At 45.0% G+C, this 62,251-nt stretch overlaps 3 protein-coding genes and 1 long non-coding RNA gene across 5 annotated transcripts in view; 3 read left to right on the forward strand and 1 right to left on the reverse strand.

Annotated features, from left to right (window-relative positions):
* Positions 1 to 7,348, reverse strand: part of LOC132909556 (innexin shaking-B) — a 21,505-nt gene extending 14,157 nt beyond the window's left edge. Inside the window, exon 1 of one of the 2 annotated variants that reach the window (XM_060964463.1) lies at positions 6,722 to 7,348. In XM_060964463.1, the coding sequence (XP_060820446.1) occupies positions 6,722 to 7,084 (363 nt within the window). In that variant the 5' untranslated portion in view covers positions 7,085 to 7,348. Of the gene's footprint in view, positions 837 to 6,721 lie in introns of those variants that run through there. The other variant, XM_060964461.1, reaches the window with a different exon arrangement.
* Positions 7,349 to 27,949: 20,601 nt separating this feature from the next.
* Positions 27,950 to 37,032, forward strand: LOC132910224 (uncharacterized). The gene is made up of 3 exons (XR_009658715.1): positions 27,950 to 28,324; positions 35,553 to 35,638; positions 36,996 to 37,032. It is a non-coding gene; the product is annotated as an uncharacterized LOC132910224 (long non-coding RNA).
* Positions 37,033 to 41,180: 4,148 nt separating this feature from the next.
* On the forward strand, positions 41,181 to 46,875 carry LOC132909494 (uncharacterized). Its single transcript, XM_060964352.1, has 2 exons — positions 41,181 to 43,559; positions 43,615 to 46,875. The coding sequence occupies exons 1-2, from the start codon at positions 41,181 to 41,183 to the stop codon at positions 46,873 to 46,875; spliced, it is 5,640 nt and encodes a 1,879-aa protein (XP_060820335.1).
* Positions 46,876 to 47,699: 824 nt separating this feature from the next.
* Positions 47,700 to 53,394, forward strand: LOC132909496 (uncharacterized). The gene is made up of 2 exons (XM_060964353.1): positions 47,700 to 50,078; positions 50,134 to 53,394. The coding sequence occupies exons 1-2, from the start codon at positions 47,700 to 47,702 to the stop codon at positions 53,392 to 53,394; spliced, it is 5,640 nt and encodes a 1,879-aa protein (XP_060820336.1).
* The last annotated feature ends 8,857 nt before the right edge of the window (positions 53,395 to 62,251 follow it).

The raw sequence follows: 62,251 nt of genomic DNA on the forward strand, positions 1-62,251 counted from the left end.
TTTGATCAGAATATTGTTTACGTTAAACGTTTTTGATCTAACGCGGAGAAATATTCGAGACTGTTTTCTCAAAAACGTTCCAAATTTCTATCAATTTTATCTAAATATTCACAGAATGTGTACGATTTTTACTGCAGGTTGCGTGTAACATTACGTAATCCTTCAAATCTTTTGAAACAGGAAACAGCAAACGCGTAGAGAAATAATGTTCGTCACTGTCGGCCCGTATCGGTTTCTTCATCGTGATTAACCACAGAAGACTCTGACCAACTCGATTTTTCACAACTCAATTTTTTCTTCACAGTGTACGTATTTCGCCGAGTTTCTACCTTTCTACCTCTTAAACTGCCATTCTTTCAATTTTCCCCATTTTCATCTTCCTTTCTGAAAAATATTTCATTTCCCACTTTCTGCTACCAATTCTTTCGTACAGTTGCAATACTTTCCGCAAACTTCTTTGAGATTACCGCTAGAAGGACTTGCCAAGTCGACAATTTCTTCGAATATTTTCATTTTTTCTTCAATTTACATACAGATCTTCTCCGCGTTCTATCATGTTTGACGCGCGTTTCTATAACGAGCTACTAACCACGTTCTTCCACAGTTAATTCCAACTTGTTTGGCACGCGTGATCTGGTAAGTGGGTGCAGTTTCCTTTTCTTTTCTTTTTTCCTTTCTTCCCCGAAATAACTGTATATTTCCAGGATAAATGGGCGGATAAAAATGGATAAAAGTGGAAAAACCAGAACAACGAGAGGACGGAACGAGTATTCGGACACGGTGACAGACACACGTGGTGCGCGGAAGCAAGCCGTTAGAAGACTGGCCGAACTTGAGAGGCATCCCTTGGCCTCGATACTAAACACATAACTTGTATGATCCTCTAAGTATCTTCCTCTTGTCTTGTCAATGAAGTTGCACATACCGTTGTTCCGAACCGTCTTAAAAGTTACATCGTCTCAGCGCAGTCCGCGTCCTCCCGTATCGAGTATCGGTATCTCATTCGCGCTCCTTCCTTTCCATTCCCTTGTTCGAATACTCCAAATTTTGCCGATCCAGTCATTTAGACTGGACCGCTGAAGCGGACGCTTCTGTAGAAATAGCAACTACTTCGTACGGTTCGAACAGACCTAACCCGCTGTATTCACCTCTTATCACCTTATCACTTTGTCACCTTATTACCTGTACGGCCGCCGCTAGACAATCCGCGGTGCGAAGTTTAATCTCCAAATCGGATACACAGGTCTGAACGACGGAAGGTTGAATCGAGAAATCGATAAGAACGTCACATATATATTGGATTTTTGCCGTACGATCGAAAACGATGAGTGTGTGTACATTTGAAAAAAAGCAAAGCTGAACTGTGTTACAGCTGAACGACCTTGATCCAATATCAAGACAAGGTCAACATTGCAGGTCCCCTGCAAATCCTACGACTTTAATATATACATATATGACATTTATGCAAGTTACGCAGTCAACTATCAATTTTGCCTATTTACTATCTAAGCGCATTATTGAATAGAAAAATTAATAGTACGAGTTCTTCGTCGTTGATCCCAACATGTTGAATTCAAAAAGGATAAATTTCAGTCGAATCTCCGATTCGAAAAGAATGGTATAATACGTTAATTTATAAATCCAATTTCGTTCCTTTACCTTTTTCGTTACGTCTCGTTTCGTGAAATACAATATTAATGATTTTCGTTTATCATTGAAATTGCGTTTATCAGTTTATCAGTGAAATTAATTAAATAAAAATTACAAGTTTGGCCAAAAGTGTATAGAAGGGTTGGCTAGATTCCGATTTTGATGATTTTTGGCCAGGTTGTGGAAATCGGTATGTCGAACAACATTTTCCTAAACATATAAGCACCGAGGTCGCTTAGTTTCCGAAATATTCGCCAAAAGCTATACGTGGCCTATGCGTCGGTATTGGTTGCCTTATTTCCTTGGTATTGCTTATCTTCTCTTTATAAACGACGGTCGACGTGTTTAAACGCGGGTTTAAACGCAAGTACGCATTTCACGTTACGAGAAATGGCTATCACGATTGAAATTTATTTCAATATGAATATCATCGATGTATCGAGTTTGGATGAGTCTAAAGTTTCTTTTATTCAGCCGTCTCACGGCGATGCTTGCACTAAATTATAACATTTGTTCTATTTCGTAAAATAATATCAATTATTTATTCGCTCGTTATTCGTACAATTAATTCGTTGTTATTGAACGCAAACGTTGCCTCGCGGCGGCCGGATTGTAAAATCTAACCGAAACCTAAACCCAACACATCGATAATATTCACTTTTAGTCGTTCAGTTTAACATTCAGAAATCAAACGTTCTTATCAACGCGTTTCTTACATTTTTCCGATTAAAATAACACCAAACACGATATAATTTGCGAGCACGTTCAATTAATTAAATAAAAATTATTTATTAATGGTAATTAACATTTATAGCTTGTATTGTATTATTAACATTTATAATTAAATACATACAAATTTGTAAATACGATTTGTAAATTATAGCGTGTTTGGTGTCGTTTTAGTCAGAAATATCTCACAAACACGTTGGTAAAAAGTTCAATTTAAAAAAGAAAAAACGTCAAAAGTAAAAAAAGTTTGATCGTTGAATCAGTACGTAAGAGCATACATTGTCTTTATTTGCGATATCTGACATTGGATCGTGTTGTTACGCCGGTCGACCGCGGCAGACAGTCCAGCTTCCCCATGTATCGACAGTTTTTTTAATTATCGTCCTGTCTGTTTATTACTTGGGTCTTGGGCAATTGTTTCAGAAGATATCGCACTTTAAAACATTAGAAAATGTAATTATACACGATAATGTATATGTATGATAGAAATGAACATTTTTTAATCACTGCAAACTCAAATAAATTAATCGTAAATTTGTTGTCATATTACCGTATGAATATTTTTCATAGGTTCGTATTAGCGATTTTTCGCTATAAACTCGCCTCGCAACAATTTACTAAATGTATCGCGTAGGATAACATCTGGAAAACAGATTAGTAAAGCCATAGCTTTAATCGAATTCATTTTGAAACACACGACGTCTGCCTAAAACAATCTTTCGTACAACAAACAATTCGCGAACTTTAAGCAAACTGTTAGGACAGGGTCTACGATGCGTATGTTATGTGGCTATTTTTAGGTTACAAATCACAGTGACGTATGGGTTATATTTTTTCGAGCAATGTGTAGCAAGGAGACTTCCAATGTTTCGGCAGGGGATCTCCTGCGCTCTCAACAGCGGTCAACGTATCGTAAGCTCACGTGCGCCCCAGACCTTAGCACCCTGGCACGTCCGCACGGAGGCCATTACCAGGATTGTGGAAACCACCCCACACCTCTTATCGGTTCGCTGGCGTCTACCCTTCTGTGCCATGGCTCCTGGACAACGTAGGCGAGAGTCTGCCGAGACTCCACCAGAGGACTTTGCCGGGCCAAATGAGAAAGAAAGCTCGAGTCAGAGAAACGGAACGTTATAATAGCAAAACTACGAATATGCGAGTTCTCTTCTACCTCAAGAAGAACGGTGCTTCGTAAAAAAGGGAAAAGAGAATAAGTACGCAAACTATTGACCTGCTGCGTGCATGTTCTAGGAATTTTCAAAATTATTTTTACGAAAAAATAAGCAGTAACCGTAAACGTAGGGAAATGCTATTTTTTGCATTGGTAGAAATTCCGACAAAATCCTGTCATGAATTAAGACCTATCCAGTATAATCATGTTTTTGTCTGAACGAAAAGAAACTTTCTCTCTCTCTCTCTCTCTCTCTCTCTCTCTCTCTCTGTTTGCATATCTTTAGCAATTAAAAGAACAAAAAATCTGGAAACACTGACATTGCAAAGTTTCGAAATTACTTATGTACGTATACCTCGTGCGAAATCCTTCTTTGACAGAAATGTGATAGAAGAAGTATCGTTTTTTGTAGTTAAAGATTTCTGAAAGACGGTAAAACCGTAGTATTGCAGAAATCGATATTTCGAATAATTTATATAAATAAATGACGGAGTCGCTTAGTTTCAGAGATATTCGTGAAAAACTTGCGGTGCCGGCAAACTGAATTCCGCGTACGATTGCGCGTCTGTGATAGCGTACGCGTCAGTGTTGGTTACCGACAGCCGCTTATCTTCTGTTTATAAACGAGGGTCGACCGAACTGAAAGGCCTCGTGCACAATGTACGTATGCGAGGCTGCGAAAGTCTGCAAAAGTCTGCAAAGTTGTAGCTTTTATTGACTCGATTAAAATTAAAAGCGAATATCATTAATGTATCGGGTTTAGGTTTCGGTTAGATTTCTCAATCCGGCCGCCAACGTTTGCGTGGGATAACAACGATCAATGGGATCAATTATAAAAATGATAAGCGCTGTCGCGAGACAAATTAGAAACATTCTACAAATCCGGCCCAAAACTCGACGCATTGATGATATTCGCTTTTAATTGATTTATAACGGACATTTCTTACTTTGTCTCGCATAGGCACGTTGTGCGCGGGACCTTTCAGCTCGGCCGACTCTCGTTTGTATGTAAGCAGAAGATAAGCGGCGGCAGGCAACCGAGACACTAACGCATACGCTCTATCGCAGATGCACACAGCCAGCCGTACGCGGAATTCAGTTTGCCGGTACCGCAAGTTTTTCGCGAATATCTCGGAAACTAAGCGAGTCCACCACGTACATGTAGAGGAAAAGATTGTTGAAAACGTTGAGTTTTGCAACATATCCAAAAATCATTGAAATCCAGGGGATCGTTGGCTTTTCTACAGCTTCTACATCTTGAAAGATCGATATTCACACTTTCGTCTTGTTAAATAATTTGAGCAATCGTTTAATCTCCTTCTTACATGCATATAAATTTCATTCAGTCGGAAAATTAACTTTATGTCCGACAGTTTCGAACATTTTATTGCAATTTATTGCAACATAAATTCGATTCCTACTATCGATTAAACAGCAATGGTCATCCTGATCTCTGATGTTTGAAAAAATATACAATTGTATAATAAATCTTGAAAACACGTTTCACGGGTAATAAGTCTATGTGTTCTTACTTCGTTTAGCAGCTGCGATAACATACGAGACAGATAAATTTTTACACGAACATCTTTAATTTTATCTTTATTATAGCAGATTCGACAACTGTAGCATTAGGAATCATTCATGGAGGAAATCGACGCGTGGCTGGTCAGCCGTTCTACCGATCGATACCGAATCAACGGAGAGACAATTTAATTCCGTCGAAGAACATGTTCTAGTTGAAGACATCGGCTGATCGTTTAAGGTGAGGGTGGAGGAGCGTCTTTGACCGAACGCCAAGGCGACTCACGCGACAGCGGCGACCCTCGGTGACGAAGCAACGGTTAGGGGTTTAACGAGTTAATATGCTTAGGGTTTCTTTCTTGGCAATGAACTAAATATAAGCTTCTGTAAGTAGCGGGTAAATTCCACGACCGTTGCCGCAACCAGTTCGCTCGTTATCCGGCTTTTCTCATTGTCGAATCTTTGCGAATGCGATTCCTTTTTACCGTCTTTTACGTCTCAAACGAATTAATTCCAAACTAGTTTCCAAAAATCTTGCGGACGTTTTCAATTTCACGTTCAAGAACCACTTTATTATCTTTACTTGCTATTTTAACCAAATTACTTTAATTATTGCTATTTTAAATTATTCAGTTCGTTTTTATCGAAATTGAATAAAACTTTCTGTACAAATGATAAATAAAGAAATATATTATTCGCCAATTGTGCAGGAATATCCAATCGATTAAGGATTTAAACGTTCCGGATAAGTTATGCATGAAAGTATTTACTTGTATAGAAATTTAGTCGAAATAACTTATTCGCATAAAAATTTGTCTCCTGTTATAGTATTAGCAATAATGTGAACTGTACCGCCCGTGAAATCTACTTTCAACATTTATCGTACAATCGTGTGTTTTTTCAAACATTGGATCAAGAAGACTATCGTTCTTTGGTAAATTAATAGGACCAATCGGGCCAGTCTATGACTGGCTGTATCCGTACAAACTTCACGCCCGCACTCGCAATTAGTCGGGGTATTTGCTTGAGTACAATTTTTAATCTAAACAAGCAGGAGATAATTATTCTACCAAATAGAGAGGCAGTGATTTGTTAAGAATCATTATACGGAGAAGATAATTGACTAAAATGAAGTTATTTGAATAATCATCGTAGATAAATATTTGTTCGTTCGAAACAGTTCCGGTAATGTCCAAGTTTGATTGTTGCATAGGAACCGACCGAGGAGATTATTCTTACGATGGAATAAGAAGGAAACGTAGAATGAAATGTTTTTAATATACTTTTAGTACGTTTGAACTTGACTGATTACCGACTGGGTACTAGCAAGCATCTAGCAGAATGTTATACCACGTGGCAGAACGGTTAGAGCTAGATATAACGTAGGAATATAGAGATGGGTACAGGACTGGTAACATTATCGTCGAAGAGCGTCGTAGAACGAAACTGAACGCTTCTCCGTTGCATACATTTTCGGCCAGTAGCTCTTTTACGTTATTATCGAAAAGAAAGCGAAAGCGAAAGCGAAAGATATTAATGGTAAAAAATATAAGATAGGAGAGAATAGATAGAAAATGAAAACAAAATTGTCTACGATTTTAAGGAGGAGGAAGAAGAAGATTGAGAAGAAAAGAAATTGTGATCGATTACCTGCAGAAACAGCATGAAGCAGACCCACTGATAGTACCTGTACTCCTTCCTTTCCGTCTCCGGATGCGACTTTGAGTTATCTACGCCAGGAAACGGTACTTCGAAACCCTCTCGTTTCCTATAAGCCGCAGTAATCGTATACGTACTATGAATCCAACAATACGTATTCAAAACGTCTTCCGGTAGATCCTTACTATGAATACAATCAATCGGATTACCAACGTATTGTCTCGTGGTGACGATCAACGAAAACGAAATCAGCAGGATCACGGTTAAACTATAATGCAATCGGAACACAGCTGTGTCAATATGTACGTGAGAGATCTTAATAAGGCTCTTCAGACCTCGAAATATGTCCAGCATTTTGAATGACCGAAGAAACGCGAAAGTTTCCTCCCTTTTTCTTTTTTCTTTTTTTTTTTTTTCCGTCAGACGACGGTCATTAGATCGCTAACGTCGTACCTCGCCATTCATCTTTCAATCGCTTTGCTCTGTCTTCCACCTTTCTTAACCAGTGGAAGGGAAGATGCAACTTTGCCAGTCTATTTGAAGTTAGGTCTCCCTTCAGGACGCAAAGACGCACAGAGCTGCAAGTTTAAAGATCTTTCGGAGATTCGTTCCTTCGGATCGTTTAGCTCGTGAAATCGTTTGAAGTCGACTTAATCCCAACAGAATTTAGGTATTTCTCTAGCCTTGGGCAAAAAATGAGAATTCACTCGCGCTCCCTTCGAAAGAAATCGCCGCACGACGTAGGATCCTTCGAGCGAATCGGATCCTCTGCCGTCCGTCGCTAATTTCCTTTTCTGCACGCTTCTTATGCTCATAGCATTTAGCAAAGTTTCCTATTCCTCCATTTATAAGCATCATTCCTTCGATTAAACGCTTAACAAGTTAGACATCTACGCGAATATTCTATTATATAATACACACATATATATATATATGTATATACGTATATGTATATTTAACACGTTTGTGTTTTTAACAATGTATTTGGAAGGATTACTGCTTCCAAGTTGTTTCTTTTGAAAGTAAGCATACCTTTTTAAGAAGGGAGGGAAAATTCATTCGCGCAACTGACATATAACATATTCATGTATCTGACATATTCGAAACAACTCTTGTATTGGTGAAAAGTTTTCAAGGTTAATTTTTATCCATCGATGTCCTTTTTTCCGAGCGAAGGATTTAAAATTGAACGGGCAGTTGCTTTCTGATTCAAAAATAAATTTAAGTCTTCGTTATATTGTAGTTTTCGTTGATCGTTCGAGTCGTATATAGGAAAATAGTTGTCACGTGCATTAAGCCATGATGCACAAAAATATCCATTTTTTAAGGGCAATTGGCATCGCGTACTTTACACCATAACCTTTGATTATCACTGTGAGAGCACATTCGTTGTACACCATCAAAATTTCTTTAATAAGTCATGTCCACGTGGAAATAAAGAAACTTCACTGAATTTGGGATTTAAGATCTGATTATTATTCGACAGTCATTTTAGAAATTTGTTTAAGCGTTGATCACTGCGAAGTAAGTTAATTCGCTTTAGTCGATACCGGTAATTTACAACGATTCAATTAAAAAGATAATTTTGTGATTTACAATCTACTGGTTTCACCATTCTATTGGAAAAATACAAATTTTATGTTACGTAATGTCACGTAATTTTATGTTTCGATGCTTTGGTATTTAATTGTTAAAAGAAAAACTTTAAATCTTATAAAATCTGCAATTATCAACCCGATCTGTATATCTGTACGATGGTGTGAAACTGTATTACGAGACCCCAAGAGTAAAAATTTCAAAGATAATTCCTACACTTCGAATATTATTTTTTTTTATTTATATTTATTTATTTATCGAATAAATAATTCAACAAACAATAATCACATATGTATAACATGTGCTTTACGTGCAATATAACGTATAAGCAAATGTTTATCCAGCAAACTCACGTTTATTCGATCGAATATTTTTTCGTCAATTGCAAATTAACGTTTATACTTTATTTTTATACGTCATCTGTCATACGTCCTGAATAAAATTTTCCCCGATATTGATGTCAAGAGTTAATAAATAATAAGAAGAACACGTAGCGTGTACATTGTAAGGAGAACGTAGTACCGTAGTATCTTTAATATGACTTCAATTCTATTTTGGCATTTACGCGTGCACCGTTGCTCGCAAGTATCGAAACACTTGCGAGAAGTGAAACAAGCTTAAGAGATAATTAGGAGACTATCGAAACCTTTGATACTTATTATGTGGATCCTCTTTTATTACCGATCTAATATCGTTAGTGAAATTTTCCGAGAGTTACAAAAGTTACAAATAATTAGCAGCATTAACGAGTACCGTTGAGGTACGTCTCCACCGGGGTCTGTAAACGGGCCTGCAAACAGCAACGGGCTAGAAATCCTTTGTTCCTATACCTGTACCTGTACCTTTTTGCCAAAAATTTACGGACTGTTCGATAATTAGTTTATATAGTTAAAATTTGTTCGCTCTCATGCCTGGTTATCAATCCCACAATTCCTCGTCATAAATCGATCAGAGAAAGCTCGGAGAATAAGCAGAATAAGAAAAATATAATTATTTTGTATCGTTCGATGTATCATTATGAGATAGCCGTAGTTGGACTGTCGAGATCAGTACGACGAAAATGATATCAAACATGACTATGTTCGTCGACGCATCTTCCTGACGACACCCATCATGACAGATAGCCTACCGTTATTTATCCTTATGAGAAATTTACGAGGTCAGGCCGAGGGTTCGGTAAGAATCTTGGCAAGGTGCCCGAACGAACGTTTGAAAAGTCGACGATAGCCGGAAATTCGAAATCACCGAACTAGAAAGTATCGATTCGTGGTTCGTTTGTTTCTCGAGGATGCCTGAGACAGTTTACTAAGGGCGAACGATTCGATGCCGCATTGTGAAAGAATAGAAGCTTTGTCTAACGGGGGATGTGGCCACAGAGTACGGAGGGTAAGCGGACTGTGAGCGATCGCATGGCACTTGCATCAGTACCTCGAGGGAATAAACTCTATATAAAGATTAGTCTTTATAAAAAAAAGACGAAATATCTAATACGTATTAAAATCGTATGAATAAGAAACGACGCGTAATCCTACAGTATTTTATTTTATCTCATTTCATTTCATTTCATTTCATTTCATTTCATTTCATTTCAATTCATTTCATTTTATTTTATCTTATTTTATTTTATTTTGCTTTATTTTATTTTACTCTGTCTATTCTGTCTCACTCGTACCTACTTCTGCGTCTCGTCTACTTCTCACCCCTGGTGCACGCGCGACATTCGGATCAATCTCAATAAAGTAAGAGTATCGTTTGATACTCTTAAGAGTTTGCTCGAAAGAATTTCTTTCGTTATTTAAAATCACGCCTTGCGTATACGTATTGCGCTCCTATAAAGGTGTTCCAGAGTATTTCCTCCTTTCGCAATGTACCAATACAGAAAGGATTTTCTCTTTGAGGTGTTCCCTATTTGCGCCCTCCCTCCCGTGTTTCACACGAGACTTGACGTGACTCCATAAATAAGAATCCATCAGTGATATGTTTAGAAATGGTAGCTAAGCTATTTTATCGTAACGACCGATCTAGCAGAGTAGATCCTGCAAGCGTGTATAAATATGAGTGCAATGAAAACTAATTTACAATATGAAATGTTCGCAAATAAAGTTAAATATATAGCAGAGAAAGTATTACTTCACATTTTGTGGCGAATTCATAGGACAAGTAATAATACAGTATGTACAGTATGTACAGAAGTAACAAGGTATTTTTGCACATATCACACATCATTAAACATACAGTTCGTAACACATTATTATACAGTATTGGTAGTAGTTTCAAACATATAATTCAATTCTAATGGTGCTTTCAATGAACACTGAAAGTTATTAATATAACGGATTGTCGACTGCTTGGATATTTTTATATTTTCCGCCAAGTGTACATTCGCGAGAAGTATCTTCTCGCTTTTATGTACACCTCCGGTTTTGGTTCGAACCTTACCAACTTGATAACGTCAGCGTGACACGTTTCGCTATAACGTTGACGATATTTCAAAATGTTTTCAAATGTTACAGAGCAAATAAGTAAGTAATGGTTGACATTTTTGTGAAGCAGTATGCAGAGAGTCTTTTTAAAAAGAAGCGATAATGTTAAAATATTCAATATCCCCTTTAAAGGGAATCTCTAAAAAATCGAATATTTTTCAATATAATCGAAACAAGAAAAAAGAAGAGACTCGTCGGAGCTCGCTCTATTAATATAAATGAAAAAGCTATTTTAAATGTATCGTTAGAAATAATAATCGGCACAATTCTTAATGATTAATTACGCCATTTACGAATATCAACCGATAAGTCAAATACTATTGATTTCGGGAAATTTCATTAAAAATTGAAACGTAAGAAGAATACGAGAATACATCGAGCGTTCTTTCATTAAGAAAACTGAAAGAGCTATTCTGAGAGCCATTTGAGCGGACCGAAACTACTTCTGATAAATATTTTGCTACAAATTTAGAATACAAATAATCGAACAGTTAAAAATTAACGTAGCAGCATTCTAATATAACAGATTTGCCGCAAAATAGCTACAAACGTTATTAAACCAGATGTACCGAAATTTATAGGAATAAAGTATCTTTGTTTTTCCATAAAATTCTGCGAATTTCTATTATCGTGGTAAATTCGGAGAAAAAACATTTGTCAGATGTATAATAACGATCATAAGAATCCGAATAGTTTCGTTTATTTATAGCAGCAATATGTGAATATTTACCAAAGTATCCAAATTAATGGAAGATTGTATTGGTGAAATAGAAAATAAGAAGCGATACTTACTTTTTACGAAGGCAGCACACTATCAACTTTAAATTAGAGAAAATCTGTATCCAGAACTAATTCCAAACAATCGACGGCCATTTGGCAATTAATTTACACCTATTCTCAAGCGTTTGTCGATAGAAATTTACAATTTTTCCAGTCGATCGCCAAGTTTCGAGCGTTTTCAATCATCGTATCATGTTCGATGGTTCTCGAAAGTGTCTTATAGCGTTTTGATAAAAAATGTTTTGATAAGCGGACACAACGTACTATCAAAAGTATTCCTTAATGAAGCGTCTTTCCCTCGGATTCGACATTTCACTGTCATACAGTATCATATTCTTTCAGCCATGTTAAATCACTCGACGATATAGGAGATTTTCTCGGTCCTGATAACCGTCAACAAAATTAGAACGGCTTAGGTTGAAACAGTCTAGAGGATCAGCCATCCAAATGTTTCTCGTATCGTTCAACGAACCCATTTTGCGGTGCTCGTTAATAAATTTAAATCGTTGGCGCGCGTGGAAACTTGGCTACAATGTGTGGCAAATTATTTCCAAGTTTAACGTTGAGAGAAACTCTGCTGCGATTACGATATAAACTTTTTCTAAACAAAAAGAATATAGTTTAAAAACTTGTATGTTGTATATTTCGCGTTATTTAGCTAAAAATTTGCTTAATTACCGAACGATATAATAATATAAACGTAAAGAGATATAAACGTAACATAAAAATTTGTGCAACACCGAGCACATAGAAAAATTAATCTCATCGATCTAACGATATCGTTCGAAAGGCGTAATTTTCGACCAATATACAATTTCGATTAATAATAAAGATCTTATCCGAGGAATTTCAATTTTGTAAATTCGAATTTTAATAGTATAAAAATTCCTTCGCTATCAAATATTTAGAGAAACCACATTATTTATCCTTAATTTTGTTTTCGTAATATGAAATGCTTTCGTACTAGACAATAAAACTTAGCCGATCGTAACTTTACAGTTAGTTTTGTCTTCAGCTTTTCTTAAAACATAAATATAACAAGGAATTCGTATCATCAGGAAGTCTTTCAAATTTCTTGGAAAGCCTGAAACTAATTGAGACCAGCCGGCGAGACAAACGTTCAATCTCGACACATGATACACGATGACTTGAAAATCGATTTGATCGTTACATAATATCAAATGTATATCATCGATAACGATCCAATCAAAGTGTAAAATGTATAGTTTTATTTTAAAAATTACCCGTTTCAATTAATTTGTCAATTAGAAATATGTGTGTATGCATGTACATACAGTACATATGACATGCAGTATAAAACAAGAGTAATTAAATATCACTAACGAAAAGATGAATAGCGATATCAGTTGGTTCGCTTAGGGACGATTCATTTCTATGGTATATTTATGCAAACGATATACTTATTATATCGCGTACTTATCGTATTATATATTTATTGTACAATTGATGTACATGCAATACTTGTTATTGTAAGTAAGCTAAATACGCATATATGCGTATGTATATTAGTTATTAATTTTGCAAAGTGTAAATACCATTAATTTCTAATTGAGAAGTAAATAAAATGGAATCGATCATCCATCAAAATTAAAACATATTCCAATGCTCATTATAAAAATTAGTTTAAAGAAAATCTTGATAATTATTACATCTCTATTTGTTCGTGAAATTTCGAAAGATCGTACCGAAATCGAACCGATCGAACGAAAAATTTCGTTCCTAATCATCCCTATCGAGTGTTGAAGAAATCTTAAAGGTAAACCTTCATTCTACATTCAATCTCTTCTAACCTCGTTCTTAAATACATTCCCGCCTTTTCTATCAATTTTTGTCGTATTATTACTAAATAGAAATCACTGTTTCTTTTTTATTTACCTGTACTCGTTTTCAAAGTTCGTTGACTGTTCTCTAAAATGATCATTACGGAGCTATATATATATATATATATATATATATTGTACCAAAAAAAAAAAGGTTCAACAATAAACTTCCATTTTCATAATTTCTCATCCTATATGTTCGACATTTTCATTCTTCTTTTTACATGACCACAAAATAGTTTTCCTAAGAAATCTACTTTTCTACATTCCGATAGTTCCTTTTTCTTGACAGAGGAGGAAAAAATATAAAATTTTACTTAATGTCATAGGAAATTGTGATAAAGGTGCTGCCGGAACGTTAAACCGAAATCTTCGCTTTACTTTCAGGTCTATGCAATTTTCACCTGAAAGAAAAATTATTCTAAAGCTATTTCGATTTCTTCGTTCGACACGGAAAGGGGAACTTTTACACTATACTTAATTTGACGCGGAAAAGAGAATCTCACGAATTTCATCGAAAATCATTACATAACGTGGAAAGAATATCAAATCTAATAACCTTTACCTATAATCTAATGAAGTTTCACTTTCAATTATTTCCCTATTTTTCTCTGTTCCCTACTTTCTTTCATTTATCCATCTTTCATATACCATCGTACACCTAAATGGGAGACCTACAAGAACATTCCTTTATTTTAATTCTTTTGCCAGTATTCCTTTATTCCTTCCTACCTCCCTTCCTCCCTTCCTCTCTTCCTCCCTTCCTCCCTTCCTCCCTTCCGCCCTTCCATACTTCCTTCTTTCCTTCTTTACAGAGAAAGATCAAACTCACAAACGTCTCCGTCAGAGATCACGAACCCGGTTATTCCTCCGCGCCGCGACGGGGGAATGCGCGTACACCATCCGTAGCTCCGAATCACACTACCATGCCGTCCCATATAGCGGAACAAAGCCGTCGCTTTCGATAAACGAACGTCAAAGCCAATCTGTTCACGCGCATGGTGTCGCGACGCTAATAAATATATCGTACTGAGCTCAAGCCCGAAAATAGTCGGGGTAATGAAAAATTTTCACCGACGCATCACAAATCGACCAAGACGATCTGCTTCCTTCCTCGACTCTTTCTCTTCAAGGCAAAAGCAACTTTTCCAACTCGTTCACATTAAAAGAGCATACAACGTACAATTTCTTAAAAAGAAAACCAGATTCTTCGGAAGATTGCCACGAACCGAGACACGCACCAATAATATATGTATATTCAACTTGATGATTCTCAGTGTCTTAAAGAGAGAAACCAAAGAAAGAACGAAGACAATTCGGTTTGACGAGTAAGATGGAGAGTTTCTTGTTTCAAGAAATGAACGAGCGTTTTTGATTTAAGATTAGTTAGCACGCACGCACGGCTTCCACATGCCACGTAAAAACACGTTAGATCCGACACGACTCCGGTCGACTGCTCGTGTTTGCTAGCCAGGGCATAGCACCTCCCGTAGGAGCCGAGCGAGGAGTCAACCCGCTCCAGGAATAGAAACACCGAACCCGAAATGTTCGAGCGTTGGAGGCCCGACGTCAAAACGCACCGCGACGCAACAGAGAAAGATGTTCGATATTGGACAAACCCGCGAAAACTTAAGCGGATACCTTTTAGCTTTCATGCCGTGTACGCCAATGTAACTTATACGATGTAACGTTTATCCAAATGATAATAATCGGTTTGAATAAATGCGCGAATACGTTTCAACGGACAAGTCGATCCTGTAGATGCTGTACAGTACGGTGAATATTAGGCGTAGGAAAAAAAATTCAGTGCTTCTGATCTCATAGTTTGCCAACTTATCGTCTATATTATAATTACTCATGTAGCTATTGTATATGCATATATATATATATATATATGTATATATGGTTATCATACGCTTATCAGGTAGCGTGATAGCTATTAGATATAGGAAAGAATTTCGTATTTTTAGTTTCATAACCCAGAATTTATATGGGTGGTAGTATAGTTATTCATGCATTATATGTGGTATATTATAGATATTGTATAGTATATCGAATATACCAAACGGTTAATCAGACAGCGAAACCTGAGAACCGTTGGCTATAGGAAAAATTTCTGCGCTCTTCGATTTATAGCAAAATATTTATATTCCATAATATAACTAACGGTATACATGTACAATATAATTTATTGTATCACATAATTAGAGCGATAGAGTCCATGTAGATAGAGAAATATCATAATAAAATTACGTATCGAACAACTACGTATTTTAATAATCCTTAGTAATACAAAAATGCATTAAGATATCAAACACAAACACAGGATCAACAATATTATTAAGAGAAGTCAAATAATATACAATCTTAATTACTGATAAAAATGTTACTAGTTGATTAGACACATAGCATACTACAGGCAATCGACAAGCATATCTAATTCTGTACACCTGATTTTGTAATCCATAGTACAATTATCTAAACATAAACATAGTGTCTGTAACATATTAGAGGATTCGGTGCGGACCATATTTATAATGCTTGAAAGTATATGAGATCTATCTTTTTAAGTCCTATAACGTTATGGAAAAAACATAAAAGCGAAACATTTCACGATCCAATTGGTTGAATTTACAAGTAATTATTTATACGCCCATTATTTATAATTGTAAAGAGAGAGAGAGAGAGATAGTTGACGTGTTATCCATTACAGTAGAGTAAGGCAACGATCACTTTTCAATTTTCCTACTTTTCTATTTTTCCATTATTCAATTTCATTTATTCAAAGAAACGTCAAGATAATTGTTGGATCGGCGAATCAAGATCGAACACGGAAAAGTCCGCGACCGACTATGTAGCGATTGAAATTAAAAAGACCCATGGTTGGCAAGTGGTCACCCAATATGCAGGTTTGCTTGACGTTGATAAAGTGTGGATGGCTGTGTGCGTGTTGTCGCGCGAACGCGTTTGTTTTTCGTTAACGGCGGCAAACGAACGGCGAACGGGCGGCGAACTGGCGGCGAACGGGCGGCAAAAGGGCGGCAAACGGGCGACAAACGAACGACAAACGAGCGACGAAAGGATGAGAGAGAGAGAGAGAGAGAGAGAGAGAGAGAGAGAGAGAGAGAGAGTTCAGTTCTTTGTTACGAGTCTCGAGAAAGGAGGATGCGGACGGGGCGCATCCGTTTATGTTTTAACGAACAATCAGTTTATTAAAGTGACGATTTCTATTTAAACGACTGTTTCTTTATCCTGTGTCCTACGTATAATTATTTCAGATCCATGGAATTATTGTTATAAATGACAAATATCGACATAATTATTGCAAACCAATGATTAATATAGTCTTTCTAGTCTGTATGAGCTCGCAAGCGTATAGGATAATAGGAAACTTGATAGAACGACTAACGAAACTTGACGAGAAATTAACAACGAGACAAAATAAAAAGTTGAAGCGAATTATTTAACGACAGGAAAACGCGGGGAAAGGAACAATTTGTTCTTACAAGACAAGATGACTCGCTCTCTTTGCCCAACGTTACGAGCGATTCTTAATGCACTGAATTCGCAAGGATCATCTCCGCTTTCGTTTTATCAGCTACCTTGTTCTTCGGGCAAGGGTGGGGGAACGTTTACTTCGACAACGCTCTCGCCCCTCAGTCGCGATCGCGTTGGCCACGTAAATTTCTTGTACATATTTTGTTTGACTCCGCTGGCTGAAAATAACGTAGTCGCTAACACGTGCGGGTTGGTTGCTCCTTATCCAGGTACAGTTTTTGTAAAGATTCGGATATCGATGGAGGAGACGGCGGCTTATTTACGAACGATAGCAACTTATTTTCCTATGCCTATCCAATAAGTAAACGTGATTTAAAATATATGGTGGCATTTGGTCTTATTTTAATCGGTACTGTTTCACAAATATATTAGCGAAAGTTTAACTTTAAAAGAGCAAAGTATAAACAAATTTCACTATTACATTGGTATTGTCTCTTCATTATTGTCTCATCTATATTCGAATCTGGATCAGATCATATTATTCGGCCATCCAGTTTCTGCATGCTTCAAAGGGAAACTGTACTACATCACTGCTGATCTCAAATGATTTTCAAGCGACGCAAACTATGCCGTTGCCCGCATTTTCCTAGCTTTTTGAAATAAATACATACCTTAATTACATATTATGCTGTAATAACTTATAATAATAATAATTACCTATTAACCAAATAAATCACAGCCAGGAAATCTGCAACAATTGCAAGTATTTTATGATGCGGTGATCCAAGCTCTGCAATTGGAGAGTAGCATAGAGGTAGAAACGATTCAGTGCACAGAGGCACTGAACACTGACGATGGGATGGTAGATACGTAGGCGAGCGTGTAGGAAACGACAACGCGAAAGATGAAGAAAATGAAAGAGGAAGAGGGACCGAGAGTCGAAGCGTATCGCAACATATAAAATATAAAATATAAAGGACCGTGACTAGCTGTGACTCTTTTTTTAGCTGAGAAATCAAACTCCTTCATTTTTTATTTGCGACGAATGGAGCTTTTACCGACTTGTTTGTTACATGTTTCTGATTGAAATGACACCAAGCGCGATATAATTTGCGAGCGTATTTGCATATTTCATAAATGATAATTAGATACGTATCGATAAGTGAGTAGAATTCGAATTATACCGTGTTTGGTCTAACTTTAATCAGGAAAATGTCACAAATATGTAGTCAGTAACAGTTTGATTTTGAGAAAAGTGAAAGGATAAAAAGGTTTCACTTTTAAATTGTTACCTGCATACATTATCTCAGCGTTATCTGACACTGGATCATGTTACATGATACTGAACCGTCGAGCTTATCGGTGCGTCAAAGGAAAGGGCCTCCCCCCTCTGACGGGGATGACGACCGCGCGATTACCGAGAGGTTCTTTTCCTGCAATTATTATTTGCGGTTCCTTCCCTGTATTCACTTTCATTCTTGTTCATGCACGAGCGAATAGAATAAAATAAGGAGGTCAGTTTCGATTAGTTTTACTTTCTTCTTGTTGTAGTTGTCTTTTACTTGTTACCCATTTTATTCGCTATTTTATTATTTCAACTATTTATTTCAGCGACATGATATTCCAACATACGTTCTGACAAGGTATATAATATCTCATAACTCGATTGTAATTTAAAAAATTGAAAAAAATTTAAATTTAAAGAAGCAAATGTTATGGTCGGTATTCAAAAACGATAAAAATTACAATCTGCGATTGCTTTAAAGTAAGAGCGCACATTGGATTCGTTGTAATATTTAACTTTTACTGTGTAATTTCAGTCCTGCATTAATAGTACTTGTACTTAATAGTACTTAATAGTACTTGTCAATAAGCACAATAAAAAAAAAAAGCTTAAAATCTAACTTTGTCGAACGTATTACTCTTTTCCCATCTTTTCGCTCTAGTTAGTTGGTTTGTTTGTTAGTTGCTTATTTCTCTTTTGGAATTTTTTCTTTTCGCTTTTTGTTGAAAGTATATACATATAATATGATACTGATACTTTGATCGTGAGACTTGCACGAATCTGGATGGAAGTGAATACTGGAAAGGAAACCAATAACCAATAACAATTGCAGGAAAAGAATCTACTCTTCAAGGGCTAAGTTTCAGATATCGTTTAAACGATGTACGTCTGTCAGTACAAATCGAATACTGTTTTGTCTTTGACATTTTTTTTAAATTAAATTTTGCGAGCGCATTTACAAGACCTTTCTTGATTAAAATGAGACCAAACACGGTATAATTCGAATTCTATTTACTTATCGATATGTATTTTAATTGTCATCCATGAAGCACGCAAATTATATCATGCTCCGTGTCATTTGAATCAGAAACATGTAACAAACATGTTGATAAAGGTTCTATTCATTACAAATGAAAAATAAAAAAGTTTCATACTTCGGTTAAAAAAGATATCGATTTGTGGCGTGCCTTCCTTCTATTTCATATGTCGCAATATAATATATGATATGTATGAATAATATATATATATATATATATATGTGTAATATACTAAAACTATATGGTAGACAGAGAAGTAAGACGATGACGATGTGACAACGTAAGAAGGGCAACACGTTGATTGGGTATTTGATACGAGATAAATTTATTCCAAAGTACTAGAATAGTTTATTGGACGGAGTGGTCGATCTGAACGTTACGTAGTTCATGACCGACATCTTGTTCGCGGTCACTTTGCCATCTGACGAGGGCATGATTCACGGTTGCTGCAAAGTTTTACGTGATCGGAACTGTGTAAGATATTTTTGTATCTGGAGTCGAACATAACGGTACGTTGATGGCAGATCGAGGTAAATATAATGCGTAGGATAATTCTAATTGTCATATTGGTTATACCGGTTTGTTTTCATCACTATAAATTGGCGGCGAGCACGGCTGGACGATGTAGCAGGAGAAGTGGACTGTGGCGAATAACGACGAGGAGCAGAACGATTAACGAGAAGAAGAGAAAGAGCGTTTAATCGCTGATAATGAGGAAACGATATAATTTCGTTGGTTGGGTGCGAACGTGGAAGAAAAAGCGTGAAACGAAGAAGGGGCAGGAAGAAGTAGCGTGCGAATGTGTAAATAAGATGTGTAAATAAAATCGGTTGGTGGGAATGTAAAGCGTTTTGCGTAAAGCAGGTAACGATAAAAGCGTAAAAGTATAGGATGAAAAGACGTGGTATGTAATAAAGATGCGTAAATAAAATAGGTGCGTATCTAATCTTGATGTGCGAAAGGTAATAGAAGGTGGAGAAAAAAAGATAATAGCGACGTTGATTTAGTGTGAGATTTTGTCGAAACATGGGCTAGTTTTGTGAAAATTATAAAATGTGTAAAAAGATTGCAGACGTTAGAGGCTTGAAAGTTGAAAGAAGTAAGAAAGGAATAAGAAGAGAGTATAAAATGATAATAGGTAATACGTAAGGCAATATAATTATCTGGATGGTAGAAGAAGGGATTTATTTGGATTTTAAGAGACTAAAGAATAAGTAAAGATACATTTAGGAGATCATGTGTGCATTGTTTATTCGACCATTGAACACGAATTGTGAAATTAGGATTCAAAACAATAGATGACAGATGGAGCAGTTTTGAAAAGTTAATAATATGGTTGCATTAAGAAAGATGTAATTGTGGAACGTACAATGGAATCGGGCAATCGAATAGAACACCATTACGAAAGGTTAGTAATTGTAATATGGAAATATATTAGTCGGGAAGAATCTTGTTGGAAGTCGGTATCTTGTAATTACACGGATACTGTGTGGAAAGCGATTGACGTTAAATAAATTCCACTTGAAGGAATGAAACTTATTAATATATATTATATTATACGTAATAATATGGAATAATATTAATGCTGGTAATTATATAGAATTATAGAAAATATGGAGGTAATTAGCGTGGGTTGCAAGGATGGATGAGAACTATGGGGCATTACGGACACAGACAGGAAAGAAAAATGTATCTGTTGGAAGAAGGTTGAGCAGAAGGGAATAGAAAAAGGAAATTATTGAAAAGCTTAATGTTTTTTTTTTTTTTTTTTTTTTTTTTTTTTGAAAGGAAAGTTGGAGCTGAAGAAGAAAGAAATGTAATTTAGTAAGTGTGAAATGGCTGATAATAAGGAGGGTATAGGATAATAGGATGTATCTAAAATATATTTTTAATGAAATTTTTGATGAAAATAATTTTTGATGAAAAGATAGAAGAAAAAAAGAACCGTGATAGTGATAAAAATGGATTAAGCATAAATGTATGTTTAAGTAAGCGATAGGTAAAGAGCCCGGTTAGCTTCGCGTTAAGGTGTCGTACTCGTACTCGACTATTGGTATTGCGTGTCCAAACCGACTGGGGATAGTGTGAAAGCTACCCCATTTTTCTTCCGCAAACAATTTTTGTTGTTTTCGGGTTTGGTAAGTGTGGTAAGAAAGAAAAGAAGAGGACCGTGCCTGGTCCGGGTAGGCAAGGTATGTATCGTAGATCGGTAAGGACACGAGTATTTATCGCACGACAGATTCAAATATAGAAGGAATTTTAACGAATATTACAATTACAAATTAAGAACGTTATTAAATAAAACGATGTAAGTAATTAAATGAATAATTGACCTGAAACAACATATTAACATAATCTTATATTTAGAACAGAACTGTCTGCGTGAAAATATCAGATTCACATGTATATTTGATTATTAACGTAATTGTTAAACAGCGGTATATGCTTGCAACGGAGTTGAGAAAGTTTATTAATCGATATAAAATATTCTGTCGAGTTGTAAAAATTAACAATGTTGTAAAATATCTGCGATTGTTACGTAAACAAAAAATTTTATATGTCGGAGAGTCGTGTAGTTAGGATTAGGACCAGGGCACTGTAGCGGCACTCGACAGTAAACTTTCCAACGGTTTCTGTCCCTTGGCTCGCTATACAAAGACTCTATTCTTCGGACAAGATGATTGCCAGATTTCGATACATTCTCAGAATATTTTCAGCTAGCCCAAGGACTCGCTATAAATCTTAGGATTTATTTAGCTTAAAGTTCTCCAAAGGGACAAGCAGTCTTTCTCTTAGCAGTCCCTAAACCTATCATCTCCGAAGACATGAGAAATCCGCTTTTCTCATGTACGATGCTTCCCGCTAGCGACTTTCTTTCAAGGGCAGTTAGCATTCTTCTCCAACCACTAACACAAAAATGAGTCAATTAACAACGGCGTCCATTTCCCTCGCTTTCCGAATCAAGGCTTTCCTCAACGAATCCGATGATCTCGCATCCTAAGACACACCCGAATACAGTTTTCCTTCGCGGCATCATCGTGACGGAAAGTCAGTCGTTACATATCGGTCCGAAGCAATAGTTGGTAGTTCGTAATAATTGATCAGAGTTCCACGGCATCTTAGGCAATCATCATCCGAGCTTATATCTCGCATCAAAACGCATCAATCAGAAATCGAACTTGTAATTGCGAATCGCGAACCGTTACTAATGATAATCGCGAACCGCTAATATAACAATCGCGAGTTCTACGCATCGTGTACACAGAGAATATATTATAATAAATATCTATTATTAAACATATCCGAGTGATTTTTCAGTACCTATCACGACCCATCCACCTCACAACCAATAATTAACAACATTTAAGCAACTAATTAACAATTAAACTACTAATTTATAACAATTGAGACATTAATTAACAACATTTAAAACGTTAATTTATAACATTCAAGGAATCAATAAGTCTCTCGCTAATAGCCTAATAAATTCTTTGATAGATCTAACGAAGAATATTATTCGCTATATAATTAATATTTGTATCACGTACATCGATGCAGGTGCTATTGAAGAAAAAAGAGCCATTTTATGTTACTACTATAATGGGTAAATTTACTCGTTTAACATGAGAGGAATTAAAAAAGAACCTGACTTTTAAGTAAGTATTAAATAAGGATTTTAAATATGGCATACAGTGATGTAGGTATTATTCAAGAAAAAAGAATATTTAATACAAGAACATTTATGTTTTAATACCGTAACTTATTTCACAGTAACGTCATCGATTGCCGTTAGACTTTCTTTTCCTTTCTGTTCAAACTAACTAATAGTCGAAGTCTAGTATCAAGGAAGTGTGAATATAGTCTTAGCTCGTAGAAACTATTAAAACGATAAAAATGGACATCGTATTGAATCGTTGAAGACGCCAATTTACGATAAAAATTAAGAAATTGGTCAATTTGATTTTGTTATAATGGAAAAACCGTCTTTTGCTTTGTCAAAAGATCGTTACCCTTTGATTGACATCTCGATACTTTGTAAAGGTATATAGGGAACCCGGAAGTGGCGCGCGAGCTCTTTAGTGCCTGAACTGTCGGAGAGTGAACATCGAAGAAGAACTTAAATATACGGTAAATAAACAAAAAATATTAACAATAACATTGAACTGGTAATTTATAACTTCTAAATCGTTAATTTACAACACTTAAGCTATTAATTTGTAATATTTAAGCAATTAATTTATAACATTTAATCCATTAATTTATGACTCTTAAACTATTAATTTACAACATTTAAACTGTTATTTTATGCATTCAAGCTATTAATTAACAACATTTAAGCCATTAATTTATAGTATTTAAACTGTTATTTTATACATGTAAACCATTAATTTCTAACATTTAAACTATTAATTTCTATTATCTAAGCCATTAATTTAAAACAATTACTGCATTAATTCTTAACAATTATACCAATAATTTATAACCATATCCTCCCATTAATTCAAAATAATTATGCTCTTAATTTATAACAATTGTATCACTAATTGGAAGCAACTCTATATTCATTGATTTAAATGAATACCATCAATTCGTTGTGAGGAAATTAATGATTTATTTCGTTTTATTTAATATTTACGAAATCTTTCAAGTCCCTGAAGTGCTATTTTATTTCTATACAGCATTATTTTTTAATTTTAAATATAGTATTTAATTTCTCATTTCACTATTTCATATAAAAACAATGGTAACGCAGAGTGTACCTATTGAGTGTCTATGGATGGGATGTAATTTTCCATGTCTGCTCAAAATCAAGGAAACAGTCCCGTATTCGTGGAACGAAGGAAGCAAGTGCAATTTAATCGAAGGCAGCGACAACTCACCATTCACCCATTCGCACTACAATTGTTATCTTGCATGGTTTCGTTTCTTCGATGATATGTTCAATAATCAAGTATGATTCTACAGATCCACGTACTACAGCTATTCTAATTAATAAATTTCAATACACGCTACTTCTTTGTTATAAAATAATTTTACATCTCTGCTTCCAATGCTTAAAAACTGTTTATGTAAATGGGACCCGAGCGTAGTTACCTCCTCGTGGTGGGTCCCGGTAATTGGTATCGTTTTCCAAATAATAATACACCAACTACTATTTTAAATATTAGTATTATTATTTGAAAAACGATATCAAGCTAAGAACTACTTGAATATAGTCTGGTCTTGATCATCCAAAATAGTTTGGGTGATCTAGACTGGACTAAGGCCCCCCCGCGGGGGCACCGGGGGACATCGTGGGACAACGTGGGACATCGTGGGACACCATGGGACACCGTGGGATGCGTGCGTTTTAGCCTTAATTAATCATAAGATAGATACCTATGTTATGTGCATTACAAGCTCATTCCGTACAGGTAGTCTCCTTGTATCTTTTACGGGTACCCTTACCTAGAGTCGATACTCATACAGGGCCCGGGTCCCCGGACAGGACCAATCGGGGTCGGGATCACGCCCGACCGACGCACAAGGCACCCAGTGCACTTGCTTCCTTTATTAGCTAGGCCTGGCAGGGGCTTTCGCTCGTCTAAGGTAAAACGGGGCCACCTTCCCTTAGGCCCTACCGTCTCCCAGGACGGTTCCGGAGCAGTTGGTACGCTGCTCACCCGCCGGCGTAACCGTTTCCGGAGTACGAGAGGGGATACCTCGCACCCGGGGGACCGGCCGCCTAACCAGCATTCGGCTATGAACCACGCCACCACGAGTCCATACCCAGTTTCGGACGAGCAGAGGGGTCGCTACTCCCTTCGGGCTAATACTCATCCTGCCCGTGGTACCAGCTTATGTCGCTGGTGGAACCACCGTGTGGATGTACGGCCACGTCACTGCTGGCCCTGCGACCTGCTAACAGGGCATTCAACAGACCAAGAAGGGACTTCACGCAAGCGGGGACCTGTGACACTTTTGTGCCCAGGGAATTATCCCGGCGGTCCCTTCATTCGCGTCAGGATCGTGGGTGCGCTACTACCCATGACCGCGTAGAGAGAGCATGGCCGCACTTAAGCGCACGCATACTCCCGGCGATCATCCTTGCGGAGTACATAGGGACTCACGTAAGCGGAACGCTTGTTCCGACGGTACCCCTGGCTGCGGGAACGTGGGTTTGCCAGCCCCCATAAGCTCACGCCCTCCCTGCGTGTGCTCATTCCGTACAAAGATACTTATCCATCTTGGAACGAAAAATATAAACCTCGTCGCTCTTGATTAACATCGTTTGATTAACATCCCCCCCACACCTTATTAAGTTATATAAGGAACACGCAAGTCGCGCGCGAGCTCTTTCCTGCTTGAACTCCCGAAGAGTGAACGTCGAAGAAGAATTTGAATATAAGGTAAATAAAAAAAAAGCCAAACAATAACATTGCAACTAGTGATTTATAACGTCTATGCTATTAATTTACAACACTTAAATAATTAATTTATAACATTTAGACCATTAATTTATAACATTTATACTATTAATTTACAACATCTAAACCATTAATTTATAGCATTTAAACCATTAATTTATAACATTTGAGCTACTAACATATATCATTTATGCTATTAATTTACTACATTTATGCTATTGATTTACAACATTTAAGCTATTAATTTACAACATTTTAGCAATTATTTACAACATTTAAACTGTTATTTTATGCATTTAAGCTATTAATTTACAACATTTAAACTATTAATTTATAGCATTTAAACTGTTATTTTATACAGGTAAGCCATGAATTTCTAACATTTAAGCCATTAATCTAAAACAATTGCTCCATTAATTCTTAACTATTATACCAATAATTTATAACCATATCCTCCCATTAATTCAAAGTAATAATGCTCTTAATTTATAACAGTTGTACCATTAATTGGAAGCAACTCTATATTCATTGATTTAAATGAATACCATCAATTCGTTGTGAGGAAATTAATGATTTATTTCGTTTTATTTAATATTTACGAAATCTTTCAAGTCCCTGAAGTGCTATTTTATTTCTATACAGCATTATTTTTTAATTTTAAATATATAATTTAATTTCTCATTTCACTATTTCATATAAAAACAATGGTAACGCAGAGTGTACCTATTGTGTGTTTATGGATGGGATGTAATTTTCCATGTCTGCTCGAAACCAAGGAAACAGTCCCGTATTCGTGGAACGAAGGAAGCAAGTGCAATTTAATCGAAGGCAGCGACAACTCACCATTCACCCATTCGCACTACAATTGTTATCTTGCATGGTTTCGTTTCTTCGATGATATGTTCAATAATCAAGTATGATTCTGCAGATCCACGTACTACAGCTATTCTAATTAATAAATTTCAATACACGCTACTTCTTTGTTATAAAATAATTTTACATCTCTACTACCAATGCTTAAAAACTGTTTATGTAAATGGGACCCGAGCGTAGTTACCTCCTCGTGGTGGGTCCCGGTAATTGGTATCGTTTTCCAAATAATAATACACCAACTACTATCTTAAATATTAGTATTATTATTTGAAAAACGATATCAAGCTAAAAACTACTTGAATATAGTCTGGTCTTGATCATCCAAAATAGTTTGGGTGATCTAGACTGGACTAATACCCCCCCGCGGGGGCACCGGGGGACATCGTGAGACATCGTGGGACATCGTGGGACACCATAGGACACCGTGGGATGCGTGCGTTTTAGCCTTAATTAATCATAAGATAGATACCTATGTTATGTGCATTGCAAGCTCATTCCGTACAAAGATACTTATCCATCTTGGAACGAAAAATATAAATCTCGTCGCTCTTGATCCCCTCCCTTACCACATTGGAAAAATTGTTCCCGCGATTTATCGGTTCGCGATCGCTCAGTTCTTTCAAACTGCGGCGTGGCGTACTCGCTCGAGCGTATCCCGGGTACGTGCGGGTCAACGTGCACTGGACAACTCTCTGGATTTGTAGGTTGCCCAAGGACAACTTTTGTCTCGACGACTGCTCGTCGTTTGCCTCGAATCACGGGCGTTGTCATCACGCTGGTGATACCTGTAAAACTGTTGACGATTGAGTCGCAGGTCCGCAATGCTGTCCGATTGGTACTTCGGTACTTGGACAGGGACCTGCATTTCACGTCCTCCGTAATTCTGATCGAACTCGTGGGGGTGGACCCCACTGTTCAGTTGGGGCCTTGCCTTCGTAATCCTGTTCAGCGGTCCCTCCCCGAGTTCAACATGTTCAGTTGGAGTGTGTTAAATCGCAGGCCCATTTGCTGGACACTGGTATCATCGGTAAGTGCCATCGACTGTGATAAGATCCAAACGACGTGTCAGGAATCGAGCGAAGGTCAATGCTTGAGCTTCCACCGAAGCTTAGGGTTATCTGGTGCACGGGGGTACGTCACGTAGGTTTGTTAGTTCCTTCGAGAGATCGCGATTACTTTCGTTCCGGGCGATCCGCGGTTTTTCTTTCATCCTTTGATTGTTGGGGCTCCTTTTCCATAGCAGCCTCATTTCTTTTCATTCGTTCCAAGTTAGACAAATGTATCTTTGATACGGAATGTTCCCGATAGGGTTGCGAATTATTGTACGATGTTTGTACCGATCGATGTAATCGTTGTGTGTGAGATACATGTTGCGTTGTGTGGGAGATAGATATTGCGTCGTGTAAGCTTTGTTTTACGTTTGTAGAGATTCGTGTAACCGCTGCATTGGAGATATATGTTTCGCAGTTAGGCTACGAAACAGCTATCTCTTTACGCAGGCCCATGATCACGTAGAGTCAGAACTCGACATTCTTGCCAACAGGTTGAATGTCGAGACCGATGCATAATGTTAAATAACTCATGGGCGGTCTCGTTCGTAGTCACCTCCTTGTGGTGAGACCTAGTAATTGGCATCGCTTTCCAAAAATTAATCAGTTGATTAATCTTTGGAAAACGATACCAAGCTAAGAACTACGCACCAGTCCAGTTTGGGTCACCAAAAGCCGCGAAAAGTATTTTGGATGATTTAGACTGGACTGCACCGTGGGACACCGTGGGACGTCGTTGGACGACGTGGGACAACGTGGGACAACGTGCGACAACGTGGGACAACGTGGGACAACGTGGGACAACGTGGGACAACGTGGGACAACGTGGGACAACGTGGGATATGTCTTGACTCTCAAATCCATTCTGAGTCCATTCTGTACAATGATACTTATCTGACTTGGAATGAAATATAAAAATCGATTCTTCTTTGCCACTGAGTCTTGCGATTATTTTGTGCACGGGAGTGCGTCGCGTGAATCCATTGATCCTTTCAAAAGATCGCGAACGAACGAGTTCGCGCCGCGATTTGTCTTTCATTGTCTCTTCGTCCGAGCTTCTTTTTATTTTTTCATTTTTAAGGGAAGATTATTGTAGTGATGTTGGAGAATATTAAACAGTTTAGTACAATGACTCGAATGTTTCTTTCGCAAGACGCGAAATTATATATGCTGTGTCAATAGCTTCGATTAAATAAATTATTGTTCTATTTCCGATTTATGAAATCATTCTCTTATTTCAAATGAATTTTTAACGAATTGTCTTATTGTTTTAAATTGAGTTATATCTCAATAAATCACTTATGAAATTCAATTTCTTTTGTTGTATTATGTGAATTTGCTACTGCTAACGTCATAAACTTGCAACTTGGTAACAGTTAGATTTAAATACTTCGAAACAAGATTTCGCGTGCGTTTGTCAAGTATTCCTTAAGTATATTTAGTGGCGAACTTTTGAATTCTTACAAATATTTTCCAATATTTATAACTCGCGAGTATAATGTATTAGTGGAATGTATATTTCGTGTTCTAATAACGAAAATTCACAGTATATATTCTAATTGCGAACAGTATAATTCTTGCAAATGACTGTAATGCATTCACGGTATTCGTAAGCATTTGTTCCCTATCAAGAAATATCTCACAATTTTCAACTTACATTTTCATACTTGTTCCAATTTCTTAATAATAATTTTTAAGTATAAAGAAATAGCAGTATTTTCTAAATAAACGTTCGATAGGAAAAAGAAGAAAATTGTCGAAACGACGTTTCGCTTCTTTTCCACCCCCCCATCCCCGCCCCTAAACTGCTTTATTTTCAGGGAATATTTGTGACCGCGCGCAATGCGGTTGTAGAGTCAGTGTTTGCTACGTAATAGCTTCTTTTCAATATTTTAAAATCACGATAGTCTTGATCAAATTCGATCGAATAATCATACGCGAAAATAATAAAATTTTATCAATCAAATTTGTACGCGATTAGAGTTCTTGTTCGCCGATCATAATTTAAGCGGTCGCGGTAACGTAGTCTTTTATTTTCCTTTCTTTATATATTTATTCTTTTGAATATTCGTTTCCGGTATTAGAGTCAGTGTCTCCCTCAAGAGGATAAAGCCTCTCCAGGAGCTCAAGAATGTAAGTAGTTTTATATATTGTATTTCAATTTGTTCTATTTAGTATATTTTGTTTGAAATACTGTTAATTGTAAAATAAAAATGATTGATAATTCAAAAAGCTGTAAATGTCCTTTTTAATTGAAATAAAGTCTTAAAGTCTTAGCATTAAAGTACAATAAAACTGTCTGATACGTATAAAAAAATCACTGAATATTTTGTTCTCAAACTTTTATATTAGAGTTCCAATTTACATACTTATTAGAGTATATTCTTAATTATTGGTAAAGTTTCGAGTTTGTTATTATGTATTAACGATATTAATGATATCTTATGTTTGGTTATAGACATACCACTGCTTCAACTTCTTTACCTTCTTTGGGAATATTCTAACAGTGGCTCAAAAGCCAGGAATGTAAGTATCTTTACATATCGTACTTCGATTATGTCTATTCTGTATATTTTTCTTTGATCACTATTAATTAAGAAATACAATTTGATTGAAAATTTGGCAGATTAGAATCTTCTGGGGTAATTCTTTCATTAAAATAAAATAAGTGTTAAAGTCTTAGTACCGAATTATGAAACAAATGACTAACGTATTTCAGAAATCATTAGATTCTTAATTTCTAGATTTTTTACTTTCATATTAGAGTTTCAGTTTTTATACTTACCAAAGTTTATTAGTATTTCAATCTTTATTATTACTAAAGTTACTACAGTTAATAAACTTTCATTTTTCATTATCTCCAACTTTTTAAATAATCAGCAATCACTCATCGTGTTTTGTTCTGTAGCAGATTCTTCGCAACCTCCATTTCCACCACTGGACCCTACGCAGTTCCTGATGATATTCGTCCTCTGTTTCTCCGCTTCGAACGGTGAGTCGCATGCGTTTCTGTTCCTCCGGTCACTCAATCATGTCGTAGGACGAAAGGTCCGAATCGGCACGAGTGACTGGTTGTATTACGTAGAATTTTTTGCGAGCATAGTGACCGCGGGTATTCTTCATACCCGTGAGTAGTAACACTCCTTTTTCAAATTTATTAGTTTAGGATAGGTCTTCTTGCACATAGCGATTATAATAATTAGTTTTTTAATAATTAGGTTCAACATATGCACTTGAAAATATATTCGTGTTACTTATAAATACGCATGTTAATATTCCGTATGAATATTTGCAAATGGCAAATATCTACACGAATATACCTGTATGACATAAATATACTTGATTTTTAGCTATGAATCGATCGTGACAATATTAAGTCACGTTCGTTTATTTCACTTTAGCTAGAATTTAAAATATGAGTTAAAATTCATTTTTTCCGTACAAGAATGTGTGATATTTTACGTGTAAGAAGGCACTTCGCGACAGGCAGATTTTTGAATCAAAGCAATAATTTTGAACACTGCTTCTGCACTTTCGAATATATGCTTTGATAAAAAGATCGCCTGAGATTATTTCTTTTTTAATAATATATTTAGAGTTAATAATTCCATTTGATCGAGCCTCAATCCTTTTCAATTAACGCTACCTTTTTTGCAATATTAAAATTTTGCTCTAATTTGTTAAATTAATAAAGTAGAGTTACTTAGTTACTATTAAATTAATAAAGTAGATTTAATCAGAAACGAAGTAGTAAAATATAAAATCAAAGAACGTTAGTCCGTTAAATAAAAATTACACAAACTAATCATCTTTTTAGATCAGGATTTTCAGGTTTAACCCCTTCCGTGCCCATTATCAGGATCTCATTCACGTGCCCAGGTGCTACTTGAATGGGAGAAAGACATTGGGCACGATGATCTAGACTTAAGTAATGTAATAATTTCTCAGCGACTGACGAAGCGTTAGTGTATCGTGCACGACGTATTTTCCATATTATGTATGTGTGTTGTTAGGCCGTGGAATTGCGTCGTTTTCTTCTCATTCGTTACAATCTCAAATACTAAAAATGTCGAGACATATATCGATTCAATTTACGTCTCGATACAATCACAATTTCTGATAATATCATCCACGCGATTAACTGCAACCACGCTTTTAATATTGCCGTAAATTACAATTATAATTCCAAGTTTACTTACATTTATTTTAACGATATCATTTTCTCAGACGTGTTTATCACGTTTTACGCAATGGTCACTAGCCTTCGTTAGTCGATTTCAGGAAAACGGTACGTACCTTAGAGTATGCATGTTATGTTAAGCTCGGGTGTCGGAGGCGTCCCGGGACGTCCTCTCTAGTGTAGGACCTTTGCGCCCGGGCGTTTGTGTGAGAACCGTGGAGTGAGTGTGTTGGTGTGCATGTCTTGCAATTTTTTAAATATAGCGCTAGGTAGGATAGGTAGTATACTTTCTGGTATGTCTGTTAATTATAAGTAGGTAGGGCCGGGCAGGTTGGCACAGTCTCTGGTCGGGTAGGCACGTTTTCGTGTGACCAACCTGTTTCTGGAAATTTATTTGAAAAATCGACGGTGAAACTGGCACGAGTAGAGCATGCTCTCGTCTCTGGTTTTTCCTTTCGATTTTTCGAATTTCGCGGTCGCGGTCGCGAGTGGGCTCGAAACGAACGTTTATCGCTCGAGCACGCACGTGCGAGTGAGCAACGGTCACCGCTGTGATCGTTGGTCAGTCCATGTGCACTTCAATCAGCTTCCGCGGTTTATATTTTTATTTTCAAATTTTTTTTTTTGTTTGCGATTTAGAAGTCTCGAGCTTAGATTTAAGTTTCAGCGGGCATTGCGCCCGAAGAAAGAAGAGGCTATAAGCCGAAGAGGCCCGGCAAACTGCCACTCAAGAGGGCAACTACTAATGGCTCCCCATCCTCTGGGTCATCCAGAGCATGGGAAGTCATTATTGTTACTACTTTGTCACTATGCTCGCTTTTAGTATTTTTAGTCGTAGTAGTAGTTTTTGTTTTTTTGACCGATGTATATATCGGTCCATCGTCCTATTGGGCAAATCGCGATTTCTCTTATTAGTGTCGCGACAGATTAATTACGGGTTGTATTAGAGTAGCGAAATAACATCGCGGCTTTTTATTAGTGTCGCGAGAGAATGATTACGGTTTGAATTAGAGTTGCGATAAAATGATAATCGCGTTTGTTTTAGAGTTGCGAATTACGATATCGCGATTGCCTTTTGCAATTTTTATTATGAATTTTTAGAATTTCCTATAGAACTATACGTATCAGAATTTATCCTGTTTTCTATTGTTTAGAATGAGATTATAAAAATGTTATTTTTCAATTATTTTTATAGTATTGCAAGTAGCAATACCAGAATATTTTTCATATTTTAAGTAGTAATTTTCATTAAATTCAGTTTAAAAGTTAGCGTTGCGATATTGTTTCATCGCGAGTTCTACTAATTTTTCCTGTTAGCGTTGCGATAACGAATGATCGCGTTTTCTTAAGTAGAGTTGCGTTTATAAAATGCCCAAACCCTCCGACTGCATTTGTCGGACACCTTTCCTGGATCACACGATACAGCTGCAAGAGCTGTGCAAGTGTGATCGTTCATCGGCAACCTCCTAAATGGTTGCACTGCGATATGTCAGCCCTCCACTCGTGATTTTTCTTATTAGTGTTGCGATAAATTAATTGCGGGTTGTATTAGAGTTGCGAAATAACATCGCGGCTTTGCATTAGTGTGGCGAGAAAATGATTACGGTTTGAATTAGAGTTGCGATAAAATGATAATCGCGTTTGCTTTAGAGTTGCGAATTACGATATCGCGATTGCCTTTTGCAAATTTTAGAATTTTTCCTGTTTTCTATTGTTTAAAATTAGATTATAAAAGTGTTCACTTTATTTTATAGTATTGCAAGTAGCAATACCAGAATATTTAAAAAAGCTTTTTCATATATTAAATAATTATTTTCATTAAATTCACTTTAAGAGTTAGCGTTGCGATATTGTTCCATCGCGAGTTCTACTTATTTTTCCCTTTAGCGTTGCGACAACGAATGAACGCGTTTTGTTAAGTAGAGTTGCGTTTACAAAATACCCAAACCCTCCGACTGCATTTGTCGGACACTGTTCCTGGATCACACGTACAGCTGCAAGAGCTGTGCAAGTGTGATCGTTCATCGGCAACCTCCAAAATGGTTGCAGTACGATCCCTCGCTATTAGTGTTGCGTATTGTTTAAATACGAGTGCGTAGATTTAAATTTATTAGCGTTGCGTCTCAAGTTTCGGGAATTTTCAGACTTTTCTTTTTTTTATTTTAATGATAGATTAATTGATATTGCAGTTTTACAAAGCACTCTTCGCGTTTGATTTTGAGAATTTTCTGCTTCATAAATATTAGTAGTAAATTAGCGTTGCGAAACAAGAACATTCAGTTCCACTCTCAGCGTGTTGATCGGGTTTATATAGAGTGGAAGACGATCGAATCCTTGTAGCCCTTCTGGCTACTGCTTTGTTTTTTTTTCAGCGCCCCTTATTAGTACGTTTATTACTGAAAATACTGCTAAAAGACTTATTTCTGTATTAGTGTTAACGTTACCATGACTGTTAAAATATAGTACTTTATTACGAATGTAATATATATATACATGTATGAAATTGTGAACGATTTCAACACGTAACAAAGTATTATAATGAAATATCTTAATATTGCTACGAAGGCTTGAAATATTTTAAAAAATTTAATTCATTGCTATTAGAATTAATGCTGATGATTGTTCGTTCTTAGAACCATAGCTGTTAGAATCCTTCGGCCGCGATATTTTCTATCTTTTCACAGTAACATAAGAGTAACAGTATTTTTATAAATATTCGAATTTCATTTGCATGAAACAAGAGTTCATTCGCGATTATCGTCACGTTTGTAGCAAAAATTCTGCAAAATATGATTTATGCGCATATCTTTCGGTTCACTATGTTGCAAGTCACTATGTTGTTGTAGGAAATAACAGATACCGTTGAAAGTTAAAAGACAAAACAAGTGATTTTATAATAATCGGATTTTCTCTCAACTTAGTTATTGCATATGACATTTTCAAGTTTTAATTCAGTTTAAATTCAATTACTTAAAATTCTTGTTCTCGACGTAACCCTACTTTCGTTTAAAAAGATATAAATGATTCTCTATATTTGCTAAAATTTAATCAATAGTAATTTGATCTATAATTGACCATTATTAGTAGTTTATTTTTCATATATAAAATGTTCTCGTTTTAAAGATGCCTGTTTCTTTTATATGTATCAAATTCAGTAAATGAGTTTGTTTCAGATTTATTAATTTACAGAAAATACATTTCAGTTACATATTTCAACGTTTTATAGCATATTAAATATATATGCTAGAGGCCCAAATGATTTTTCTTTCATAGTCTGATTGTTCTTGATATCACATTATTAAGAGAAGTATATTACGGCATCGTCACAATTTATAACTTTCGATATCTTCAAAAGTTTAGCACAACGAGTTGTATGTCCATTTTGCAAGATTCTAAATTGTATATGCAATATCGGTGTTTTCATTTTCCTTTTCTCGATCCAAGTTAGACGAATGTATCTTTGTTACCGAATGCTGCCAGTATGGTTGCGAATTATTGTACAATATTTGTACTGATCGATATAATAACTTTTGCAGATTAATCAATTGATTAATTTTTGGGGAACGATTACATCGATCAGCAAAAACATTGTACAATAAATCGATACCAAGCTAAGAACTACGCTAATACAGTGCAGTTTGGATCACCAAAAGCTACGAAGAGAATATTGGGTAATCTAATCTGGACTGCGCCGTGGGACACCGTCAGACACCGTAGGACACCGCTGGACAACGGTGGACAACGCTGGACAACGCTGGACAGCGGTGGACAACGCTGGACAACGTCGGTCCAGTGTGGGTCACCAAAAGCCGCGAAAAGAATTTTGGATGATCTAGACTAGACTGCAACGTGGGACAACGTGGGACGACGTGGGACGAAGTGGGACGACGTGGGACAACGTGGGACAACGTGGGACGACGTGGGACGACGTGGGACGACGTGGGACGACGTGGGACGACGTGGGACGACGTGGGATGCGTGCGTTTTAGTCTTAATTAATCATAAGATAGATACCTATGTTATGTGCATTGTAAACTCATTCCGTACAAAGATACTTATCCATCTTGGAATGAAAAACGTAAATCTCGTCTGTCTTGATCCCCACGCTTACCACATTGGAAAAATTGTTCCCGCGATTTATCGGTTCGCGATCGCTCAGTTCTTTCAAACTGCGGCGTGGCGTATTCGCTCGCGCGTATCCCGGGTGCGTGCGGGTCAACGTGCACTGGACAACTCTTTGGATTCATAGGTTGCCCAAGGACACCTCTTGTCTTGGTGACTACTCGACGACTGCTCGTCGTTTGCCTCGAATCGCGGGCGTTGTCATCACGCTGGTGATACCTGTGAATCTGTTGACGATCGAGTCGCAGGTCCGCAATCCTGTCCGATTGGTACTTCGGTACTTGGACAGGGACCTGCATTTCACGTCCTCCGTAATTCTGATCGAACCCGTGGGGGTGGACCCCACTGTTCAGTTGGGGCCTAGCCTTCGTAATCCTGTTCAGCGGTCCCTCCCCGAGTTCAACATGTTCAGTTGGAGTGTGTTAAATCGCAGGCCCATTTGCTGGACACTGGTATCATCGGCAAGTGCCATCGACCGTGATAAGATAAAAACGACGTGACAGGAATCGGGCGAAGGTCAATGCTTGGGTTCGGCTGAACCTTAGGGTTATCTGGTGCACGGGGGTACGTCGCGTAGGTTTGTTAGTTCTTTCGAGAGATCGCGTTTTCTTGCATAGTCTGATTGTTGGAGCTCCTTTTTCATGGTAGCCTTATTTCTTTTCTTTCGTTCCAAGTTAGACAAATGTATCTTTGATACGGAATGTTGCCGATAGGGTTGCGAATTATTGTACGATGTTTGTACCGATCGATGTAATCTTTGTGTGTGAGATACATGTTGCATTGTGTGGGAGATAGATATTGCGTCGTGTAAGCTTTGTTTTACGTTTGTAAAGATTCGTGTAACCGCTGCGTTGGAGATATATGTTTCGCAGTTAGGCTACGAAACAGCTATCTCTTTACGCAGGCCCATGATCACGTAGAGTCAGAACTCGACATTCCTGCCAACAGGTTGAACGTCGAGACCGATGCATAATGTGAAATAAATCATGGGCGGGTCTCGTGCGTAGTCACCTCCACGTGGTGAGACCTGGTAATTGGCATCGTTTTCCAAAAATTAATCAGTTGATTAAACTTTGCAAAACGATACCAAGCTGAGAACTACGCACCAGTCCAGTTTGGGTCACCAAAAGCCGCGAAAAGAATTTTGGATGATTTAGACTGGACTGCACCGTGGGACAACGTGGGACGTCGTTGGACGACGTGGGACAACGTGGGACAACGTGGGATGCGTGCGTTTTAGTCGTAATTAATCATAAGATAGATACCTATGTTAGGTGCATTGTAAGCTCATTCCGTACAAAGATACATATCCATCTTGAAACGAAAAATATAAATCTCGTCGCTCTTGATTAACATCGTTTGATTAACACCCCCCCCCCCACCTTATCAAGTTATATAAGGAACACGCAAGTCGCGCGCGAGCTCTTTCCTGCTTGAACTCCCGAAGAGTGAACGTCGAAGAAGAATTTGAATATAAGGTAAATAAAAAAAAAGCCAAACAATAACATTGCAACTAGTGAGTTATAACGTCTATGCTATTAATTTACAACACTTAAATAATTAATTTATAACATTTATTCCATTAATTTATAGCATTTAAGCCATTAATTTATAACATTTAAGCTATTAATTTACAACATTTAAACTGTTATTTTATACAGGTAAGCCATGAATTTCTAACATTTAAGCCATTAATCTAAAACAATTACTCCATTAATTCTTAACTATTATACCAATAATTTATAACCATATCCTCCCATTAATTCAAAGTAATGATGCTCTTAATTTATAACAGTTGTACCATTAATTGGAAGCAACTCTATATTCATTGATTTAAATGAATACCATCAATTCGTTGTGAGGAAATTAATGATTTATTTCGTTTTATTTAATATTTACGAAATCTTTCAAGTCCCTGAAGTGCTATTTTATTTCTATACAGCATTATTTTTTAATTTTAAATATATAATTTAATTTCTCATTTCACTATTTCATATAAAAACAATGGTAACGCAGAGTGTACCTATTGTGTGTTTATGGATGGGATGTAATTTTCCATGTCTGCTCGAAACCAAGGAAACAGTCCCGTATTCGTGGAACGAAGGAAGCAAGTGCAATTTAATCGAAGGCAGCGACAACTCACCATTCACCCATTCGCACTACAATTGTTATCTTGCATGGTTTCGTTTCTTCGATGATATGTTCAATAATCAAGTATGATTCTGCAGATCCACGTACTACAGCTATTCTAATTAATAAATTTCAATACACGCTACTTCTTTGTTATAAAATAATTTTACATCTCTACTACCAATGCTTAAAAACTGTTTATGTAAATGGGACCCGAGCGTAGTTACCTCCTCGTGGTGGGTCCCGGTAATTGGTATCGTTTTCCAAATAATAATACACCAACTACTATCTTAAATACTAGTATTATTATTTGAAAAACGATATCAAGCTAAAAACTACTTGAATATAGTCTGGTCTTGATCATCCAAAATAGTTTTGGTGATCTAGACTGGACTAATACCCCCCCGCGGGGGCACCGGGGGACAACGTGGGACATCGTGGGACAACGAGGGACAACGTGGGATGCGTGCGTTTTAGCCTTAATTAATCATAAGATAGATACCTATGTTATGTGCATTGTAAACTCATTCCGTACAAAGATACTTATCCATCTTGGAACGAAAAATATAAATCTCGTCGCTCTTGATCCCCTCGCTTACCACATTGGAAAAATTGTTCCCGCGATTTATCGGTTCGCGATCGCTCAGTTCTTTCAAACTGCGGCGTGGCGTACTCGCTCGCGCGTATCCCGGGTACGTGCGGGTCAACGTGCACTGGACAACTCTTTGGATTCATAGGTCGCCCAAGGACACCTCTTGTCTTGGTGACTACTCGACGACTGCTCGTCGTTTGCCTCGAATCGCGGGCGTTGTCATGACGCTGGTGATACCTGTAAATCTGTTGACGATCGAGTCGCAGGTCCGCAATCCTGTCCGATTGGTACTTCGGTACTTGGACAGGGACCTGCATTTCACGTCCTCCGTAATTCTGATCGAACCCGTGGGGGTGGACCCCACTGTTCAGTTGGGGCCTAGCCTTCGTAATCCTGTTCAGCGGTCCCTCCCCGAGTTCAACATGTTCAGTTGGAGTGTGTTAAATCGCAGGCCCATTTGCTGGACACTGGTATCATCGGCAAGTGCCATCGACCGTGATAAGATAAAAACGACGTGACAGGAATCGGGCGAAGGTCAATGCTTGGGTTCGGCTGAACCTTAGGGTTATCTGGTGCACGGGGGTACGTCGCGTAGGTTTGTTAGTTCTTTCGAGAGATCGCGTTTTCTTGCATAGTCTGATTGTTGGAGCTCCTTTTTCATGGTAGCCTTATTTCTTTTCTTTCGTTCCAAGTTAGACAAATGTATCTTTGATACGGAATGTTGCCGATAGGGTTGCGAATTATTGTACGATGTTTGTACCGATCGATGTAATCTTTGTGTGTGAGATACATGTTGCGTTGTGTGGGAGATAGATATTGCGTCGTGTAAGCTTTGTTTTACGTTTGTAAAGATTCGTGTAACCGCTGCGTTGGAGATATATGTTTCGCAGTTAGGCTACGAAACAGCTATCTCTCTTTACGCAGGCCCATGATCACGTAGAGTCAGAACTCGACATTCCTGCCAACAGGTTGAACGTCGAGACCGATGCATAATGTGAAATAAATCATGGGCGGGTCTCGTGCGTAGTCACCTCCACGTGGTGAGACCTGGTAATTGGCATCGTTTTCCAAAAATTAATCAGTTGATTAAACTTTGCAAAACGATACCAAGCTGAGAACTACGCACCAGTCCAGTTTGGGTCACCAAAAGCCGCGAAAAGAATTTTGGATGATCTAGACTGGACTGCACCGTGGGACAACGTGGGACGTCGTTGGACGACGTGGGACAACGTGGGACAACGTGGGATGCGTGCGTTTTAGTCGTAATTAATCATAAGATAGATACCTATGTTGGAAAACCATTCTACGGGGTTGGAAATCGTAGGAGATACTTCCACAACGTTGTGGAGGGATAGAAATCCATCCTGCGGAGTAGGAAATCGTTGGAGAGTCTTTCACAACGTTGTGGATGATTGGAAAACCATTCTGCCGGGTTGGAATTCGTTGGAATGCCTTCAACAACGATCTGGAGGGTTGGAAAACCATTCTACGGTGTTGGAAATCGTTGGAGAGCATCCCACAACGATCTGTAGGGTTGGAAAACCATTCTACGGTGTTGGAAATCGTAGGAGAGTTTCACAACGTTGTGGTGGGTTGGAAAACAATTCTCCGGTATTCGAAATCGTTGGAGAGACTTCCACAACGATCTGGAGGGTTGGAAAACCATTCTACGGGGATGGCAATCGGTGGAGAGCCTTCCATAACGTTGTGGAGGGTTCGAAAACCATTCTGCGGGGTTGGAAATCGTTGGAGAGCCTTCCATAACGTTGTGGAGGGTTCGAAAACCATTCTGCGGGGTTGGAAATCGTTGGAGAGACTTCCACAACGATCTGGAGGGTTGGAAAACCATTCTACGGGGTTGGAAATCGTTGGAGAGTCTTTCACAACGTTGTGGATGATTGGAAAACCATTCTGCCGGGTTGGAATTCGTTGGAATGCCTTCAACAACGATCTGGAGGGTTGGAAAACCATTCTACGGTGTTGGAAATCGTTGGAGAGCATCCCACAACGATCTGGAGGGTTGGAAAACCATTCTACGGTGTTGGAAATCGTTGGAGAGCATCCCACAACGATCTGGAGGGTTGGAACACCATTCTACGGTGTTGGAAATCGTTGGAAAGCATCGCACAACGATCTGGAGGGTTGGAGAACCATTCTACGGTGTTGGAAATCGTTGAAGATACTTCCACAACGATCTGGAGGGTTGGGGTTAGGTTGGGGTTAGGTTGGGGTTAGGTTGGGGAGCACGAGGCGGGTATGGGTTCTCAGTGCGTAGCATCATGCCCTGAGAAACCCCGATGTATCTGATGTTCACCTATAGTCGGGTGGCGGCTGGTCGGCGCTGTGGCGCCCGTCAGATCGCTGATCCGGTGCGGAGAACTTCGGAGAAGTTGGTGGGCCCATATCTGTCAAGACCACTCACCTCACCTTCACGTGGGGCTCCCCGTCATCCTGCATCGGTCCCGACCGGGGTAGGGTGCGAAAGAGTGAGTGGCAAAGCAAACGAGGGCATGGCTCGTCAACCATGCACCTGATGAAGAAGGAAGGAGGAAGGAGGAAGAAGAAGAAAGAAAAAATATGGATATGAAGGATAACCAAGAAATCGACGTTTACGGTGCAGGGGAGGGATACCCCAGTACCGGCGCAGGAGTGGGTGGTCAAGCGGGCCCCACTGCGTCGTTAGCTAGCGACCGTGGCCGTGTGGGGGTGGGCCACCGGGCCCCCATACGCGTAAACGCGTCCGGTGAAGAAATGGAAGACGTCGCGATGGAGGAGATCCGCGAGGGTGGGCCTCCCGCAAGGACAAAAGCGAACAACATCGAAGCGGCAAAGAACCGCGGAAGAAGCGGGGAGAGAAAAGCGGAGAGGGCGGGACCCGAGGACAGGAGAAGAAGCAACAGCCGGGGAGGGAAACCGACACCGACGCCGTCGCACGCCCCGCTCGCGGTCCCGTCAACCCCGCTTCCAACCGCAGCGGAGCACAGCGGCAACACGTTCCAAACGTTCAAAATTCCCAAGAACGTCAGGGACAAAGTGAAAGCGCAAGATGGGCACAGGTCCCGAAAGGAGTCGACCTCGGAAGGCAGATCGGAGGACGAGGAGTCAATGGCCTCGGTCACCTGGAGGGGCAAGAAGAGAAAAATAACGAAAGTGACTCCAGAGGTGTCGGACCGAATGAGGAACGTTATCCAAGGGTCCTCACCGAGAGACGTGGACGCCGAAGTACGGCGACATCAGGCCGAGGTCCTGAAGGTGGCGGCGACGTCCTCCAACCTCAAGGGGACGTACGTCAAAACCCTCAAGGACGCGGTCGAGTACACCGTCGCGGCATGGTCCCACCAAACAACCACCTCCCGGGTGCCAGACTTCCTGGAAGAAAGGAAGAAGAGGGAGGCGCTGGAAAGAGAGGTGGAAAGCCTGAAGAGGAGGAACGAGGAGTTGGAACAAAGGATAGACAGGTTCCTGAAAGGCACGGCCGAGACAGCGGCGCCGTCCCCGACGGAGGCGCAGGCTCCCCGGAGCAGCGGGAGGGCCAAGGACGACATCGGAGCAGAAATAGAGATGCTAAAGAAGTCGATAAGCAGCCTCGGCCCATCCCTGTTGGGGACCCTGAGGGAAGAGCTCAGGGAAGCCCTCAGGGGAACGGGCCTGCTGAGACAAGCGACAGGAGGGAACAACAGCGGCGACAAAGAGCGGACGACGATGCCGCGGACGGCGAGCCCGAAGCCTCCCCAACAACCCCCGCAATCCTCCCAACCCTCTCAACAGCAAGAGGGACAGGGACAGGAGACGGACGGGGAATGGAGGACCATGGTCTCGCGGAATGCGAGACGGAAGGCCAGGGAACAGAGGAGGAAAGAAGCGGGCCACGGCGCCCCCCTCCCCATCGCGCCACAAACTAGCAGGGCGAGATCGGCGGTGGGACCAGCCGGGCAACCGCCAAGGACGACCCCCGCCGCATTAGGTGGAGGGGAAAGGAGGAGAGAAAGAAACGGAGAGAAGAAGACAGGAGCCCAACCGGCGAAACGGACGTACGCGACGGTGGCGGGCAGGGCGGGATCGGCGGTCGTGCGGCCAGCACTCCGACCCCCCCCAACGTCATCGGCGGTAACGCTCACGCTGAGGGACGGGGCTCCGAAGACGTACGAGGAGATCCTGGCGGAGGCGAGACGGGACAAGACCCTCCAGAAATGCGGACTGGAGTACGTCCGAACGAGAAAGGCGGCGACCGGGGCCATGGTGATCAATATCCCGGACGACGCCGGCATGAGCAAGGCCACGCAGTTGGCGTCGCGATTAGCCGGGGTATTGGACCCCTCCACCGTCAGAGTATCAGTCCCGGTACCGACGGCCGAGATCAAATTGGTGGGGGTCGACATATCCCTTAACGAGGAGGAACTGCTGGAGGAGCTGTCCAGGGCGGCGGACTGCCAGCCCCGCGACGTCAGAGCATGGAGCGCGGGAACATCTAGAAGCGGCATGGGGATATTCTACGCCAAGTGCCCCGTGGCCGGAGCCCGTAAACTGGCTCAAGCGGGGAGGGTCACACTGGGGTGGACCAGGGCAAAGGTGATCGCACTCCCCAGGAGACCGCTCCAGTGTTTCCGATGCCTGGAGGTGGGCCACATGGCGGCGATGTGCGTCTCCCCGGTGAGAAGAACCCACCTGTGTTTCCGGTGCGGAGAAGAGGGGCACAGGGCGAGGAACTGCACGGCCGCATCGCCGAGGTGCCCCATCTGCGAGGCAAAAGGAGCCCCGTCAAAACACAGGATGGGAAGCGCGGCGTGCAAACCACCGGAGGTAGGACCATCCGGAAGGAGAAGGGCGCGGAGAACGGCGATGGCCAAGGCAGCAGAGGCCACGGCGACAACCACGAGCAAGGGCGTCACCGGAGCCGCGGAGCAGGCCAGCCTGTCGGGCAACCCACCAGTCGGAGGGAAGGATAGCACCATCGGAGTGAGTGGCCCGGGGGAGGCCATGGAGGTGACCGAGTAAATTCCGGGTCCTCCAGTGTAACTTGGGCAGAGCCGGAAGGGCCCAGGACCTGCTCTACCAGTCCATCCGGGAGAGCAGGACCGACGTGGCGGTGGTGGCGGAGCCGTACAACATCCCCGCATCCCCCCAATGGGCGGGAGATCTAAGCGGATGGGTCGCCATCACTTGGCCGTGTACCTCGGGAGTCTCCGGGCGAGTCGCGGAAAGAGGCAACGGGTTCGTGGCGGTCGAATGGACGGACCTCGTGGTGGTGGGGGTATACATCTCTCCCAACTGCGACATCCGGGCGTTCGAGGACCTACTGGACGAGATGGGAGAGTGCGTAAGGAGGCTTCTCCCCCGACAGGTGCTCGTACTGGGGGACTTCAACGCCCACTCCACGACGTGGGGCAACGACAGAACCACCACGAGAGGCAGAGAACTGGCGGACTGGGCCGCGGGTCTCGGTCTCGTGCTGGTCAACAGAGGCTCGGAGTCCACATACGTGGGGCGGAGAGGAGCGTCGGTCATAGATCTGACGTGGGCGACGCAGAGGCTCCACCCCAGAATAAGGAACTGGCGGGTGGCCGTAGAGATGGAAACGCTAGCGGACCACCTCTACGTGCTAATGGACATCGAACCCGCCAAGAGAAGCACGAGCGGCGACAACAACAACAACGTCGAGGGAAGGACATCGAGCCGCCCGGGGCTGCCCCCTCCTCGCCGATGGAAACTGAAGGAGAGGGACGGGGACATGCTTCGGGCAACGGCCACCGTAGCGGCTTGGTGCTGGGACGCGAAGAGGAACAAGAACCGAGGCAACGTGGACGGGGAGGCGCAGGAATTGGGAGAATGGATGAGGAGAGCCTGCGACGCCTCCATGCCGCGAACCAGCGCCGGGTCTAGGCGCGACAACAGCAGCGTCTACTGGTGGTCGCGGGAGATCGCGGACCTGCGAGACGACTGCCACAGAGCCCGCAGGCTGCTCGCCAGGGCGAGAAGAAGAGGGCGGAACCGCAACGAAGAGGAGATCCTCGAGAGGTACAGGGCCCACAGAGAGGCCAGAATGGCCCTGCAAAGGGCCATAAAGGAAGCGAAAGAGGCGTCGTGGAAACGGCTGTTGGAATCCGTGGAATCCGATCCATGGGGAAGACCGTACAAGACGGTGCTGAAGAAACTCAGGCCGGCGGCTCCCCCGATAACCGAGAACATGGATCGGGAACTACTAGCACGGGTGATCGACACGCTGTTCCCACGACCGGAAGAAGAAGGAGGCGAAGAGGAGGAAGACTCCCCGAGGCGCCACGAGGATACGGAACAGGCCCCTCCAGAGGAGAGGGGATGCACTCGGAGCGGCGGCGGCGGACCGGCGATGGATCAACCCGGAGCGCACATAACGAGGGAGGAACTGGAAGCAGCCACCAAGAAGATGGCTGCCAAGGACGTGGCGCCGGGGCCGGACGGAATCCCCGGGCGGGTGTGGGCGGAGACCATGGACATCATGGCCCCCCGCCTGCTGCATCTGTACAACAGGTGCCTGAGGGAAGGCGCATACCCCCGGGCGTGGAAGGTGGCGAGGCTGGTGCTGCTGAGGAAGGAGGGTCGACCGCCGGAGTCCCCATCGGCGTACAGGCCGATATGCCTCCTGGACGAGGTAGGCAAGCTCTTCGAGAGAGTAATCGCCTCCCGTCTGGGGGCGCACATGGAGTCCAGGGTACCAGGCTGGCACGACAACCAGTTCGGGTTCCGTCGCGGGAGGTCCACCATCGACGCGATCCGCAGATTGAGAGAGGGGGTGGAGAGAGTGGTGGCTCGAGAAGGGATCGCGATAGCGGTCTCCCTGGACATCACCAACGCCTTCAACTCGATCCCGTGGAGCAAGATCAGAGAGGCCCTGCGATTCTTCGAGGTTCCGGGGTACCTCCGGAGGATAATCGGGGCATACCTCCGGGAGAGGTGGATAACGTACAGATCCACGGAGGGAGAGGAGAGAAGAGCGGTGGAGCGCGGAGTGCCGCAGGGCTCGGTCCTGGGACCGATGCTGTGGATAACCGCCTACGACTACGTGCTCCGCACCCCGATGCCCGGAAGCACGGGACTGATTTGCTACGCGGACGACACCCTGGTCGTGGCAGGAGGGCGCTGGTGGTACGAGACGGCGGAGGCTGCCACGGAGGCCACCCGGCGAGCGGCGAGGGCCATCGGAGAACTGGGGCTGAAGGTCGCTCCGGCCAAGACGGAGGCGCTCGGGTTCTACGACGGAAGACGCAGAGGACCGCCCCCGGATGGACTGACGATCGACGTGGACGGGGTAGGGGTCCGGGTGGGGAGCCAACTGAGGTACCTGGGCCTCATCATCGACGACCAATGGTCGTTCGAGCCCCACTTCGAGAGCCTCGCCCCAAAGGTGGCGGCAGCGGCCAACGCCCTATGCGGCATCCTCCCGAACATCGGAGGCGCCGGGAGAGCGGTGCGCAGGCTGTACGACGGGGTGGTCAGAGCCCGAGCGATGTACGGTGCGCCCATCTGGGCGAGGGATCTGGCCGCGAGCAGGCGAAGTCAGACACTCCTGCGGGCGGTTCAACGCACCACCGCTCTGAGGATAGCGAGAGGGTACAGGACGGTATCGCACGCGTCCGCGACCGTCCTGGCGGCATCCCCTCCATACGCGTTGCAAGCCCTGGCCCTTCAAAAGGTGTACGGAGCCACGAGAGTCAGGGACGGGGATCGAGACGAAGACCCTCTGCAGGTGAGGAAGGAGATAGAAGAGGAGACATGGGAGAGATGGCGGCTCCTACTGGAGAAGGAGGCGAGGAAGACGTCCCACCGCGCGGTAGACGCGGTTCTGCCCGTCTGGGACAGGTGGAAGGAAGCGCGGGGCGTTCCGCTGACCTACAGGCTGACCCAGGTGCTCACCGGGCACGGAGTGTTCGGGGAGTTCCTGAAGAAGATTCGGAAGGAGGTGACCAACATCTGTCACCACTGCGGGGAGGCGGAGGACAACGCCCAGCACACTCTGCAGCACTGCCCCGCGTGGGCCATGCAGAGACACACCCTGACGGTGAAGATCGGGGACGACCTGTCCCCGAGGAGGATCGTGGAGGCGCTGCTACGTAGCCGGTCGGACTACGAGGCAGTGAGGGACTTTTGCGAGCAAATCATGCTCGCGAAGGAGCGGGCGGAGCGGCTCAGGGTCCGAGCCGAGCACCCGGCAAGGATACAACGCGAGAGAAGTGGGCGCAACGGGGGGAGGCCGCCATCTCCCCCAACGGATCAGGAAACAAGAAGAGGAATATGACCTCGGGGTTGGCTGCCCCGGGGGTCACAGCGAAGCATCCCCTCTGCACTAGGAGGGAAGACGATGAGAGGAGGGCTTACAGGAGATTTTCAACCGTGATACCCCTGGGCCCTCTTCTTCCCTGTGCGTACGAGCAGCCACGTGGTGGTTTTAGTCGGTAAGAGTCCGACACTACCCGACTCCCATTGGGGGAAGGGTGTCCATGAGGATTTCCCCACGTTAAAAAAAAAAAAAAAAAAAAAAAGGTTGGGGTTAGGTTTGGGGTTAGGTTGGGGTTAGGTTGGGGTTAGGTTGGGGTTAGGTTGGGGTTAGGTTGGGGTTAGGTTGGGGTTAGGTTGGGGTTAGGTTGGGGTTAGGTTGGGGTTAGGTTGGGGTTAGGTTGGGGTTAGGTTGGGGTTAGGTTGGGGTTAGGTTGGGGTTAGGTTGGGGTTAGGTTAGGTTGGGGTTAGGTTGGGGTTAGGTTGGGGTTAGGTTGGGGTTAGGTTGGGGAGCACGAGGCGGGTATGGGTTCTCAGTGCGTAGCATCATGCCCTGAGAAACCCCGATGTATCTGATGTTCACCTATAGTCGGGTGGCGGCTGGTCGGCGCTGTGGCGCCCGTCAGATCGCTGATCCGGTGCGGAGAACTTCGGAGAAGTTGGTGGGCCCATATCTGTCAAGACCACTCACCTCACCTTCACGTGGGGCTCCCCGTCATCCTGCATCGGTCCCGACCGGGGTAGGGTGCGAAAGAGTGAGTGGCAAAGCAAACGAGGGCATGGCTCGTCAACCATGCACCTGATGAAGAAGGAAGGAGGAAGGAGGAAGAAGAAGAAAGAAAAAATATGGATATGAAGGATAACCAAGAAATCGACGTTTACGGTGCAGGGGAGGGATACCCCAGTACCGGCGCAGGAGTGGGTGGTCAAGCGGGCCCCACTGCGTCGTTAGCTAGCGACCGTGGCCGTGTGGGGGTGGGCCACCGGGCCCCCATACGCGTAAACGCGTCCGGTGAAGAAATGGAAGACGTCGCGATGGAGGAGACCCGCGAGGGTGGGCCTCCCGCAAGGACAAAAGCGAACAACATCGAAGCGGCAAAGAACCGCGGAAGAAGCGGGGAGAGAAAAGCGGAGAGGGCGGGACCCGAGGACAGGAGAAGAAGCAACAGCCGGGGAGGGAAACCGACACCGACGCCGTCGCACGCCCCGCTCGCGGTCCCGTCAACCCCGCTTCCAACCGCAGCGGAGCACAGCGGCAACACGTTTCAAACGTTCAAAATTCCCAAGAACGTCAGGGACAAAGTGAAAGCGCAAGATGGGCACATGTCCCGAAAGGAGTCGACCTCGGAAGGCAGATCGGAGGACGAGGAGTCAATGGCCTCGGTCACCTGGAGGGGCAAGAAGAGAAAAATAACGAAAGTGACTCCAGAGGTGTCGGACCGAATGAGGAACGTTATCCAAGGGTCCTCACCGAGAGACGTGGACGCCGAAGTACGGCGACATCAGGCCGAGGTCCTGAAGGTGGCGGCGACGTCCTCCAACCTCAAGGGGACGTACGTCAAAACCCTCAAGGACGCGGTCGAGTACACCGTCGCGGCATGGTCCCACCAAACAACCACCTCCCGGGTGCCAGACTTCCTGGAAGAAAGGAAGAAGAGGGAGGCGCTGGAAAGAGAGGTGGAAAGCCTGAAGAGGAGGAACGAGGAGTTGGAAGAGAGGATGAACAGGTTCCTGAAAGGCACGGCCGAGACAGCGGCGCCGTCCCCGACGGAGGCGCAGGCTCCCCGGAGCAGCGGGAGGGCCAAGGACGACATCGGAGCAGAAATAGAGATGCTAAAGAAGTCGATAAGCAGCCTCGGCCCATCCCTGTTGGGGACCCTGAGGGAAGAGCTCAGGGAAGCCCTCAGGGGAACGGGCCTGCTGAGACAAGCGACAGGAGGGAACAACAGCGGCGACAAAGAGCGGACGACGATGCCGCGGACGGCGGGCCCGAAGCCTCCCCAACAACCCCCGCAATCCTCCCAACCCTCTCAACAGCAAGCGGGACAGGGACAGGAGACGGACGGGGAATGGAGGACCATGGTCTCGCGGAAGGCGAGACGGAAGGCCAGGGAACAGAGGAGGAAAGAAGCGGGCCACGGCGCCCCCCTCCCCATCGCGCCACAAACGAGCAGGACGAGATCGGCGGTGGGACCAGCCGGGCAACCGCCAAGGACGACCCCCGCCGCATTAGGTGGAGGGGAAAGGAGGAGAGAAGGAAACGGAGAGAAGAAGGCAGGAGCCCAACCGGCGAAACGGACGTACGCGACGGTGGCGGGCAGGGCGGGATCGGCGGTCGTGCGGCCAGCACTCCGACCCCCCCCAACGTCATCGGCGGTAACGCTCACGCTGAGGGAAGGGGCTCCGAAGACGTACGAGGAGATCCTGGCGGAGGCGAGACGGGACAAGACCCTCCAGAAATGCGGACTGGAGTACGTCCGAACGAGAAAGGCGGCGACCGGGGCCATGGTGATCAATATCCCGGACGACGCCGGCATGAGCAAGGCCACGCAGTTGGCGTCGCGATTAGCCGGGGTATTGGACCCCTCCACCGTCAGAGTATCAGTCCCGGTACCGACGGCCGAGATCAAATTGGTGGGGGTCGACATATCCCTGAACGAGGAGGAACTGCTGGAGGAGCTGTCCAGGGCGGCGGACTGCCAGCCCCGCGACGTCAGAGCATGGAGCGCGGGAACATCTAGAAGCGGCATGGGGATATTCTACGCCAAGTGCCCCGTGGCCGGAGCCCGTAAACTGGCTCAAGCGGGGAGGGTCACACTGGGGTGGACCAGGGCAAAGGTGATCGCACTCCCCAGGAGACCGCTCCAGTGTTTCCGATGCCTGGAGGTGGGCCACATGGCGGCGATGTGCGTCTCCCCGGTGAGAAGAACCCACCTGTGTTTCCGGTGCGGAGAAGAGGGGCACAGGGCGAGGAACTGCACGGCCGCATCGCCGAGGTGCCCCATCTGCGAGGCAAAAGGAGCCCCGTCAAAACACAGGATGGGAAGCGCGGCGTGCAAACCACCGGAGGTAGGACCATCCGGAAGGAGAAGGGCGCGGAGAACGGCGATGGCCAAGGCAGCAGAGGCCACGGCGACAACCACGAGCAAGGGCGTCACCGGAGCCGCGGAGCAGGCCAGCCTGTCGGGCAACCCACCAGTCGGAGGGAAGGATAGCACCATCGGAGTGAGTGGCCCGGGGGAGGCCATGGAGGTGACCGAGTAAATTCCGGGTCCTCCAGTGTAACTTGGGCAGAGCCGGAAGGGCCCAGGACCTGCTCTACCAGTCCATCCGGGAGAGCAGGACCGACGTGGCGGTGGTGGCGGAGCCGTACAACATCCCCGCATCCCCCCAATGGGCGGGAGATCTAAGCGGATGGGTGGCCATCACTTGGCCGTGTACCTCGGGAGTCTCCGGGCGAATCGCGGAAAGAGGCAACGGGTTCGTGGCGGTCGAATGGACGGACCTCGTGGTGGTGGGGGTATACATCTCTCCCAACTGCGACATCCGGGCGTTCGAGGACCTACTGGACGAGATGGGAGAGTGCGTAAGGAGGCTTCTCCCCCGACAGGTGCTCGTACTGGGGGACTTCAACGCCCACTCCACGACGTGGGGCAACGACAGAACCACCACGAGAGGCAGAGAACTGGCGGACTGGGCCGCGGGTCTCGGTCTCGTGCTGGTCAACAGAGGCTCGGAGTCCACATACGTGGGGCGGAGAGGAGCGTCGGTCATAGATCTGACGTGGGCGACGCAGAGGCTCCACCCCAGAATAAGGAACTGGCGGGTGGCCGTAGAGATGGAAACGCTAGCGGACCACCTCTACGTGCTAATGGACATCGAACCCGCCAAGAGAAGCACGAGCGGCGACAACAACAACAACGTCGAGGGAAGGACATCGAGCCGCCCGGGGCTGCCCCCTCCTCGCCGATGGAAACTGAAGGAGAGGGACGGGGACATGCTTCGGGCAACGGCCACCGTAGCGGCTTGGTGCTGGGACGCGAAGAGGAACAAGAACCGAGGCAACGTGGACGGGGAGGCGCAGGAATTGGGAGAATGGATGAGGAGAGCCTGCGACGCCTCCATGCCGCGAACCAGCGCCGGGTCTAGGCGCGACAACAGCAGCGTCTACTGGTGGTCACGGGAGATCGCGGACCTGCGAGACGACTGCCACAGAGCCCGCAGGCTTCTCGCTAGGGCGAGAAGAAGAGGGCGGAACCGCAACGAAGAGGAGATCCTCGAGAGGTACAGGGCCCACAGAGAAGCCAGAATGGCCCTGCAAAGGGCCATAAAGGAAGCGAAAGAGGCGTCGTGGAAACGGCTGTTGGAATCCGTGGAATCCGATCCATGGGGAAGACCGTACAAGACGGTGCTGAGGAAACTCAGGCCGGCGGCTCCCCCGATAACCGAGAACATGGATCGGGAACTACTAGCACGGGTGATCGACACGCTGTTCCCACGACCGGAAGAAGAAGGAGGCGAAGAGGAGGAAGACTCCCCGAGGCGCCACGAGGATACGGAACAGGCCCCTCCAGAGGAGAGGGGATGCACTCGGAGCGGCGGCGGCGTACCGGCGATGGATCAACCCGGAGCGCACATAACGAGGGAGGAACTGGAAGCAGCCACCAAGAAGATGGCTGCCAAGGACGTGGCGCCGGGGCCGGACGGAATCCCCGGGCGGGTGTGGGCGGAGACCATGGACATCATGGCCCCCCGCCTGCTGCATCTGTACAACAGGTGCCTGAGGGAAGGCGCATACCCCCGGGCGTGGAAGGTGGCGAGGCTGGTGCTGCTGAGGAAGGAGGGTCGACCGCCGGAGTCCCCATCGGCGTACAGGCCGATATGCCTCCTGGACGAGGTGGGCAAGCTCTTCGAGAGAGTAATCGCCTCCCGTCTGGGGGCGCACATGGAGTCCAGGGTACCAGGCTGGCACGACAACCAGTTCGGGTTCCGTCGCGGGAGGTCCACCATCGACGCGATCCGCAGATTGAGAGAGGGGGTGGAGAGAGTGGTGGCTCGAGAAGGGATCGCGATAGCGGTCTCCCTGGACATCACCAACGCCTTCAACTCGATCCCGTGGAGCAAGATCAGAGAGGCCCTGCGATTCTTCGAGGTTCCGGGGTACCTCCGGAGGATAATCGGGGCATACCTCCGGGAGAGGTGGATAACGTACAGATCCACGGAGGGAGAGGAGAGAAGAGCGGTGGAGCGCGGAGTGCCGCAGGGCTCGGTCCTGGGACCGATGCTGTGGATAACCGCCTACGACTACGTGCTCCGCACCCCGATGCCCGGAAGCACGGGACTGATTTGCTACGCGGACGACACCCTGGTCGTGGCAGGAGGGCGCTGGTGGTACGAGACGGCGGAGGCTGCCACGGAGGCCACCCGGCGAGCGGCGAGGGCCATCGGAGAACTGGGGCTGAAGGTCGCTCCGGCCAAGACGGAGGCGCTCGGGTTCTACGACGGAAGACGCAGAGGACCGCCCCCGGATGGACTGACGATCGACGTGGACGGGGTAGGGGTCCGGGTGGGGAGCCAACTGAGGTACCTGGGCCTCATCATCGACGACCAATGGTCGTTCGAGCCCCACTTCGAGAGCCTCGCCCCAAAGGTGGCGGCAGCGGCCAACGCCCTATGCGGCATCCTCCCGAACATCGGAGGCGCCGGGAGAGCGGTGCGCAGGCTGTACGACGGGGTGGTCAGAGCCCGAGCGATGTACGGTGCGCCCATCTGGGCGAGGGATCTGGCCGCGAGCAGGCGAAGTCAGACACTCCTGCGGGCGGTTCAACGCACCACCGCTCTGAGGATAGCGAGAGGGTACAGGACGGTGTCGCACGCGTCCGCGACCGTCCTGGCGGCATCCCCTCCATACGCGTTGCAAGCCCTGGCCCTTCAAAAGGTGTACGGAGCCACGAGGGTCAGGGACGGGGATCGAGACGAAGACGCTCCGCAGGTGAGGAAGGAGATAGAAGAGGAGACATGGGAGAGGTGGCGGCTCCTACTGGAGAAGGAGGCGAGGAAGACGTCCCACCGCGCGGTAGACGCGGTCCTGCCCGTCTGGGACAGGTGGAAGGAAGCGCGGGGCGTTCCGCTGACCTACAGGCTGACCCAGGTGCTCACCGGGCACGGAGTGTTCGGGGAGTTCCTGAAGAAGATTCGGAAGGAGGTGACCAACATCTGTCACCACTGCGGGGAGGCGGAGGACAACGCCCAGCACACTCTGCAGCACTGCCCCGCGTGGGCCATGCAGAGACACACCCTGACGGTGAAGATCGGGGACGACCTGTCCCCGAGGAGGATCGTGGAGGCGCTGCTACGTAGCCGGTCGGACTACGAGGCAGTGAGGGACTTTTGCGAGCAAATCATGCTCGCGAAGGAGCGGGCGGAGCGGCTCAGGGTCCGAGCCGAGCACCCGGCAAGGATACGACGCGAGAGAAGTGGGCGCAACGGGGGGAGGCCGCCATCTCCCCCAACGGATACGGAAACAACAAGAGGAAGATGACCCCGGGGTTGGCTGCCCCGGGAGTCACAGCGAAGCATCCCCTCCGCACTAGGAGGGAAGACGATGAGAGGAGGGCTTACAGGAGATTTTCAACCGTGATACCCCTGGGCCCTCTTCTTCCCTGTGCGTACGAGCAGCCACGTGGTGGTTTTAGTCGGTAAGAGTCCGACACTACCCGACCCCCATTGGGGGAAGGGTGTCCATGAGGATTTCCCCACGTAAAAAAAAAAAAAAAAAAAAAAAAAAAAAAAAAAAAAAAAAAAAAAAAAAAAAAAAAAAAAAAAAAAAAAAAAAAAAGGTTGGGGTTAGGTTGGGGTTAGGTTGGGGTTAGGTTGGGGTTAGGTTGGGGTTAGGTTGGGGTTAGGTTGGGGTTAGGTTGGGGTTAGGTTGGGGTTAGGTTGGGGTTAGGTTGGGGTTAGGTTGGGGTGAGGTTGGGGTTAGGTTGGGGTTAGGTTGGGGTTAGGTTGGGGTTAGGTTGGGGTTAGGTTGGGGTTAGGTTGGGGTTAGGTTGGGGTTAGGTTGGGGTTAGGTTGGGGTTAGGTTGGGGTTAGGTTGGGGTTAGGTTGGGGTTAGGTTGGGGTTAGGTTGGGGTTAGGTTGGGGTTAGGTTGGGGTTAGGTTGGGGTTAGGTTGGGGTTAGGTTGGGGTTAGGTTGGGGTTAGGTTGGGGTTAGGTTGGGGTTAGGTTGGGGTTAGGTTGGGGTTAGGTTGGGGTTAGGTTGGGGTTAGGTTGGGGTTAGGTTGGGGTTAGGTTGGGGTTAGGTTGGGGTTAGGTTGGGGTTAGGTTGGGGTTAGGTTGGGGTTAGGTTGGGGTTAGGTTGGGGTTAGGTTGGGGTTAGGTTGGGGTTAGGTTGGGGTTAGGTTGGGGTTAGGTTGGGGTTAGGTTGGGGTTAGGTTGGGGTTAGGTTGGGGTTAGGTTGGGGTTAGGTTGGGGTTAGGTTGGGGTTAGGTTGGGGTTAGGTTGGGGTTAGGTTGGGGTTAGGTTGGGGTTAGGTTGGGGTTAGGTTGGGGTTAGGTTGGGGTTAGGTTGGGGTTAGGTTGGGGTTAGGTTGGGGTTAGGTTGGGGTTAGGTTGGGGTTAGGTTGGGGTTAGGTTGGGGTTAGGTTGGGGTTAGGTTGGGGTTAGGTTGGGGTTAGGTTGGGGTTAGGTTGGGGTTAGGTTGGGGTTAGGTTGGGGTAGGTTGGGGTTAGGTTGGGGTTAGGTTGGGGTTAGGTTGGGGTTAGGTTGGGGTTAGGTTGGGGTTAGGTTGGGGTTAGGTTGGGGTTAGGTTGGGGTTAGGTTGGGGTTAGGTTGGGGTTAGGTTGGGGTTAGGTTGGGGTTAGGTTGGGGTTAGGTTGGGGTTAGGTTGGGGTTAGGTTGGGGTTAGGTTGGGGTTAGGTTGGGGTTAGGTTGGGGTTAGGTTGGGGTTAGGTTGGGGTTAGGTTGGGGTTAGGTTGGGGTTAGGTTGGGGTTAGGTTGGGGTTAGGTTGGGGTTAGGTTGGGGTTAGGTTGGGGTTAGGTTGGGGTTAGGTTGGGGTTAGGTTGGGGTTAGGTTGGGGTTAGGTTGGGGTTAGGTTGGGGTTAGGTTGGGGTTAGGTTGGGGTTAGGTTGGGGTTAGGTTGGGGTTAGGTTGGGGTTAGGTTGGGGTTAGGTTGGGGTTAGGTTGGGGTTAGGTTGGGGTTAGGTTGGGGTTAGGTTGGGGTTAGGTTGGGGTTAGGTTGGGGTTAGGTTGGGGTTAGGTTGGGGTTAGGTTGGGGTTAGGTTGGGGTTAGGTTGGGGTTAGGTTGGGGTTAGGTTGGGGTTAGGTTGGGGTTAGGTTGGGGTTAGGTTGGGGTTAGGTTGGGGTTAGGTTGGGTTGGGGTTAGGTTGGGGTTAGGTTGGGGTTAGGTTGGGGTTAGGTTGGGGTTAGGTTGGGGTTAGGTTGGGGTTAGGTTGGGGTTAGGTTGGGGTTAGGTTGGGGTTAGGTTGGGGGTTAGGTTGGGGTTAGGTTGGGGTTAGGTTGGGGTTAGGTTGGGGTTAGGTTGGGGTTAGGTTGGGGTTAGGTTGGGGTTAGGTTGGGGTTAGGTTGGGGTTAGGTTGGGGTTAGGTTGGGGTTAGGTTGGGGTTGGGGTTAGGTTGGGGTTAGGTTGGGGTTAGGTTGGGGTTAGGTTGGGGTTAGGTTGGGGTTAGGTTGGGGTTAGGTTGGGGTTAGGTTGGGGTTAGGTTGGGGTTAGGTTGGGGTTAGGTTGGGGTTAGGTTGGGGTTAGGTTGGGGTTAGGTTGGGGTTAGGTTGGGGTTAGGTTGGGGTTAGGTTGGGGTTAGGTTGGGGTTAGGTTGGGGTTAGGTTGGGGTTAGGTTGGGGTTAGGTTGGGGTTAGGTTGGGGTTAGGTTGGGGTTAGGTTGGGGTTAGGTTGGGGTTAGGTTGGGGTTAGGTTGGGGTTAGGTTGGGGTTAGGTTGGGGTTAGGTTGGGGGTTAGGTTGGGGTTAGGTTGGGGTTAGGTTGGGGTTAGGTTGGGGTTAGGTTGGGGTTAGGTTGGGGTTAGGTTGGGGTGAGGTTGGGGTTAGGTTGGGGTTAGGTTGGGGTTAGGGGGGGTTGGGGTTAGGTTGGGGTTAGGTTGGGGTTAGGTTGGGGTTAGGTTGGGGTTAGGTTGGGGTTAGGTTGGGGTTAGGTTGGGGTTAGGTTGGGGTTAGGTTGGGGTTAGGTTGGGGTTAGGTTGGGGTTAGGTTGGGGTTAGGTTGGGGTTAGGTTGGGGTTAGGTTGGGGTTAGGTTGGGGTTAGGTTGGGGTTAGGTTGGGGTTAGGTTGGGGTTAGGTTGGGGTTAGGTTGGGGTTAGGTTGGGGTTAGGTTGGGGTTAGGTTGGGGTTAGGTTGGGGTTAGGTTGGGGTTAGGTTGGGGTTAGGTTGGGGTTAGGTTGGGGTTAGGTTGGGGTTAGGTTGGGGTTAGGTTGGGGTTAGGTTGGGGTTAGGTTGGGGTTAGGTTGGGGTTAGGTTGGGGTTAGGTTGGGGTTAGGTTGGGGTTAGGTTGGGGTTAGGTTGGGGTTAGGTTGGGGTTAGGTTGGGGTTAGGTTGGGGTTAGGTTGGGGTTAGGTTGGGGTTAGGTTGGGGTTAGGTTGGGGTTAGGTTGGGGTTAGGTTGGGGTTAGGTTGGGGTTAGGTTGGGGTTAGGTTGGGGTTAGGTTGGGGTTAGGTTGGGGTTAGGTTGGGGTTAGGTTGGGGTTAGGTTGGGGTTAGGTTGGGGTTAGGTTGGGGTTAGGTTGGGGTTAGGTTGGGGTTAGGTTGGGGTTAGGTTGGGGTTAGGTTGGGGTTAGGTTGGGGTTAGGTTGGGGTTAGGTTGGGGTTAGGTTGGGGTTGGTTGGGGTTAGGTTGGGGTTAGGTTGGGGTTGGGTTGGGGTTTGGTTGGGGTTAGGTTGGGGTTAGGTTGGGGTTAGGTTGGGGTTAGGTTGGGGTTAGGTTGGGGTTAGGTTGGGGTTAGGTTGGGGTTAGGTTGGGGTTAGGTTGGGGTTAGGTTGGGGTTAGGTTGGGGTTAGGTTGGGGTTAGGTTGGGGTTAGGTTGGGGTTAGGTTGGGGTTAGGTTGGGGTTAGGTTGGGGTTAGGTTGGGGTTAGGTTGGGGTTAGGTTGGGGTTAGGTTGGGGTTAGGTTGGGGTTAGGTTGGGGTTAGGTTGGGGTTAGGTTGGGGTTAGGTTGGGGTTAGGTTGGGGTTAGGTTGGGGTTAGGTTGGGGTTAGGTTGGGGTTAGGTTGGGGTTAGGTTGGGGTTAGGTTGGGGTTAGGTTGGGGTTAGGTTGGGGTTAGGTTGGGGTTAGGTTGGGGTTAGGTTGGGGTTAGGTTGGGGTTAGGTTGGGGTTAGGTTGGGGTTAGGTTGGGGTTAGGTTGGGGTTAGGTTGGGGTTAGGTTGGGGTTAGGTTGGGGTTAGGTTGGGGTTAGGTTGGGGTTAGGTTGGGGTTAGGTTGGGGTTAGGTTGGGGTTAGGTTGGGGTTAGGTTGGGGTTAGGTTGGGGTTAGGTTGGGGTTAGGTTGGGGTTAGGTTGGGGTTAGGTTGGGGTTAGGTTGGGGTTAGGTTGGGGTTAGGTTGGGGTTAGGTTGGGGTTAGGTTGGGGTTAGGTTGGGGTTAGGTTGGGGTTAGGTTGGGGTTAGGTTGGGGTTAGGTTGGGGTTAGGTTGGGGTTAGGTTGGGGTTAGGTTGGGGTTAGGTTGGGGTTAGGTTGGGGTTAGGTTGGGGTTAGGTTGGGGTTAGGTTGGGGTTAGGTTGGGGTTAGGTTGGGGTTAGGTTGGGGTTAGGTTGGGGTTAGGTTGGGGTTAGGTTGGGGTTAGGTTGGGGTTAGGTTGGGGTTAGGTTGGGGTTAGGTTGGGGTTAGGTTGGGGTTAGGTTGGGGTTAGGTTGGGGTTAGGTTGGGGTTAGGTTGGGGTTAGGTTGGGGTTAGGTTGGGGTTAGGTTGGGGTTAGGTTGGGGTTAGGTTGGGGTTAGGTTGGGGTTAGGTTGGGGTTAGGTTGGGGTTAGGTTGGGGTTAGGTTGGGGTTAGGTTGGGGTTAGGTTGGGGTTAGGTTGGGGTTAGGTTGGGGTTAGGTTGGGGTTAGGTTGGGGTTAGGTTGGGGTTAGGTTGGGGTTAGGTTGGGGTTAGGTTGGGGTTAGGTTGGGGTTAGGTTGGGGTTAGGTTGGGGTTAGGTTGGGGTTAGGTTGGGGTTAGGTTGGGGTTAGGTTGGGGTTAGGTTGGGGTTAGGTTGGGGTTAGGTTGGGGTTAGGTTGGGGTTAGGTTGGGGTTAGGTTGGGGTTAGGTTGGGGTTAGGTTGGGGTTAGGTTGGGGTTAGGTTGGGGTTAGGTTGGGGTTAGGTTGGGGTTAGGTTGGGGTTAGGTTGGGGTTAGGTTGGGGTTAGGTTGGGGTTAGGTTGGGGTTAGGTTGGGGTTAGGTTGGGGTTAGGTTGGGGTTAGGTTGGGGTTAGGTTGGGGTTAGGTTGGGGTTAGGTTGGGGTTAGGTTGGGGTTAGGTTGGGGTTAGGTTGGGGTTAGGTTGGGGTTAGGTTGGGGTTAGGTTGGGGTTAGGTTGGGGTTAGGTTGGGGTTAGGTTGGGGTTAGGTTGGGGTTAGGTTGGGGTTAGGTTGGGGTTAGGTTGGGGTTAGGTTGGGGTTAGGTTGGGGTTAGGTTGGGGTTAGGTTGGGGTTAGGTTGGGGTTAGGTTGGGGTTAGGTTGGGGTTAGGTTGGGGTTAGGTTGGGGTTAGGTTGGGGTTAGGTTGGGGTTAGGTTGGGGTTAGGTTGGGGTTAGGTTGGGGTTAGGTTGGGGTTAGGTTGGGGTTAGGTTGGGGTTAGGTTGGGGTTAGGTTGGGGTTAGGTTGGGGTTAGGTTGGGGTTAGGTTGGGGTTAGGTTGGGGTTAGGTTGGGGTTAGGTTGGGGTTAGGTTGGGGTTAGGTTGGGGTTAGGTTGGGGTTAGGTTGGGGTTAGGTTGGGGTTAGGTTGGGGTTAGGTTGGGGTTAGGTTGGGGTTAGGTTGGGGTTAGGTTGGGGTTAGGTTGGGGTTAGGTTGGGGTTAGGTTGGGGTTAGGTTGGGGTTAGGTTGGGGTTAGGTTGGGGTTAGGTTGGGGTTAGGTTGGGGTTAGGTTGGGGTTAGGTTGGGGTTAGGTTGGGGTTAGGTTGGGGTTAGGTTGGGGTTAGGTTGGGGTTAGGTTGGGGTTAGGTTGGGGTTAGGTTGGGGTTAGGTTGGGGTTAGGTTGGGGTTAGGTTGGGGTTAGGTTGGGGTTAGGTTGGGGTTAGGTTGGGGTTAGGTTGGGGTTAGGTTGGGGTTAGGTTGGGGTTAGGTTGGGGTTAGGTTGGGGTTAGGTTGGGGTTAGGTTGGGGTTAGGTTGGGGTTAGGTTGGGGTTAGGTTGGGGTTAGGTTGGGGTTAGGTTGGGGTTAGGTTGGGGTTAGGTTGGGGTTAGGTTGGGGTTAGGTTGGGGTTAGGTTGGGGTTAGGTTGGGGTTAGGTTGGGGTTAGGTTGGGGTTAGGTTGGGGTTAGGTTGGGGTTAGGTTGGGGTTAGGTTGGGGTTAGGTTGGGGTTAGGTTGGGGTTAGGTTGGGGTTAGGTTGGGGTTAGGTTGGGGTTAGGTTGGGGTTAGGTTGGGGTTAGGTTGGGGTTAGGTTGGGGTTAGGTTGGGGTTAGGTTGGGGTTAGGTTGGGGTTAGGTTGGGGTTAGGTTGGGGTTAGGTTGGGGTTAGGTTGGGGTTAGGTTGGGGTTAGGTTGGGGTTAGGTTGGGGTTAGGTTGGGGTTAGGTTGGGGTTAGGTTGGGGTTAGGTTGGGGTTAGGTTGGGGTTAGGTTGGGGTTAGGTTGGGGTTAGGTTGGGGTTAGGTTGGGGTTAGGTTGGGGTTAGGTTGGGGTTAGGTTGGGGTTAGGTTGGGGTTAGGTTGGGGTTAGGTTGGGGTTAGGTTGGGGTTAGGTTGGGGTTAGGTTGGGGTTAGGTTGGGGTTAGGTTGGGGTTAGGTTGGGGTTAGGTTGGGGTTAGGTTGGGGTTAGGTTGGGGTTAGGTTGGGGTTAGGTTGGGGTTAGGTTGGGGTTAGGTTGGGGTTAGGTTGGGGTTAGGTTGGGGTTAGGTTGGGGTTAGGTTGGGGTTAGGTTGGGGTTAGGTTGGGGTTAGGTTGGGGTTAGGTTGGGGTTAGGTTGGGGTTAGGTTGGGGTTAGGTTGGGGTTAGGTTGGGGTTAGGTTGGGGTTAGGTTGGGGTTAGGTTGGGGTTAGGTTGGGGTTAGGTTGGGGTTAGGTTGGGGTTAGGTTGGGGTTAGGTTGGGGTTAGGTTGGGGTTAGGTTGGGGTTAGGTTGGGGTTAGGTTGGGGTTAGGTTGGGGTTAGGTTGGGGTTAGGTTGGGGTTAGGTTGGGGTTAGGTTGGGGTTAGGTTGGGGTTAGGTTGGGTTAGGTTGGGGTTAGGTTGGGGTTAGGTTGGGGTTAGGTTGGGGTTAGGTTGGGGTTAGGTTGGGGTTAGGTTGGGGTTAGGTTGGGGTTAGGTTGGGGTTAGGTTGGGGTTAGGTTGGGGTTAGGTTGGGGTTAGGTTGGGGTTAGGTTGGGGTTAGGTTGGGGTTAGGTTGGGGTTAGGTTGGGGTTAGGTTGGGGTTAGGTTGGGGTTAGGTTGGGGTTAGGTTGGGGTTAGGTTGGGGTTAGGTTGGGGTTAGGTTGGGGTTAGGTTGGGGTTAGGTTGGGGTTAGGTTGGGGTTAGGTTGGGGTTAGGTTGGGGTTAGGTTGGGGTTAGGTTGGGGTTAGGTTGGGGTTAGGTTGGGGTTAGGTTGGGGTTAGGTTGGGGTTAGGTTGGGGTTAGGTTGGGGTTAGGTTGGGGTTAGGTTGGGGTTAGGTTGGGGTTAGGTTGGGGTTAGGTTGGGGTTAGGTTGGGGTTAGGTTGGGGTTAGGTTGGGGTTAGGTTGGGGTTAGGTTGGGGTTAGGTTGGGGTTAGGTTGGGGTTAGGTTGGGGTTAGGTTGGGGTTAGGTTGGGGTTAGGTTGGGGTTAGGTTGGGGTTAGGTTGGGGTTAGGTTGGGGTTAGGTTGGGGTTAGGTTGGGGTTAGGTTGGGGTTAGGTTGGGGTTAGGTTGGGGTTAGGTTGGGGTTAGGTTGGGGTTAGGTTGGGGTTAGGTTGGGGTTAGGTTGGGGTTAGGTTGGGGTTAGGTTGGGGTTAGGTTGGGGTTAGGTTGGGGTTAGGTTGGGGTTAGGTTGGGGTTAGGTTGGGGTTAGGTTGGGGTTAGGTTGGGGTTAGGTTGGGGTTAGGTTGGGGTTAGGTTGGGGTTAGGTTGGGGTTAGGTTGGGGTTAGGTTGGGGTTAGGTTGGGGTTAGGTTGGGGTTAGGTTGGGGTTAGGTTGGGGTTAGGTTGGGGTTAGGTTGGGGTTAGGTTGGGGTTAGGTTGGGGTTAGGTTGGGGTTAGGTTGGGGTTAGGTTGGGGTTAGGTTGGGGTTAGGTTGGGGTTAGGTTGGGGTTAGGTTGGGGTTAGGTTGGGGTTAGGTTGGGGTTAGGTTGGGGTTAGGTTGGGGTTAGGTTGGGGTTAGGTTGGGGTTAGGTTGGGGTTAGGTTGGGGTTAGGTTGGGGTTAGGTTGGGGTTAGGTTGGGGTTAGGTTGGGGTTAGGTTGGGGTTAGGTTGGGGTTAGGTTGGGGTTAGGTTGGGGTTAGGTTGGGGTTAGGTTGGGGTTAGGTTGGGGTTAGGTTGGGGTTAGGTTGGGGTTAGGTTGGGGTTAGGTTGGGGTTAGGTTGGGGTTAGGTTGGGGTTAGGTTGGGGTTAGGTTGGGGTTAGGTTGGGGTTAGGTTGGGGTTAGGTTGGGGTTAGGTTGGGGTTAGGTTGGGGTTAGGTTGGGGTTAGGTTGGGGTTAGGTTGGGGTTAGGTTGGGGTTAGGTTGGGGTTAGGTTGGGGTTAGGTTGGGGTTAGGTTGGGGTTAGGTTGGGGGTAGGTTGGGGTTAGGTTGGGGTTAGGTTGGGGTTAGGTTGGGGTTAGGTTGGGGTTAGGTTGGGGTTAGGTTGGGGTTAGGTTGGGGTTAGGTTGGGGTTAGGTTGGGGTTAGGTTGGGGTTAGGTTGGGGTTAGGTTGGGGTTAGGTTGGGGTTAGGTTGGGGTTAGGTTGGGGTTAGGTTGGGGTTAGGTTGGGGTTAGGTTGGGGTTAGGTTGGGGTTAGGTTGGGGTTAGGTTGGGGTTAGGTTGGGGTTAGGTTGGGGTTAGGTTGGGGTTAGGTTGGGGTTAGGTTGGGGTTAGGTTGGGGTTAGGTTGGGGTTAGGTTGGGGTTAGGTTGGGGTTAGGTTGGGGTTAGGTTGGGGTTAGGTTGGGGTTAGGTTGGGGTTAGGTTGGGGTTAGGTTGGGGTTAGGTTGAGGTTAGGTTGGGGTTAGGTTGGGGTTAGGTTGGGGTTAGGTTGGGGTTAGGTTGGGGTTAGGTTGGGGTTAGGTTGGGGTTAGGTTGGGGTTAGGTTGGGGTTAGGTTGGGGT

Source organism: Bombus pascuorum, chromosome 8 (genome assembly GCF_905332965.1).
Source record: "Bombus pascuorum chromosome 8, iyBomPasc1.1, whole genome shotgun sequence".
Taxonomy (NCBI): domain Eukaryota; kingdom Metazoa; phylum Arthropoda; class Insecta; order Hymenoptera; family Apidae; genus Bombus; species Bombus pascuorum.

What these genes read in the sequence shown, in the direction of transcription:
- LOC132909494 (XM_060964352.1), top strand. Translation starts at nt 41,181, where the DNA reads ATGGATATGAAGGATAACCAAGAAATCGACGTTTACGGTGCAGGGGAG. An exon ending in GGAAGGATAGCACCATCGGA is followed by an intron (nt 43,560 to 43,614) that starts GTGAGTGGCCCG and finishes CGGGTCCTCCAG; the next exon opens with TGTAACTTGGGCAGAGCCGG.
- LOC132909496 (XM_060964353.1), top strand. Translation starts at nt 47,700, where the DNA reads ATGGATATGAAGGATAACCAAGAAATCGACGTTTACGGTGCAGGGGAG. An exon ending in GGAAGGATAGCACCATCGGA is followed by an intron (nt 50,079 to 50,133) that starts GTGAGTGGCCCG and finishes CGGGTCCTCCAG; the next exon opens with TGTAACTTGGGCAGAGCCGG.